The 72,089-nt window shown below is 34.3% G+C and overlaps 4 protein-coding genes across 4 annotated transcripts; 1 reads left to right on the plus strand and 3 right to left on the minus strand.

The window, feature by feature from the left end:
- Positions 1 to 31,222: 31,222 nt before the first annotated feature.
- Positions 31,223 to 32,905, plus strand: LOC130047627 (uncharacterized). The gene is made up of 3 exons (XM_056143002.1): positions 31,223 to 31,381; positions 32,149 to 32,258; positions 32,550 to 32,905. Exons 1-3 carry the CDS (start codon positions 31,294 to 31,296, stop codon positions 32,814 to 32,816), a joined length of 465 nt encoding a protein of 154 aa, XP_055998977.1. The 5' UTR covers positions 31,223 to 31,293; the 3' UTR covers positions 32,817 to 32,905.
- Positions 32,906 to 43,521: 10,616 nt separating this feature from the next.
- On the minus strand, positions 43,522 to 44,184 carry LOC130047568 (toll-like receptor 2). Its single transcript, XM_056142885.1, has one exon. It carries the CDS (start codon positions 44,182 to 44,184, stop codon positions 43,522 to 43,524), a length of 663 nt encoding a protein of 220 aa, XP_055998860.1.
- Positions 44,185 to 45,045: 861 nt separating this feature from the next.
- LOC130047569 (uncharacterized) lies at positions 45,046 to 46,174 on the minus strand. Its single transcript, XM_056142886.1, has 2 exons — positions 46,123 to 46,174; positions 45,046 to 45,986 (listed from the first exon to the last, which is right to left on the minus strand). Exons 1-2 carry the CDS (start codon positions 46,172 to 46,174, stop codon positions 45,046 to 45,048), a joined length of 993 nt encoding a protein of 330 aa, XP_055998861.1.
- Positions 46,175 to 57,184: 11,010 nt separating this feature from the next.
- LOC125655135 (toll-like receptor 4) lies at positions 57,185 to 60,404 on the minus strand. Its single transcript, XM_056142887.1, has one exon. It carries the CDS (start codon positions 60,288 to 60,290, stop codon positions 57,948 to 57,950), a length of 2,343 nt encoding a protein of 780 aa, XP_055998862.1. The 5' UTR covers positions 60,291 to 60,404; the 3' UTR covers positions 57,185 to 57,947.
- Between the last annotated feature and the right edge of the window lie 11,685 nt (positions 60,405 to 72,089).

The following is a 72,089-nucleotide window of genomic DNA, read 5'->3' on the forward strand; positions in this document are numbered from 1 at the left end:
TGATTATTCATCGCTGCTGCAGAAATAGGAGGAATTACAGCATCGCAGACGTTTTGTGTGGTCTCGGTTTCTGAACTAAAATCATAGTATTCACACTGTGATCCCCTTTTAACACTTGCTTTCTGCCGTACAAGGTACTGAACGACATCCAATTTGCCGTTTAACGCTGCAATGTACATTGGTGACTTGTAGCCCTCGCGTGAGTTAACATCAGCACCTTTGGAAATCAAAAGTTTTGTAATTGGTAAGGACGTTTGTGCAGCAGCGGACAAAGGACTGTGATAACCGGAATCTGAGTGGGCAAAATCTGTAAACAAAGAAATGCCATCTTTGCGTTTTGAAATGACAGCCTTATCTACACAATTCCCATGCTCTGGACCGCTCATATTGTCGCTTGGTATTAAGATGTTGATACAATGCCAAGGAATGTACTCTAACAGTAAGCTGACTACTTCATAGGATCCGCTGTAGCAGCCTAATATCAGCAGTTTTGTTTTGTCATTGTCACCATGACCGAATAAATAGTTATCGTAAATTTTTGCTGCCTTCAGGCGTTCTACAAGATAGCTGAAAAGGCTAAAATGTCCATAGTACACAACCCATCGCACAGTTCGTGCAAAGCAAATAGCGGTTTCATTGAAATATCTTCTTTCTAACATAAGGGGTGGAGGAGAATTTTCTTCCTTTAAAAGCCAAAATCTATCAAATATCCAGGTCATGCTTTCAGTTCCGGCGTAAAGATCTTTGTCAAATTCAGAGAAGAAGACTTCAAATAGTTCGTCGTTGCTGATATTTTTATCTAGAAAATCAGTAAGGGCTTGTGACACTTTTGGGAGGGAGCATGTTTTTTTATGGAAAATGTGACCGACATTTCGTTGTTTTATGTTGGCATATATAACCTCTATCAGTGTGCTTCCGATGTCTTTACCAGACGATGTGTCTTCTTGTTCTACAATGTATATTCAATAAATTAATTTCAATTAAGTTAGCCTCCAAATTGCAGTGCTGTACATCAGTGTACTTTAGTGCACGTCACACCATATGACGTTACAATGAAAAAAGTACGTCATGGCGTACAAGTCTACATGTAGAGTCGTATCGAAGGGAAAATGTCACAATAATTTGTCTTTATCTACCACAGCTATCAAGTGATAAGCTGTATACGTGTACAATTTCTTGTCAATATTACTTAAACAGGAATAATATGACGTCACACAAAGCGCCCTACGCCAATTTAAAAATTCAACTTTCCGTTTACAGTTGACAAAGCCATTGACAGAGATCTGCATGAATTGAAATATAAGTAATAGAAACCTGGTTAATTCGGTAATGTTTCCGCCATATTGCCAATCATTACATCTACGTAACCGGACGGACATAGAGATTTAGACGGCAGTCAAGTGGCACAATTAAATCAATGTAAAAGCAAAATTTTATTCGGAGGGAAAATAACATTACTTATTAGGTTTGTAGCTGACTGTCTACGTATATATATATATATATATATATATATATATATATATATATATATGCAGGTGATAATGAAATATTACTACATAAATATGGGAAGCTGACGATGGAGAAGCTGAAATCATCTCGTTTGTCATACAGTCGAGTTGTCAGTTTGCCGTTAATGTGTACTTTCAATAAAATATCTAAGTATGAAGCAGATGTGGACGACTCTGTGGTGTCTTTTATTTTGAGCTCACAGGGATATATCGAATCGACAAATAAATGAAAGTTATTATTGTTAATAGACAAAACGTCGTCGATATGTATACATTTTTGTAAAGCTTCTGAAGATGTAATGAAAGCGCTAAAGCTTTACGGAGGATTTCTGTGTTTTCTTTTCATATTTTTTTAATATTAGTATCCGATTACTGAGACTCTATTTCAATTTTGTTAAATCGTAAAAAACTATTTAACATTTTCCCATTTTATAAACTCAGATGTGCCAGTGCTATTCAGAGACGGGAAAAAGAAAAACATTTCATTGGTATTCTAAAGCCAAAACTTAATAGTCTTTTATAATTGCCTATGATTTTCCCGTACTTTTTCCAGATCATTGTTGTACATTATCCATGACGTCACAATATAGACATTTAACGTTCCGCTTACTTTGACGTCATAATCACTGTTACTATGATACTGCTATGTATACATTTTTGTAAAGCTTCTGAAGATGTAATGAAAGCGCTAAAGCTTTACGGAGGATTTCTGTGTTTTCTTTTCATATTTTTTTAATATTAGTATCCGATTACTGAGACTCTATTTCAATTTTGGATATATATATATATATATATATATATATATATATATATATATATATATATATACAAACAAGCTCTTGAAGATCGAATCAGTTGAGAGATATAAACACCATATGCAGGTGATAATGAAATATTGCTACATAAATATGGGAAGCTGACGATGGAGAAGCTGAAATCATCCCGTTTGTCATACAGTCGAGTTGTCAGTTTGCCGTTAATGTGTACTTTCAATAAAATATCTAAGTATGAAGCAGATGTGGACGACTCTGTGGTGTCTTTTATTTTGAGCTCACAGGGATATATCGAATCGACATATGAATGAAAGTTATTATTGTTAATAAACAAAACGTCGTCGATATATCTAAATGTTGAATTGAAGGGGACAGCAAGATATTTTTTGTAATCACGTAGAAGTTTTTGAATAAATTCCATACATTCCTATATCAAAGGTTGAACCCCGCTCTAAAATCAGAAGTATTAATGTGAACAGAATTGAGTCCAAACTTTATGAGGATGCTTGTAAATCACTTTGCTTAATTGCAGAGTTGTGCTTCTTGAAAAGATTTTTGAAAAAAAGCTCCATTATCCTATACAAAAGTTTGAACAGGGGTCATGGTGTGAACGAACATTAATATATATGACATTATGACGTTTGTATTTTAATTTGAGAAAGTTTATTCTTGCAGTCCTTCAGAAGTACAGTAGTACGACATAAATGAGTTCGCAAAATGGCCGATGTTGTAAACTCTCGCATGCGTCCTGTGTACTACAGAATGAGATACACGATACATTCGTTGTTATCCTGAATAAAAAAGTGTTCCCGGTATTTTTGTAGTTATTCTTTACTTTCGTTTCATTGAGTTTTTGAATTATCCCCCTTTGATAAACAAATAACGTCTACAAAACAAAATGGCACCGCACGGCAAGGAATTGACAAGAGAGCAGAAAGATATCATTGTACAAATGTCAAATGATGAATGTTTGAGCTATAAAATTGAGGAAATAACGGGGATAAACGGCAGAACAGTTCAGAAATTTCTGAAGCGTGTGAAAGAAAGGGGCAACATAGAAAACTTACCTCGAGGTGGAAGCAGGAGAAAAGCGACACCGCGTGATGACAGAATCCTCTTTCGTAGCATAAAAAACAACCGGCATCAGACTTTAAAGGATGTTACAAGCAGATTTAATGCGAGGACAGGATGCAATGTATCAAACAGAACTGTGAGTAGACGATTATTCGAAGACGGCTATAAACAGTGTGTTGTTTCCATGAAAACAACAATATCGCGTGTGAATCGGGAGAAAAGAACTAGATTTTGTCAGCAAAAATTACACTGGACAGTTGATAACCACTGGTCTTCCATCATTTTCAGTGATGAGACTAAAATTGAACTTGGTTGGGATAATAAAATTTATGTTTGGAGGAAATCCGATGAAAGATTACGCCCCGAATGTTTAGGACTACGCAGTGACAGAGAGACTCAATGTCGAGCTTCTGTTATGTTTTGGGGTTGTATATCTTACTATGGTGTTGGAACTTTAAAAGCTGTGAATGGTAACATGAACAGTGATACATATATTGAAGTTCTTGATGAATGTCTATGGCCAGTTGTTGCGCGACACTTTACAAACCGCCGCTGGATTTTTCAAGAGGACAATGCTCCGTGTCACGTATCTTTGCGCTCAAATCAGTGGAAGCAGGGCAATGATATCAGTACACTTCCGTGGCCTCCATAGATTCCAGACATTATTAACATTATTGAAAATGTCTGGAAAGTGTTCAAACTTCGGGTACAGAGACGGACAAATGAGCTACGAAATGCCAATGACCTGGAAAGAGTTGTCCGTGATATTTGGAGTGACCTCCCTTTACATTATATTCGGAGTCTTTATAACACCCTTCCAAGTAAAATTCGCAGTGTGTTACGTTCCCGAGGCCATATTACAAAGTACTAACTCCATTTGGTAAATGAATTTTCTGTTATTGATACAAAACAGGCGCTTAGAATATTTCAGGTATTATTGCGGTTGACGTGACGGTCGGCCATTTTGCGAACTCATTTATGTCGTACTACTGTATATTTTTGATGACTTTTTCTATCCAATTTAATGTGGAAGTTTGAAACCCCTTCTGTGGTCCTGGCCTTACTAACGTATGAACAAGCTTAAATCTACACGACATGAGAATGTTTGGATATCAATTTGATTAAATTTACCTTTGTGGTTCCTATATACGAGTATTACTATATAAAATTCAGGTAAACTTTTATGTGAAAATTTAAATCGCTCTTGGGATCCCACTAAGGTCAAGCATGCACATAAATTTGACGCACTGTACCCTTGTGTTTGTTGTGAAGATTTATCACATGGAAGTTTCAGCTTTTCTTGTCAAGTTGTCCCAGGGAAGCATATTGTTTGAACCGCCCTCGCGCCCCTGACAATCTTTGCTTGACAAGATAAAGTGGAACTTAATTGGTAGAAATTCAAATTCCCTTCAACGAAGAATATTTTATGGCAAGTTTAGTTAAAAACTATCTTCTAGTTCTGGAGAAGTCTAAAATGTGAAAAGTTGGCAAACAACAAACGAAGAACAACTGACAGACAACGGATGGATCATGATAAAAAAAAGCTCGCTAAAATGCAGGAGAGACAAAAACTCATTTGTGCTATTCAGATGCAGTTCCCAATGTTTACCTGGTAAAACTAGCTCCCTTGACCGTTCTATTTCAACATCGATCTCCCCTCTACTTAAGCCAAATATTTCGATGTATTCTGGCTGTAGCAGCAGCTCGGAGATATTTCTATCAACAAATCCTCTCATTTCTGCTTCCTGAAATGACTGATATTGAGCAGCTGAAGAAAATCTGAGAATCAGTAAAATGGATCCCATTTTGCACCGTAAGATAGGAAAGCTGTATTTTCTTCCCAGTTTTATTATTCTTGAAATAAACGTTTTAGCTATATCTTGATTTTCAATTGCCCATGCGAGATTTGGCCTAATTTCATCCATGATTGATGTAACTAAATGTGTATTCTCTGAAAATGAATCCTCAAATATTGTTTTGTCAAGATCTGACAGCTTTGTTTTTTTAGCGATAGAATTGAAAACGATGCAGAAATCCTGTACTAAACGTTCAACCAAACTGGAATATTTAGGATTCTGTAGTTTGATGCAGATACGTTTTTCTGCTGTTACATCACTAGGGGTATCTGCAACAAAAGGTATGACTAGTGATTATAAAATTTAGATTACATATCATTTAAACGGTAAAAAAGTTTCTGTTTTCACATACCACTGCTTGAGAGATCCCTCTGACAGAGTTCTGTCACTTCTATACTGACGTCGCTTGGAGTCAGTCCGAAAACATCAGTGTAACTCTGAGACTTTATGAAATTTCCAAATGTAGTTTTCAGGATTCGATTTTGTGTATCGCGATGGAAGTTCGTGTAGTCCTCGAGACATTGAAATGAGGCTTTCAGCTTAAGAGGAAAAGTCATTGCGAAGTTCGTAACGCCGTATGTTGTGATCAGATTCTTTACCACTGTAAATAAATTTTGTAATATTTCATTCCCATTAGCACATGTGAAACACTGAAATTGTTTGCTAATTTTTTCTAAGCATTTTCCCTCCAAATCAGCAACGTGGAACGTTTTCTCAACCGCCGTACATTCTTGTCTGTAGGCTCGAATATGTTGTGAAATTGTATTGAAAATTTCACAAGTGATAAGGCATTGCATGTTGGTTTTTTCTCGATTTTTTTCGATCATAGGCTCCACAGCAATACCTATAATTACAATGAAAAATGTTCTTTGAATATTCCTTGAAAATTCTAAGGTTACGATAAAGTATGCGAAAAGTTAAAACTTATCACACGATATCAGGAAATTCCCTTTAAAATATAAAATTTAACGTTTACATAGTATTTAGTGTCAGTACTTAATACTATAAAAATATTTACTGTATCAAAGTAAAACTAAACAAATGAAACCGACTTAATTTTCAAGCATAATTTTAAAATTTCTTTTAGCGAGTGACTGAAGAAATTTTACCCAACTCTGTCATAATGTTCTTTAGATTCACCATTTCATTTTGCAGCTTAGCTGGATTGTTGGTGTCACAAAGAATTTGATAAACATCCTCTGACAGGAATCCTTTACTCAGTCTGTGTATGACCTTGAATTTACGAGTAAATAGGAATTTCTTATATATCACAATGCTTTCATTTGGAGTTGTGACTTGAATTTTTGACTTAATTTTTTTTTACACAGATGCAAATTGGAAGAGGTTATTTACAGGTCCTCTAAACTTGATATGCCTTTTAATCCTATTACATGGTACCTAATTTCGGCGATCAAATAACATAAGATAAAGATATTTCATATTGCATTCAATAAATTTTGACTATTATATAACTCATCAAGATTGCCACCCAAGATATTGGAAAATCAATGCAAAAAGACGTAAATATATCTTGCAATTTAAATGACTTATTCGCCGAAAGTAGATATTTCTAGGTAACTGCAGTTGGAATTACAAGATTTTCTGTAAAGGGTGCATACACGTGCGGAGGGTCTGAGAGATTATTGCGTACGTGACATCTGGTCAAGAAATCTTTAATTACTTTTCTAATAACAGATATGAAACTTTTTCTACGATCCAAAATCAAGAAAAATACTACACGTCTTAAGTGTTTTATCAAATCTGATACCTACTACACCCAAATCAAGAGCTACGTTGTTAAATTCGGCAGTATCAATGCGATGAGATGGACAATGAGCAAAGGCATTTCTATTTTGATGAATTCGTTCTATATCATCCGAAGTTTTTATGTGCTCGTCGAGGGGTCTTTTGTTCCATCCGTTTGTGGGATTGCTGATAACACCAGTTTTTCGTAAGATGAGGTACATTTGTGAAATATCAAGATCCCTCGAGTATACAGCCTGATCTTCACCTAATATAAATAAATAAATAATAGAATTACATCTAGCACATATTATCTAAGTCAACCGGGTACCGTTCAATATCAGCGAGTTTAAGAAACTCCCTTTATTATACTATTTACTACAAGTCAAGGGTTATTGTTATTCGTTACCTCGCACTAACCCTTGACATCAGTCGCTATATAAAAGTCAAGCTCATTAGAGCATTACACGATCCACTATAAATAAAACATCCAATGAAATCACTGCATCTTGTTATGGTGTACACATTGAAGCGATCTTATACTGCTGTATTGATAAAGACGCGCAATTGTAATATTTATACCACTAATTACGTTTATTGATAGTAGATCTAGTTTGGAAACCTTTTTGTTTAAGACAGTATTGCTTAAACGATTGAAATAGCTATAACTGTAGGTATCAATACACGTGTTTTTATTTGAATCTCTCGCTTCGCGTTGCTATATAGAAATAGAACTGCATTCTCATTGGTTCCCACTCTTTTGTGGGAACCAATCAGAACGAGCCCAACATTTTGATAGTCACTGATGTCAAGGTTTAGTGTTAGGTAACCTTTGACTTGTGAAGATAATAATCTATTAGAATTTCTTGCACTCATTGAGAATATTCAGTATATTGAAAAAATGTAATGAAATAGACCAATGATTGGTTTTTGGATTAATAATTTGATTGAGATATGCCCTGCATGATTAAAAATGATTGTTTGCGTGCTAATGAGATGCTGGAAGCTGGGATGTCTCACAACAATGTGGAAGGCAGTTTAGAGTTCATATTGACACTGGAAATGCTTTATGGCGACGATATCAGCAAATTAGCATCGTTCGGGACCGCCCACGATCAAGACACCCGCGTTTGACGTCACGCCGGCAATGTACGTATATACGGACGTCGTGTTCGCGTAATTGATTCCATGGCTTCTCCACGATGTCATCGGTTTATAGAACGTGTATGGGATATATTAGAACAACCTTTACACAAAAAACTAATCCCCCTGTTACGTTCGACGCTTTGTGTCGTTCTTTATTGCGCATATGACGGAACATTCCCCCATGCAGACATTTCTGCATAGTCAGATTCGTTCAATGCGTCGTAGGTGTGAAGAATGCATCGGTGGAAATAAATGGCCAGCATACACGCTATTAAACTTGTGAAACTTTTTTGTATCCCCCCCCCTCACTTGTTGTCAGTGGCTGTTGTAATAAACAATAATGGACATCATCCGTGATTTAATGTTTGAATTGAAAGACAATGTACTATATTAAATAATGATATACACAATACAACGTAACATTTTGTATATGAATCTATAAATAGAATTACTAAACAACACATACTATACTAGCGGGAAAGCAATGTTACAGTGTTTGTCCATCGTAAGGGGACCGTAAGTGCAAGCTTTATGCATGCATGTAGGTTTTTTGTAGACCTTGATTTTGTTTAATTACTTTCTTCATCTCGAACAATGTTTTCTGCATAAAATATTCCAAAATTGTCTTACGAACCCTGTCGTTACTGGTAATGAATTGGTGTCTAATTCAGCATTCTTAATGCATGTCCAAAATTTCTCAGTCAAAGCTAATCAATATATCTATTCTTTATCGACATGTTTACGAGCTGTGGTATATCCCTTTGTCGATTTAATATTTTAACTTTAATTGCACCAGCAGTTTCCCTTTAGCTCGAACATTTATCTCCTTAAGACTGTCGAAAGATAGCTGATTTATTCAGGTATGGTTAATGGTATTCTTGTGTCCTGAATCTGGTTGAATGTTCCAATTGGTAAGGCATGTACATTTCCCATTTTCCTCCAGAAATACCAAACGTTATAAAATACAAAATTTTCAAGAAATGATGTTGATTATTAATTCTATTGGTAACGTTCAGCTTTTCACCAATATTTTGTTCATCTTATTCAATGAAAACTATTCATTCTGCATGCAAGGTAGATCCCCCGAGGTGAACGTTTTCAAAAGTAGATGTAAAACTCATAAGTTACCAATTTTGATGCACCAGATGCGCATTTCGATAAGTGATGTCTCTTCAGTGATGCTCAACCGAAATGTTTGAAATCTGAACTAACTTGCTAGAGCTATTTTAGGGTAAAACAGAGTGCTAAAAAGTGGAGACAAATTTGTCTAAATATAGGAGCTATGCATGAGAGAGATAATCCTTAATTTTGAAATGTATTTCAAAGTTTTATCACAGCAATTAAATATACATCCGTATTTTCAAGCTAGTAACGAAGTACTTACCTAATGGGCTGTAGATGTGGGTCAAAAGCATACCTGGATATCCTATTTTAGATGACTTCAATTGGGAAAAGTGTTGAATGATATGATCCTTCAACTGCATTGGTGGGATAGTTTGATTAAAATGGTTTCTTAAAGCTTTTGTGGCGATTTCCTCCAGTTCAACCAAGCGATGGTAGTTGCATTTTCCTTCGGATTCAAGAGTTTCAGTATCTGTTATATGGCAAGAGGAAAATCATTACTATATAAGAAAAAGATAAATGTCAAATTTTTGTTAATGATTATATTTAAAGCTGACATGAATTAATAGAATTCATAGAATTCTCAATGTCCGCCATATTCCTCTGCTAATCCGCCATATTAGATAAATTTTCTATTGTTATATCATTATTATTTTATTCATTTATAAAGCGCAAAATTACAATAGTTTCTATGCGCTGTACAACGCTTGTGCTAATAATCATTGATCATATACTAATAAAAGACCTGGAAGAGCTATAAAGGAAATTATTAAACAATAGAAATAATTTAGATAAAACATGGTAGTAAAATGACAAAGTGGTCGACTTTGACTTGACAAGATAGAATTGGCATACAGGTATTCGTACGCTGGATAAAAATTGAGTTTGCAGGAGCTTGCACATGGAATCCTTGATGTTACACCAAATTTTACATTCACAGACCATATTCACGCTTGAACAAGACTGTTTTTAGGTTCTTGCGGAATGCTCCATGTGCTTCAAGCTCTCGAAGTTCCAGTGGCAGTTTATTCTGCAATTGTGCATTTAGTGTTTTTTTGGCTCTTGCACCATATTTGTTTGATGATTTCTTCACTACCAGTTTCCATTGGTCGAATGATGATATCAAGGTCCTATGTTGCTGGTAAACAGGACATAGCTCTCTCATATATGCTGGTGCTGAGAAAGAGCGTAGTGACTTGTGTATGATTGTCAGCAATTTAAACAGACAGCCAGTAAAGCTTTACAGACAGCCAGTGAAGTTGTTGAAGTACCGGCGAAATATGTTGTCTGTAGCATGTTCTTGTAAGACAACGTGTAGCGTTGTTCTGAACCACTTGTAGTCGGTGCATGGGGCGATAGGTCATGCCAAACAGGAGGGCATTGTGATAGTCAAGGTGGGATATGACTGTTGCATTGATGACCTTCGCACACACTTCCTGGGTGAGATGGTGTTTCACCTTGGATATTCTCCTGATGTTGAAGTACATCTTCCTTACCACGGAGCTGACTTGTATTTCCATTGATGAGGTGACGTCCAGGGCAGCACCGATGTTTTTAACAGTAGACTTAGGTGTCAATATTGCCTCACCAATCTTCAGACGGATATCATTCACAAGGCACTGGTTGTCGGCACTAGCAACCTCCATTATCTCAGTTTTTCCATCATTTAGTTTAAGTTTAAGCTTATATGTACCTGGGTTCGTATGGGGACGAGTTTTGCTACACTTTACATCACATCAGTGTTTTTGATTTACCTGTGCGGGCAGCTTCGACAGGTAACATGTACATCTCCGATACGAAGTTATAGGATATCAAAGAGAAATAAAATCACGTTTTGGAATACCATGCTGTGCTAAAAAATTACAACGAAAATATCAAACAGCAGTAATGAATCATTCTAATAGTTTTGAAGAAATAAATTTAGATGTAATGGCTTTTCTTTACAATCATGTACGTACAGTTGCAGTAAAAATGTCAAAACTATACAAAAACGCGAAATATTTTATCTATTACATGTATCTATTAATAGAATGGAATAAGCAAAGATCATAAAATGTAGAACACTGTAAGAGTGCATGGGATTGGAGAAACATTGAGATAGAAAAATTGATTCAAACGACGATCTTGTTGTAATATTGTGCTCTGATTAGGACAAATAATAATCGTTAATTCAATAAAAGAGAACAGTAATTCATTAAATTGATAGTACACATTCATTTGATTCATTTAAAGCACGCAATAATTGATTGATTGATTGATGTTTTCCGTCACACTCAACAATTTTTCAGTTATCTGGTGGCGCCCAGTTTTTTGTTTTTTGTTTTGGTGGAAGAGAGAACCCAGATACAATGTACCTTGGAAGAGACCACCGACTTTCCGAAAGTAAACTGGGAATTTTTTTCAGTTACCGGCGCGAGCGGGATTCGAACCCGTGCCGACAGCGGTGAGAGGCTGTGTGATTTTGAGCGCGATGCTCTAACCACTCGGCCACGGAGGCCCCCGCAATGATTGAAAATCAAAGATATCATTAAACTATATTATTTTCAGTTACTTCATTTTATGCTAATCTGGCGCTCAATAGGTCTTATATATCTATGACATTTTATGTCATTACGTTTTGCGTTGAACTCGACGCAAATTGTACAAATGCAAAATGTAATAATTCAGTTTATCATATTCTGCGTTGTTATCAAGTACATATAATCTAGGGAAGGGGACAAGAGGGACTGTCCCCTACCTTTATTTATAACATCCTTTATTTGTAAGTTTGGAATGTAGATACAAATTATATTAGGTGACCCTCCCCCACTTGACCCCGGCTTGAAAGTTTTGATATAATAGTAAGACACCTACCATCATCACCAATTAAAAAGATAAAATTGGTTAAAAAATTATGAGCCACTCAAAGTAGAGGATTTTAACCATCCCATCCCACCCCAACCTTCAACGATTGAAAAAAAGGTGAGGTAGGGGATTATTGAGGCAGTCATTTCATATCATTTTATTTATTCGCTCAAATCAATCACAATGGTACAGGACGTACAAAACTTTGATTTTGTAGTTAGATAAACAATATTTCCAAGGGTATACATATTTAAATGATACATGCATATATATGTTCATGAGCACAAATTAGACAATTAATAGATATACATGTTAGGGAGGACAACAGACGATCTCATGAATCTTGGAAATAAATATACTAAGTTTTTCAAAGTAAAAGGCTCTTTCACCCCCTCCCCCACGAATTAGGACTTTTAATATCGAACGAAACATATTGGTTTCTGTTTCGATTTTTTGTTTTGTTTTATTGTAGCTGTCCATCATCTTTTTTATCATTATTTTGCATGGCAAAAAGCTTTTATGCAAGGTTATTATTTATTATTTTTAAAAGAATTTAATTTTCTATTCTTTCTTCTAGCTGCCCCCCACCACCGCCAAAAAAAAAAAAAACCCCGATGACACATGCCTGGCTCTTACATGTACATTTTGCATTGCAACACATGTATTCTGATTATATGAAGTAGAATTGCAACCTTTACAGAGTTTTCCTTCATTTACACAGTGAAAAGAATGGTAAACCAAATCACAAAACAAAATGCGAAAAACAAAGATTTTTTTAAGTTTAGGAACTTCATTCATGAATATATAAATACATGTATTCAGAAACATCGCATACATACATGTGTTTTAACGTTTCTGTAACATGCCATAATGATTACTTTCAAAGTCAGTATTTTCTACATGCAAAATTCAAACTAATGCAAGGTGAAGATAAGGAAAGTGATCAATCTCATAACTCCTATAAGCAATAAGGAATAGATTGTTGGGCAAACACGGACCCCTGGACACACCAGAGGTGGGATCAGGTGCCTAGGAGGAGCAAACATCCCCTGTTGACCGGTCACACCCGCCATGAGCCCTATATCCTGATCAGGTAAACGGAGTTATCCGCAGTCAAAATCAGTGTGCCAACAACGGCTTAACAATCGGTATGAAACACGTCAGACAGCATTTGACCCAATGCGAGGTTGTATTGACGAACTAGATCGTTATAACGACCATAGAAGTTGCGAAATGCTGACTTCATTCGAGACTATTGAAGCCCCTGTAGCATCAACTTGTTTGTCAGTCGCTCACCTCGAATTAAAAACTGACTATACGCAGAACAAGCTCTTGCATATCGAATCAGTTGAGATACACAAACACCATATGCAGGTGATAATGGAATATTGCTACATAAATATGGGAAGTTGACGATGGAGAAGCTGAAATCATTCCGTTTGTCACACAGTTGAGTTATAATATAATTTTTTAAAATTTCAAATGATGAACTCAATTATAAGCATCAACTCCTTTAAGTTTGCAATCTATCGTCAATCACAAATTTTAAAATAGCTGGAAAGTTTTAATGTCCGTAAGCTTACACGTATATCAGTGATGCAAGGTGAAGATAACGAACAGTGATCAATCTCATAACTCCTACAAGCAATACAAAATAGATAGTTGAGCCAAAACGGACCCCTGGACACACAGAAATGGGATCAGGTGCCTAGGAGGAGTAAGCATCCCCTGTTGACCGGTCACACCCGACGTGAGCCCCATATCCTGATCAGGTAAACGGAGTAATCCGCAGTCAAAATCAGTGTGCCAAGAATGGCTTAACAATCGGTATGAAACACATCAGACAGCATTTGACCCAATTTTCTTTCCTTCTGTGAAATTATATGGTACATTGGATTAGGATACTCTCTCTCTCTCTCTCTCTCTCTCTCTCTCTCTCTCTCTCTCTCTCTCTCTTGTTCAATCGATAATTAAGTACATGCAAAGTGACCCTAAATGATTATGTGATTCCTAAAATGAATTTTGAAAGTTGTACTATATTTTCGTTCATAAATTTCCTTTTACGTATTATTTGTGTAATTAACTGCTTATTTTGGACTTTTAAATTGCGAATGTAATACCCGTATTTTCACCCAGATGTATGTTTCCGATCACTAAGTTTGTATGTGATGATCGATCAATTTTGAACTGTGCACGCAATTTGCCCAACTATCTATTTTGTATTGCTTGTAGGAGTTATGAGATTGATCACTGTTCGTTATCTTTACCTTGCATCCAACTAGATACTCAGTGTATATGTACGTGCATAATCAGATTCCTGATTTCTATAAACTACAAAACCCCTGACGAGTCAAGCATTCAATTCAGGAAAAATATTCGACTCTGATACACTGTACCTCCCCAGATTGAAGACATCCTGATTGGTACGGGTGAAGTGTGTCGCAGTCTGTACAATGGAATGAAACGTGTTCTAAAGTTCTGTCGAGATGCAAATAAAGTTTCTCATTTTGTTTCGTGGATTTATCAGAATAAAGAGAATTTAACAATTTAGGTAAGTGCACATCACCTGATGAATAGATGTCCGCATTTGATGTTTTTGGCGAATATGCTACGTGCATTACATATTATGCATACTAGTAAATATATACTGGAATGACACGGCGTATAGTATTCTCAATCGCGACAAAAAGTTACCTTTAAGTTTATCAATCAAATTTTATTGAGAAAGGTGAAGATAATGGACAGTGATCAATCTCATTACTCCTATAAGCAATACAAAATAGAAAATTTGGCAAACACGGACCCCTGGACGCACCAGAGGTGGGATCAGGTGCCTAGGAGGAGTAAGCATCCCCTGTCGACCGGTTACATTCGCCGTGAGCCCTATATCCTGATAAGGTAAACGAATTAATTCGTAGTCAAAATTAGTTTACCAAGAACGGCCTAACAATCGGTTTGAAATACATCAGACAGCATTTGGCCAAATGATAGATTGTAATGGCATCGGTATAACGATCATAGGATTGGCAAAATGCTGGCTTTAAACGAGACTGTTGAAATCTCTACACCGCCATCAACTTGTTTGTCTATCCCAAAATAATATTCTTAAGTTATTGCATGAGCATTTTGTTTTTACTTTGTTATTTGTTATACAGTCATATCCACTGTCTTGTTGCACATACGCGATTGACTAAATCCACAATGATTGACATAATGGAGAGATTGTTTTAGACACTTGTTCGTCTAACCTTGATGGAATTTGCATATTTACTATAAAATTATACACTTACCGGTTACTAGTATGGATAACATATTACTTTCCTGAAAGTAATTTTTGCCTGCGCATTTGAAAAGTATCCTGTAATAGCCAGAATCATCCGTATCAGCATTTTTTATGGTAAGCTTTCGAGATATGGAATCAACCTCCACCCTTTTGTTTGCTGAGAAATTGCTCCAATTTCCCAATTTTGTTCTTTGCCACTCTATCGTAGAAATTGCACTACCATTCAAAGTACAGTATCGACAATGAATTTTGTTTCCTTTGCTGACGACTGATGGTCCAGACAGGATCACAGAAGGTTTATCTAAATGAAAAAAGGTTAAATTATCCGTTTCATGAAAAACTTAAAAATGCATCAAAATATATATTTTTGATTTTCCATACGTGTTATATCTACGGTAACATCTTCACTTTTTCCAAATCCATGTGATGTGTGGACTAAGAGACAGTAAACTGATTCATCGTCCAAGTCAAAACCGTTTATAACAAGTTTTGAATGCATTCCTGGTTTTATGGTTGATCCTTCGAACTTTTTAGCGGAATGTTTCAGCTTGACGCTCTTCCCGATCTCTCCAGTTTTAGGTTTCTTTAGCCAGGTCATCCAGTTTGGAATTTCATTTGAATCAACGTCTGCCTCCAGGATGACTTGTCCTTTTAAGCTGACAGTATGTGGTATAGTGATTATAATCCTGGGTAATTCTGTAATATAAAGCAATCCTAACACTATCCATGTTCTGTACTTCCCTAAAATAAAAATTATTTTAATGAAAAAATGTGAGGAATTTCGTTGTTGCATAAGACAATGACGTGCCTTAAATTGTGAGGGCAATGATTACGTTAAGGTTTGATATCGGTGTCGAACTGTTTTATAGGAATGATGTACAGGATCGAAGGGTTTCGTGATACTCTTTATTTTGTTCAATTTCTTTGTATATCGCTTAATTAACACTACAGTTGGCTATTTTTATTTGACCAGTAATAATGGGGTCACTGTGCATGCATGGGTTATGCAATGTGAATGAAATAACCGGGAAATAATACTTCCTGGGGAAGTGTCTCGTACACCAAATAAAAGTCACCATGTTATACGCTTGTAAGTTGATTTCATGACCGGAAGGTAGTACATTTCTTTATCCTACCAAACATAATTGCATCGGTCTTTGGAGAATTTTTTATTCATTCAGGAGTCACCAACGGCAGGTGAAGTTTAAGAACGTTAGACCTATGTAACGCGCGTAAGGCCATATCAATGAGGATTCTTTATCGTATCAATGCCTGCCGCGACATGGAACGTGAGAACGACTTCGAATTCATATGGACACTCACGAGTTTGAAATTACCTTGTCATCACTAAGAACTTGTCGCGATATAAGCGTGTGTAAACTCATTCATTACCATATTCACAATTTGAGTGACCAAGCTTTCATTGGGATCACTGCGCTGCTGTTTCGTTCTTTTCCGCGAAGTGTCGATCCATGATGGGATTGTAGGGAGTATTGTATGAGTATAAAAGGTGATATGCTAAAAATGTTCAACACTATATATTTTATTACATTATTACTCTGCTTTTCGCGTCCCTTGCGTATAGCAAGTAAATAAGAAATTGGTTTTCATCGATATAGAATAAGATATTTCCTAACAACATACTTTGAATGATAACTCGCTGAAGATGTATATCAACCCTCAATTTCGGATGTTTATCGATCTTTCATTTCATGTGCAAATACAATAATCGATGAAATATCGGCTTTGTCTATGGTAGGTACATCAATGATTATATATACACAGAATTTTTCCAAATGCAATGTCACTTACGGAAGACAGCTCCTCCGACATTACCTATCAGTGGATACACATAGTTAATTTTGCTATCTATTAAGACGTAGATACAGAAATAAATTACAAGTATACCTGACAATAACCTCATTTAGGTGCATGTTCTAGGTGACATTGGAATCTAACATTTGTTTAACGTATATTTTTAAAGATATTCTCGAGAACAGAACTCTACAATTTGTTAATTAAGATTCAAGCATCCATATAGACATAGGTGGATTGAATAGTTTTTACTTACTCTTGAGGTCAACTTTATTACTTGACTCAATGTCTCCTTTCGCATCGCCTACTTGTAGACAATAGATATGTCCTTTGGTAAAGGTTGGGTCTTTGATGAGTAGATGTGGGTATGGGTGGTATTGACTGTTCAGGTATTCCTCCTCAGATATGTCCACTTCTGTAAGGCTGTTCTTATGTAGTACACACCATCTCGCAAAAATCATTCGAGAAGACAATCTACAGCTCCTCAATGACACTGAGAAAATTCTTTCCCTGGGATTCCAGAGGCCGATTATAGAAACCAGTGACCCTGGAAAACGTCAAGAATTGTTTTAAAAAATACATTTTGAAGAGTTATTCCATAGAAAATGATATACTGTTTGTAAAATGGGTTCAAGTGGAAAATTACTTGACATGAAAACGTAGAATTTGGTTTCAGTTTATTTCATTACTATGTAATCTATAATTTCTAAAGACATGGATACAAATTTTATGTGATGATAGTGCTCTTCTGATTTTTGAAGAACATGGATGGAATATGAAGATAACAAACAGTGATCAATCTGATCACTCCTATAAGCAACACAAAATAGATAGTTGCTCCAACACGGACCTCTGGACACACCAGAGGTGGGATCAGGTGCCGGTCACACCCTCCGTGAGTCCTATATCTTGATCAGGTAAACGGAGTTATCTGTAGTTGAAATTATTGTGGTAAGAACGGTCTAACAGCATTTGACTCAATGATAAGTTGTATTGACAAACTATATCGTTACAATGACCATAGACTTTGCGAAATGCGCACTTTAAACGAGACTGTGATGATGGAATATTGCTACACAAATAAGGGAAATTGACGATGGAAAGGCTGAAATCATCCTGTTTGTCATAAAGTTGAGTTGTTGGTGTGTCGTTAGTATCGACTTTTAATAAAGAATCTAAATATGAAGCAGACGACACTGTGATGTCTTTTATTTGGAGTTCGTGGGGATATATCGAATCGACACGTGGATGAAAGCTATTACTGTTAATAGATACCTTTCATCTAAATGTCGCATTGAAGGTCAAAGAAGAGCCTTTTTTTTCTCACGCATTAATTGAATACATTTTGCTTCATAGAGATATAAAAACAGGTCAGCTAATAAAGAAACACAATTCATACCCATGAGAATTCCAACAGACTGTTTGTGATAGAATAAATACGAATTTCTATATGTATTTATTCGTTTTGATATTTTTCATTGATCGTTTTGCTAAATACAATCTTAAAATTCACTTTACCGTGATTTCAATTGCGCATTTGGATTGAGTTGGCTGAGTAAAGTTTTATTCTGTTATTTCATTGGTTCTTTGATTTCATTGGTCATTTCATATTTCTTTATCCAATAATAGTATTTCAGTATATGTATAAATCTACCGCGCTTACCTATGTAGTTAGAGCCGTAATACGTTTTGAAGAATTACAACCAGCTGATATCTTCCGCATCTTATGGTATGTTATTTCTATATTAAAGTATATGTTTCATTTCCATATAAAGAGCCGATATACGTAATTATTTTGATTGCAGGTTCTTTACTTTATTGTAATTTTGCTTTCAAAGTCGTAATGCAAGGTGAAGATAACGAACAGTGATCATAATGATTATATGAGTCTGTAAGATCGTAATATAAATTATTTACAGAACACATGTACATATTTTTGTGAAGTATAGTATGTTTCTAAAACGTTTACTGTGGGTACAATTTACAATTTTCATATTTCACTTATGTTTTTCTTTCTTGATTTGTAATATTATCTATCTGTTATTGTAGGTCAATGCCTTTATTTTCTACTGAATAAATTAATAAAATCAACATCTGCCTTCCTGCTCGGTTACATCTTGAAAGACCTGATCACCAAAGACCACGAAGATATTGTCAATGAGGAACTCTAGCATATTTTTTATTTCAACTTCAGAGTAAGTTTTTTGAATGACTGATCACTAGATATGAATATTTCCGTTTTCCGTTTTTGTTGAAGAAGCAACTGTCTATGATGTCAAAAAGTCTAGTCTTTAATTTATCGTGAGGAATGGTTGTGTATTGTTGTCAATGAAGAACTCCAGCGCATTCTCTATTTCAACGTCAGAGTGCTTGTGCGTGGAATCAGAGTGATGTTAAGAAAGTAATTTTGTGGATAACTAATCACTACATAGGAATATATCCTTTTTGCATTCTTGTTGAAGAAGCAGCTGTCTATGATGTCAAAAAGTCTAGTCTTTAATTTATCGTGAGGAATAGTCATGTATAGTGTTGAATCATAGAGTTTGATGCTATTGCGTTGGGAAAAGTTTTGCGATTTCAAGTTTACTAAAAGTTCTTTAGAATTTTTTAGAATCCAAATTTGATTAACACCACTTCTGGCATATGCATTCGCACAGTAAGTTTGAAGTTTCTCCTTCACGGCTGTTAATATGTTCTTGAGGAGCAAAGATAAGGGCTTGGTAGAACACTTACTGGATCCAGCAATGTATCTTTGTAAGGGTTTTATGTAGTTTAGGAATCCAGTATAGGTACGGTAACTCATATTCATTCGACCCATTGACTGGGATATTAAATGTGTCTAAAACTGAAGTATGGTTTTGAAGAATTTCATCTTCTGAAAGGGAAGCTCGAGTATAAGTACGATTACCAAAAGTGGAATTAATAACTGATTGAAACTTACATATACATTCAAGTAACGAATAGGAATATCTTTAATAAGAGTTGCTTAACATGTTGGAATTGACCTATGATGCTAAGATGTCTTTTTGAAATTTCTCTGTTCGAATACATCTTAACGTAGTATGACGTTTATAACTGTGACATTGACAAAGATGATACCTGAAAAGATGTTAAAAATCCCACCTCTGGTGTTTCCAGGGGTCCGTGTTTGCCCAACTATCTATTTTGTATTGCTTGTAGGAGTTATGAGATTGATCACTGTTCGTTATCTTCACCTTGCACCAGACTTGCATATTTATTTATTCTATGTATATATCCATATTTTTATGTTTATGTTGCAAACTGTTTTCAGTGCTGCATGCGCATCTTAATATAACTAATCCCTGTGTATATATATGCATGACTTGTGATGTCTGTATATATGTATACGTCCTGTTTTATTTCAAATTTCTGTTTTTATGTCTATGCATGCAATTATATATCATTAGTGCTTTGTGGTTTTTTTTAAAAATGCTATATAGTCGGTTAAAGAGCTCTTAGCTCATGTTTATTGTTTACCTGTATATAGTTTCCGACTTTAAATAAAAATTACTTACTTACTTACTTACTTAGACTAGTTCAACGCGCAATATTGATAACTTTAAATACACTTTCATTTAGTGTAAAGGCAAACGCAAAGGTTTGAGTATTGCTTTTCAATGGCTTCATGTCGCTTTTAACATTTGAAGGTGCAGAGTGTGGAACTGTATAAATCATTTTCAGGCCGTGAAAATCAGTTGAATGAAATGATAGTCACGTCATTGATTATTTTTTATCAATATCGCATTAAAGGGACTGGTTCACGAATTTTGAACAAAACATTTTTCATTTTCGATGTAAACATTAAAAATATAACTTATCTAATGTTGACAGCCAAAATTGTGACCTGAATGCAAGAATAAAAGCCTTAAATCTGTGTTATGTAAACAAAAATTCGAGTCTTTTTATGTATACAAACAAAGAAGTGAAATAATGAACTCTCTAAAATGAGCCTCTGTGATAATGTATAACCTTAATTTTCATGTAAAATCTTTTAAACACATTATACAGCAGATTTTGATCATAGAAAGTGAAAAACAAAATATGGGGAAAATTGTGAATTAGCCCTTTTAACCTTTTAAAGTATATTTTTTTTAATCTGTGAGTACCTCTATTTTAACAAAAATGTGAAATTAACGAACATTATCATAAATCTTATAAAGAATACAAATTCTTGAAAACAGCAGAGGTGAAATTTGGTGCATAGGGGAGAAAGGGAGCCCATCATCTTAATAATCCGTAATCCGTAGTCAAAATTAGTATAAGAAGAACTGCCTAACAATTAGTATGAAATAAGTCAAACAGTATCCGATCTAACAATATGTTATATTTGCATATAAAATCATTATATCGTTCCCCTAATTTTGCGAATTGCATGACTTGAGACAGGATTTTTGAAACCTCTGGGACATTAACTTACATTTTAGTCACCGGTCTCGTTTGAGAAAATAACCATAACATGCTCTTGTATATCGAAATAGTTGGGAAATATAAAGGCCATATGTAGATGAGAATGGAATATTGCTAAATAAAATGGAAAGTTGACGTTTGAGATTGCTAAATAAAATTGACGTTTGAGAAGGCGAAGTCATCCCGTTTGTTATTAAGTTGAAATATCAACTTTAGAATATTTGTGTGTAGAAACAGAACGATTTTCACAGAGTATTTAAAAACAATGTTTGATGCACATTTGTATTGTAATTTGCAAACCTTCTTGACTGACCATCTTCATAAAACTCAGATCACTGCCGACGAAAATTCCCTGCCCTTGAGCTGTAAAATGAAGAAACTCTTTCAATTGAATCATTCAAAGATCGAATGTAAATATTAGGTACACAACCCGTTATGTAACATTCTTGTCAGATATATATTTTATTTGGAAAACAAGTCGGAAAAACAGAACTAACCTTCCAAGCCCGATATGAAAATTCTTCTCAAAGTTTAAAAAAATAATTTGCTACTTTTACACCGAGAAAAGATCAAGGATTATGCTAGCATATTCTATTTTCCTTGCGTTATGACATTTGCTACGTAAATGTGTATGCAAATTCATAATTTGTTATACGATGCGTAGAGAAAAGAGCTGGACTTGCTATATTAAAGATTCTTATTTAGTTACGATAGCATGCGTCAAGGAGAATTAATCTTAGAATATTGGTAGAAACTGGAGAACATGGGACTGAAAAGTGAAGCTTCCAATTTTAGTAGATGCCGTAACTATTCTCTCATTTATACACGTTTTCGTCATTTCTTTTACCCGAGAAAACAATTTTCTTGAACCCGATTCTTTTCATGTAACATTCAGTGAAGAACATATGACCCACTTCAGATATAACCTTTTGGACTTAAAGCTTCTATTAAAACTCCTATTAAATTCCCATAATGATCATAACTTGAAGAAAATGAAGCTACGCTATGGGAGGATGTTGTCAAATTGACAAATATAACGTTGTTCAAGCCCTTGAGAAGATTTTCAAAATTTTTCCTGTGATATTTATTCATGTGTGAAGCTTTACAGTCCCGATCTGGGAAATATTTTTTGAAAGGAATTTCTAATGCACTCCTAAATGTATTTGTCAAATTTGCATCCATTCCTCTCTCTCTCTCTCTCTCTCTCTCTCTCTCTCTCTCTCCTAATATTGGGACTATGATCTAGAGAATGACATGCGACTAATAGATTTCTCCCTAATGATGAGTAATTCGTGTCTTTAAGGATGATTTTCAAATATGTTTAGTATGCGACGCATTTTAAACTTCTGTCCTGGACCTAAGGAAGGGGAATCATAATTTGAACAATCTTGAATCTATTCTATATTGTAAGAGAGCATGATTGTTTTTTTTGTTTTGTTTTTTCACCTTGAATACACACAGAACATTCTTTTGAATATCTAAACAGGTGAGAGACAAAACACCTTATGCATTTTATAATGAAACGTTGCTACACAAATTTGGAAAGTTGTACACTTTTGATTTTGAAACAAATTATTCTTTTATCAAGTTAAATTAGATATATCGAAAATGTGATTTCAATATAAGCAATATAAGTTTACTAAAAATTTTGTATATTTTTTTTAGAATCCCCATTCGATTTACACCACTTCTGGTATATGTAGACACACAGTGTCTTTTAAGTTTCTCCTTCACAGCTTTTAACATTTTCGTGAGGGGCAAAGTTAGGGGTTTGGTAGAACATTTATGGGATCCAGCAATGTATCTTTATGTGTAAGGGTTTTTATAAAATTTAGGAATCCAGTATAGGTATAGTAATTCATATTCATCCGACCTAATGACTGGGATAAAACTGAAGCATGGTTTTGAAGAATTTGTCTTTTGAAATGGCAGTTGGAGTATAGGTAAGATTACCAAAAGTAGAAGTAATGCTTAGTTCGTTTAAAATACAGTTGTAATATTGAGCCTTACAAACAAAGAGAATGTTTTTACAAGCTTTGTCAGGTGGAACCAAACATAGTCCTCATGTAACCTATATAATTCCTTTATCACTTCTGGTTTACTAAACACAGAAGGATAGATGGTACGTAATTTTGTTTACATATATCTAATGCGGGATTTTAATATTACTCTTATACTTTTAATCCATTCTGAATATGTATCAAGTTCTTTTTCATATTTAGCCCATCGTCTGATATAATCCCCAACAGAATTCATAATATAAATGAAGTTCTATCGTCAATTGAAAGACCGAGGTTCTCTGTATTTAGGATTGTTTAGAATACGTAATTTGATGTCTTCATTTTCAACTACATGTATATCACAATTATATGCATTTTCATTACAACTTCTACTACATTTCAAATGCCTATTTATATCTGCCACTTGCACCATTTTATCACTAGCTGAATATGCATAGTTTTATTGATGAGTGGCAAAATGCACGGGTTACCTCACTGTATAAAACTGGTGAAAATGTTTTGGTCAATAACTACCGTCCAGTGTCTGTTCTGCCTATTATCAGCAAAATTATTGAAAGACATGTTTACAATTATTTTTACGAATACCTAATACATCAGGATCTTATCAATGAAAAACAGTCTGGTTTTAAACCCAAGCATTCATGCGAAACAGCTCTTCATAGTATAATTGAAAAATGGTTACGAAACATTGACAATGGAAAACTTATTCTTATTTGTAGATCTAAGTAAAGCTTTTGACACGGGAAATCATGACGTATTACTTCACAAACTACTGTCTTTTGGAATATGTGAACATTCACACAATTGGTTTAAATCTTATTTGACAAATAGATCACAATCACTGCATGAAAAAATAACTTTACAAAACTTTACTTCGGAAGTAAATTCTCCTAAAGGTTAACCAAAAATCAAGGTTACCTTTGCGTCAACTTTACTTTAATTAAAGAAGCAATGGTTATCTTTAAGTAAGTTTACGCGAAATTAAACCTATAAAGATCACCTTTAAACTCCTTTACTTTCAACATTTGGTTAAAGATGACCTTTTACGATTTACTTCGCATTAAATATATTCTTTAAGTTCCTTTACTTCTAACAAATTAAAAAAAAATGTAGTGAAAAAAAGGGGGGGCTCTTAATCTGCCATTGTTAGCACATTAAAAATTAGTTTTAACAAAAGGCATAGTGCTTCAGATATTGACTTTTTGTACAAACAAAAATGTTTATGGATTGGATATCTTAAATGTTATATGTAGATATATATTGTATATATTTAACTTGAACACATCAGATCAGAAAACAATGAACAGATTTTCTCCCATGCCCCACAAAAACATATTTTGAAGTGAGGTGAGATAAACACAACATAGGAGCTTGCAAATCTTTTCATCGCTTAAAGGGTTTTGTTCTAGAACTTGTGTAAATTATTATATTGTCTTCCGAGGTTGGATATCACCTATGGAACATATTCCTTATTTACATAGTTTTTGATTATATTGTCTCCATTCAGTTTTGGCCTCATATTTTAATCGAAAGATCTAATTTCCATACTGAGGGTATATCCAAAGATTGTTTTCCTTGGTTATCACAGCAAAACCATTTGCAATTGTAAATTGAAATATAATGAATAAATTGTTCGTTCCTTGCACTTTCAAATTCAGTTCATGATGTACAACACTTTTCTTCAAATTAATATACTTTTTAATTACAAAATAAAAAAACAACAAAACTGCTTCCTGTACATAATAAATACCATCTTAATGTAACACTTTACAGTCAATAAATAATTAACTACAAAAATACTTATAAGATCAGGAAAATAAACACTTCAAATTAGATTGAAAACGTATACATTGCAAGAATATTATCAACCTACCTGAATAGTATTTGCTATGCAAACACTTTTCTGTAATGTGCAGACTAAAATGATCATAGAGTGTATGTATGTATACATGTAGACCTATATGTCCGGTTTCACAAGTAATATGCAGACTTATGCAATCAGATAGTGGTGTACATACATACATATATATATATGTAGACCAATGTGTCCGGCTTCACACATCAGCTGCATGTGCCCGACTTCACAAGTTTTTGTAATGTGCAGACTGATGTAATCAAATAGTGGATGTACATGCATGTATATGTAGACATATGTGTCCGGCTTCACACATCAGCTGCAAGTGCCCAACTTCACAAGTTTTTGTAATGTGGCAGTGCTGACTGATGTAATAAAATAGTGGATGTACATGCATGTATATGTAGACCTATGTGTCCGGTTTCACACATCAGTTGCATGTGCCCGACTTCACAAGTTTTTATAATGTGCAGACTGATGTAATCAAATAGTGGATATACATGCATGTATATGTAGACCTATGTGTCCGGCCTCACACATCAGCTGCATGTGCCCGACTTCACAAGTTTTTGTAATGTGGCAGTGCTGACCGATGTAATCAAATAGTTGATGTACATACATGTATATGTAGACCTATGTGTCCGGCCTCACACATCAGCTGTATGTGCCCAACTTCACAAGTTTTTGTAATGTGCAGACTGATGTAATCAAATAGTGGATGTACATTCATGTATATGTAGACCTATGTGTCCGGTTTCACACATCAGCTGCATGTGCCCGACTTCACAAGTTTTTATAATGTGCAGACTGATGTAATCAAATAGTGGATGTACATGCATGTATATGTAGACCTATGTGTCCGGCTTCACACATCAGCTGCATGTGCCAGACTTCACCAGTTTTTGTAATGTTCAGACTGATGTAATCAAATAGTTGATGTACATACATGTATATGTAGACCTATGTGTCCGACTTCACACATCAGCTGCATGTGCCCGACTTCACAAGTTTTTGTAATGTGGCAGTGCTGACTGATGTAATCAAATAGTTGATGTACATACATGTATATGTAGACCTATGTGTCCGGCTTCACACATCAGCTGCATGTGCCCGACTTCACAAGTTTTTGTAATGTGCAGACTGATGTAATCAAATACTGGATGTACATGCATGTATATGTAGACCTATGTGTCCGGCTTCACACATCAGCTGCATGTGCCCGACTTCACCAGTTTTTGTAATGAGCAGACTTGGGTAATCAAATTGTGTCTGTATATATATCCAGATCAACATATGTGTCCGGCTTCATATCATGCATATCAAAGTCACAAGAATCTTTCACGTTGTATAACAACGATTGTGTTAATTCCTTGAAAGTTCTCAAAAGCATATACAAATTTGGATTTTATTCTTTGAATGGGAATAAAACTAGCAGGTCCTTCACATCCATACATATTGGCCTTCCAAACTTCAACTGGTTTACCAAAATAATTTCAAACTGTTTCGTTTACTTTGCATAACCATTTCACCCTGGCAAGGCAATGGACATGTGATTTTCCTTCAATGAGAATATTATGCAATACTATTTTTTCAACTTGACCAGGCCTGGGTTTGAGGTTCATGTTCTCAAATGAAGATATCTGTCCATTATCACGATACCAATGTGCAATTATATATCATGGAGGATCGGTTGCTTCGTCACTCTTTGCAGTTTTACTGCCTCTACACTTCACAACGCATCTTGTGGAGTAGGTCTGGGTCTTCCTTATTGCTTTTGTCTTCCTCTCTAGGTGTCAGTGCTTCCAGTGGTCCAATGTAACTAAACTTGCACAGTTCATAGTTCACATCACAATCCTCAAGTCTTTCAACATCCTGGAATCTAGTGCCTGTTTTGACAGTGTCTTTTCCAATTTTCGTGCATCACGGCTTTGGGCTCTCTCGTATTTCTTCTTTGTTGATAAAGTTATTGATGGATCTTGTTCCACAGGTCCTAACTTAAGAGAGGGTGCCCAGTCAGGTTTTAAATAGTCTTGTCATAGAGTTCAGCCTTTGTTCCTGAAACATGAATTACAATATAATGCTATATCAATCTACTTAAATGATACATAGATTTCATTAAGAATATAATAGGTTACTCCCGGCCTTTAAATTGAACCTGACAGGCAACGAAATTAAGGGGAAATACTCGCTAAATGCGAGTTCAAAATTGAAATTGTAAGTGAAAAATCACAAGCGATTGCAACTTTTTGCGAGTGAAAAAACCCGGATCTTTTTTTCAGATTTCCTCGGTTTATTGGCTGTGCTTTGAAGTTTACAATAATTTTGTCTTGTGCATAGAAACGCTTTACAGAATGAATATACAAGTATTGAAAAGTAAACGTGGATCGAATAAATAGCTTAGGCCAAGGTCATCTCAGTCAGTGATGTCGAAGATGGCCTACTTCATGCATACTTCGGGCGTCTCAGAGGCATCTGATTTAAGTAGCAAGTATGTTGATCTCGTCCATGTTTACATGAAACAACACATGAAAGTGTTAGTGTCACCGCTTCACGCGATATCCTTCTGTAGTCTATAGTCAAACACTTAGAGTTTGCGGGTTTTTTTTTCAACTAGAATTTTTTAGATGAAATTTCCAAAAGTTTTGAACATATAGTGTGAATTGGCGCAAACAGTCTTCAAGATTTCAAACCACATGATGTTGTAAATAGGTGGTAGATCTCTGGACAGCGAATTCGCTGCACAAGTGTACCCTATGACCCTCACCATGCACCGATGATACTTGTATGTTGTCTGATATTCATTAAATTTTAAATGAAAGAATTCTCAATATTATTTTTATTATTGCACTTTGCAGAAGATTTTAAAAGATTTTCCCTATATTTTGATATAGATACATGCTTGTTTTCTTAAATTCCTGTAAAACAGCAATCGATTGAAAAATGCTAGTAAAAGCTCAATTTTGCTAGTTGGAAAATAATCCACTAGCTAAAATTTGCTAGTAGTGAAAAAAGTTCATTTCGATCCCTGCCTGATCAAAGAATATGTGCATGCATGAAGCTGCGCTCGCTCAGACGGTACTAGCACCATCAACATATTAAAATAAGACAAACAATTTTTGATTTATTATAAATTAACAAAATATATAACCTAATTAAAACTATTACCTGAAACGAAGTGATCTGAACAGACTTTAAAATGACGTTCCTCGGGTTGAAATCTGATCTGTTGATCCGCGCCAGCCAAAGTGTTCTCCTCTAAGCTGACAACTCTTCCGTCTGCTTTCCTTGAAGTTTTACAATTTTAGGAATGTCATAAAAGCGTCTGTTTTCATCTCCACTCACTGACCGGTTGTTACAACCCCACACAACACAAGTATTAACCATATCCTTGCTGTAACTTAAATAACCCTATCTTGTTTACGCTTCCACGCTTCAATCTGTTGCCCTACAATATGGCCGCCGAGTGCATTATGGGTATAATCGTGACGTCAAAGATCAACAGATCGGATTACTCCATCTCAAGGCGCGGCTAGTTTCTTTGTTTTACACAGAGTTTAAAATGGACTTGGACCCAAGGCTTTTTAACATTTGCCGATGGATTGGATTCAGAGGCGACAGATTTAGAGGTTGAGGATGAAAGATTACATCTTCATTTTTCATCAGGAGGCGAATCAGAGCCAAAATCTGTGTTATCAGCAACACCCAAGACAAAGGTTTGATCATGTTTACCTAGATTTCTTTTCTTAAATAGGCCTATGATTTTTGTTGTTGTAATTTTAGATCTAGGCCTATAGTTGTTTTATCTTTTACTTTAACAACATACCCCCCCACCCACCCACCCACCCCCACCCCCACCTATACACTGTATCAGTCACTTTGATTAAACATTGTATCTGTGCACAGGTACATGCATGTAATATACATATACATGCGCGGATCTAGAAGGGGGAAGGGGGGGTCCGGACCCCCCCCCCTGGAATTTGCAAAGATAAAAAAAATTACAATATAACGATTTATAAGAAAAATGAGTTGACTGTTATTATATTATAAATATGTTTTTGTGAAAAGGTTCGAAACCTCCACCCCCCCTGGAAAAAAAATTCTGGATCCGCGCCTGCATATATATATATATATATGCTATAGCTACTTCCTCGATCTCACTTTTTCTGAATTATTATAGTTACATGTATATGTTGGGAGGGGGGTCTGGCATCTTCTGATTGCAAACTTGAGTCGTAAAAGATGCTGACTTTTACAGTCAGTTTAATTTGTAATATATTAGTGTGATTAGAGCAGATTATTTTTTTATGATTTGGCTTCCAATTTTTACTTTCAGAATTTTTAAATTAAATTCTATGGTTTGTAAATAGATATTTGGTTTTCAAAATGGATATATTATATTTATCAAGATCCATATGTGCATTGTGTACAACTGCAACACATTCATGAGGAAATGGCATTCAATAATATAATTTTTGATATCAGATATATTAGGCAAAAACAATGAAATTGTAATTGATATATATTGCAAGTAGTGTGTCTGACTGACTGACTGGACGTGCATGTATTTATGAAGTTTGATATTTTATCCATATAAAAATTGTATAGGTTATTGTACTAAGACATTATCTTTAAGTAGTTTATTATAGGCATTAACTTTTAGTAGTTTTAGACAGAAATTTGGCTATTTTTCTGCATTTGTTTAATTTCCACATGTAATTTCCTTTTTGTACAGAGTAAGGAATCGGTTATGTTTTACACTATTGTTTTCTTCTCGTTTAGAAAAGAACAGCCACATCATTGCAATCTACAGGTTTAAGGAAATCTCCTAGAAAACCTGCCAAAGACAGGCTCTATGAAACCCTGCAGCTTTCTTGATGTGAATCTGGAGATGAAGATGAACCCCAACATGATCCTCCAGCACAAAAGGGTAAGAGTCAATTTTCAATGCAGTTCCAATGCTTTAATAAATATTATAAATTGTATGCCTTTTTGACTATAGTCTATATAATTTAATATTGTGTCTGTCCTTCCATGTGTGAAATTGTTGAAAATGTGTAAAATCACCTCATGAAACATACACATAACCAGTTCCAGAGGAATATGAATTTAGAATATTCTTTCGGTTCTTTGCCAGAAAAAGAAAAGTATTGAGTGTACAACAGAAGTCTGAAGGTCTCCAAGAAAACATTTGAAGGACAAGAGTGCATCATGGATGAGGCATCTCTCCCATTCAGAATTAGATTACTCAAATGGCCTCCCTGTTTCCCATATATATATATCATTATTGTTTTCTCTTTCATTCAGAGTGCAGTGAAGGACTCTTATTTAAATGGTCAACAGACGGATTTGAAATGGAACTATGTTACAGCAAAAGGTATTTTTGCATACATATATAATGAGACAATATTTCTTGCAAATGTTGAATTTATAAATGCTTTGTCAGTTTTTTGTTATTATGAATTAATGAAATTACTTGTAAGGCCATCACACACTGTGCACATGAATGCATTGGTTAGGATATTCGTGTGGGTCTCTTCACATCTTTGTTTTGTTTTGAAATAATGGATGTTCCTGAAAACATTCTCCAAACAATAAACCAGATTCGCAGTCCATAAATGTATAAATAAATCATTCAACCAATGTTAATTGTGTAAATTTAGTAAAAATATTTCAAAATATTAAATTTAAAAAATAACCCAGCTGAATTACTTTGAATTTTATACACTAATTCATTTTTGGGGTAAAAGTTTAACTCCCAGGAGTACATTAACTACTTTAAAGTAATTTGTAACCAAGTAACAATCTTGTTATTTTGTAGATTCATGGATGAAGAAAATGTACCACTGACAGTATTGATGAGGAACGTTGTACAAGGGATTGCGCCAGATGAAAGAATTGATGTTACAGATGGTACTAATGATAATGCTGTTATAAATTTTGCTAAATCTAACAGATTTCAATTTATATTTAATCTGAAAAGCATTACATTATGGTTCAACAGTTATTACCAATGAGAAAGCAAACGTTGATTATAAGTTTATTTATTTGTCCTAATTTAGAATTAACAAGAGGTACTGTGAGCAATGCTCACTAAGAATACCCCCGCTTACCCCAATCTCCCAAAGGGTGTTGGTAATAGGTATAAACTACCTCTTTTCTGAGTGTAAAAAACAAATGGCTTGACAAACCGAACCATGCATATTGCTACTTCGATGTCCAGTGCGCGTGACCTTTGACCTTTTGACCCCAAAATCGATAGGGAACATCTTCATCCCATGGGTAGTCCATATATATGATATGGTGACTGTAGGTGGAAAGGATAACGCTTTAGAGCCCGGAAACCATATTGCTACTTCAATGTCCAGTGCACTTGACCTTTGACCTTTTGACCCCAAAATCGATAGGGAACATCTTCATCCCATGGGTAGTCCATATATATGATATGGTGACGGTAGGTGGAAAGGATAATGCTTTAGAGCCCGGAAACCATTGCGTCTACAGACGGACCGACGGATAGACAGACGGACAACCCGATTCCAGTATACCCCCCACAACTTGTTGCGGGGGGTATAATTACAAAGAAATCGTAGGTTGAACTAAGGCTATAATTAGTTATTTTGAAACATATTTACATTATTTTGTGCAAGATCTTTTATTCAGCATCTTTTATTTTCTAGCTGCCATTAAAAGATATTTTACATCCAAAAAGGAGGCCAACAATAGGCACAATAAGAATAAAGAAGAGTTAAATAAAAAGAGGCAAGCAACATATGAAAGGAAGAAAGAGGTAAACTTGAAATTCAATTTAGCTCAGTAATCATACAGTTTTACTTAAAGCTCATCTTAGAACATTGTTATTGATTTTGATGACACTGGATGAAGATTATCGAAATGGTTTAGGTCACTTGAGGAAAGAAAAGGAAGTTGATGAAAGGGTGTCTATATGAGTACTTGATTGTGTGCCCATGTATTTAAAAATATATTCAAAACAAATGTTTCATTGAAGTGATTTGGGTAAATATGGAAGGTAACTGCAATTATTTTTTTCCTTTAATTTAAAACATATCTTTTTGGACAGAAATTGAAGAGGAGACTTGTTGCGGTAGAGCAGAAGACGGGATGGACCAAGGAGAAGAAAAATAAAGTTAGAACATTTTTCCAGCTACCATATGCTCACAAATATATGAGCAGTGATGAGGAGGGAGATGATGGTTTTGTGTCCCATCCATATTCCTGGGAGAGTGAGGAATTACAGAAAGTTAAAGGAAGTCTGGACAAAAAATATTTAGAGACATGTCCTCCACGTAGCAAGAGGTTATTGTCCAAAAAAGTAGGGGGTCTCTAAGAGAAGAAGAGCCTATTAAATTGAACATTATACATGCATGGACGTTAAACATGTGAATTGCATGTTAAAATATGTTCTTAACATATAATATTTATTTTATTTTTTGAATATGTGATGCATATGCAATTTCTTTTTTGTAACACCACTTTTTCATTTGCACACATATTTAGTCTTTGAATCTGAAGTGCCACAGGGATCTGTATTGGGACCATTGTTGTTTTTATATATATGTGTTAATGATATTGCAGATATACAGATTATTTGCGGATGAAAGTTCTCTGCAGCAGTCATTCAAATCTGTTAAATTTTTCGAAGACAATTTCAATTATGATCTTTAGGTTCAGAAAATGACCTTTGTAGTTCAATTCTTTTAAAACAAAATTTGATACCATTGATACAATAAGAATTCTTCAAATTAAGCATATATTTACACAAAATTCAAGATAATGCATTCTATCATAAAATATATCAAAAATATTTTGTTATGCATCGCAACATGTTTGAAATATCAATGATTTATTGTGTACAATTTGTTTTATATTGTTATACATGTCCATGTATATTAACCACCATTATTGTGGTATATAATCATACATTTCTGAAAAATAGAAATTAATAAATTGACTATTGATATTTAAATATGCAGCTTTTGTTATCTCAACAGATCATTTAAAACGTGATTCTACAAGAAATGTCTTGTACTAAGATATGAACTCCTCATTCACAATATATACTTTTGTATAAAGATTTTTATTGCAATTTGATAAAATCTGAAAAGGGGAGTATACAGATTTCCATATTAATGGTAAAAATTACACACCTTTAAATTTGATTAACTATTCTCTTTATTAAAAATTAATTAAATTAAAGTCATTGGTAAATATTACCTTTTACTTTTTGTAAACATAAATTTACTCTCATAATATTATATTTAGGTTCCTGTAAATTCATTGAAAAAGACAATCTTTAAATTTTTGTAAAGTTGCATTTACTTGAGCAAATATGGTCCTTAATTTTTTCGTAAAGGTATTGTAAATTGGGCAATTACAAAAATTTTCTTCCCAGTAAAGGTAATTAAAGACCATATTTACCATCTTTTTCTTATTTAAGTAAATGTGATTAAATACACTTAAAGCTATTGTAAATAAAGTATTTACAATATCTTTACTCCCTTTGTAAAGGCAGTTTTTCAAGCAGTGAATGTGTTAGATAGAATGGAATTCAGTCCGACAAACTAGACATTACAATAGGAGTACCTCAAGGATCAATATTTGGTCCTTTGTTTTTTTTATTCTATATGTAAATGACAATCCAGATTGCTTACAATACTCTGCAGCCCATATGTGTGCGGACGATACAACCCAAGATGTCTCGGATAAAAGTATAGATGTTATAGAAAACAAATTATATATGGATCTTAAGAATACTTTGGAATGGATGGATAAAAACAAACTTACGATCAATCTCAAGAAAACGCAGTGCATGATGATTGGTACAGAAAAAAAGATTAAGAAATTGTAGAAAACTTTCGATAAAAGTGGACAATATCGCCATCGAAAATGTATCATATGCAAAACTTGAATGTTTACAATACGTTTATCAACACAATGCTCCCTCAACGTGCAAGGCGTCGCCTGACGACAGAACAACTGAGCAGATGTATTGAAATGTTTGACGCTGGCTATTCACAACGTGACGTTGCAAATGCACTAAACGTCAGCCAGAGCGTTGTAAACAGGGCCTGGAACCGACAGCAAACCTTTGGTACAGCAGTACACCGACATGGGGGTGGTCGTCAGAGGTCGACAACCCAACACCAAGACCATTTTGTGGCTCTTCAGGCACGACGCCATCCCTTCTGGACAGCAACAAGCCTACGTAACGACCTCCTGAACGCCTCGGGGGTGAATGTGTCCACTCAGATGATACGGAATCAGCTTCACAATGCAGGTCTCAACTCGAGAAGGGCATGTGTTCGAGTCCTTCTGACTGTTCGACACCGGCGGGAGCGATTGGACTGAGTTGAAGATCATGTCAGGTGGACACAGAACGATTGGGTTCAAGTTCTGTTCACCGATGAGTCCAGGTATTGTTTGGACTTTACAGACAGGAGGCACCGAGTGTGGCGACGACAACGTGAACGTTTCCATGATGCCAACACCAGTGAACATGACTGTTATGGTGGTGGTTCCATCATGGTCTGGAGTGGAATCAACAGGGATGGAAGAACATATCTTTATGTCCTGGAGGGAGGGACAATGACGGGGGTGCGGTACCGGGATGAGATCCTCGATGTTTACGTCAGATCCTACGCTGGTGCTGTTGGCCCTAAGTTCATCCTGATGGATGATAACGCCCGTCCTCATCGCGCCAGGGTGGTGGAGCAGTACCTTCAGCAGGAAACAATTGTCCGTATTTGTTACGATTGAAGTCAGCATTTCGCAAATTCTATGGTCGTTATAACGATCTAGTTCGTCAATACAACCTCGCATTGCGTCAAATGCTGTCTGACGTGTTTCACACCAATTGTTAACCCGTTCTTGACACATTGATTTTGACTGCGGATAACTCCGTTTACCTGATCAGGATATAGGGCTCACGGCGGGTGTTACCGGTCAACAGGGGATGATTACTCCTCCTAGGCACCTGATCCTACCTCTGGTGTGTTCAGGGGTCCGTGTTTGCCCAACTATCTATTTTGTATTGCTTGTAGGAGTTATGAGATTGATCACTGTTCGTTATATTCTCCTTACATTACCCAACATTGGAAACTTTTAAATCCGCTTATCTTAGAATTTGTTTTCATTCGGGAAATTAAAACCATATAGATTTGTTTTTGATTATTTTCAGTTTTATTTTTATTTGTTTTGTTTTATTTTCAGTTTTAAATATGTAAATAGCATACATGTATGTATACAACATACCTTCATATAGTATTTTATATTGTATCTGTATAATACTGCTGTCTGTATATGTAAATCTTATACGATACCAATTTTGATGCACCAGATGCGCAATTCGACAAATAATGTCTCTTCAGTGATGCTCAACCGAAATGTTTGAAATCCGAAATAACTATGAGGTTTTAGAACTAAATATAGCCAAAAACAGCGTGCCAATATATGTTTTCAGGACCACAATGTGAACTAGTTTTAAACTAATTGTGCTATCCTGTTTAAATAGAGGACATTATTATTATTATAGTTTAAGGAAATAAAATATTATGGATGCTAACAGGATTCTGATAGCCACTAGAGAATGCTTACTCCTCCTTGACACCTGATCCTAACTGGTATATCCATGGGGCGTGTTCGTCCATCTTTTAATGTTTTATTCTTTATAAGATTTATGAGATTGATCACTATTTGTTACTTTCGCCTTTCCTTATCTATAATGTTTTACATAAATTTGGTAATGAAATAAACGGGTGTGCTAGTTGTCTTCACATGTTCATGCAAATAAACTATGCTTTTACCGTTCATCAATAGGAACGATATACGCAAACTAGCTTATTTTACACACAGAAGCCGTTCTTTTCACACTGTTTTTTTATACGGATTACTCACTTTACCAGATCAAGATAAAGGGTTCATGCTGGATGTGACTGGTCGACAGGGGATGCTTACTCCTTTTAAGCACCTGATCACACCTCTGGTATAACCAGTGATTCGTGTTTGCCCAACTCATAATTTTGTATTCCTCATAGGAGTTATGAGATGATCACTGTTTCACCTTTTCATTGATCAACTACATTGTCATGAAAATGAAATGGCATAGTATGGTACATTAATATGCCTCGCTAATTAATATTAACACAATTAGTTTGATTGTCGAAATATTCTTCCATTAAAAACCACTTAAAATTCCCTCAAAAATCTAACCTCGACTCTGTTTGTATTTTTTATCGTGTATGCTGCTGTGTGTTTGATATAAATCAAATTTTAAAGATGGCCTGTGCAAACATTTAGAAACAACCTTTCTGTAGTTAATGCAGTATAATGCGTGTCAAAACATGTTTTCTCAATGAGGATATGAAAGATAATACAATGTCTTAAATACACAGAATTTGACCCCCTGATCAGCAACACATGAGAGGTATTTACACATTGTTTAAAAATGTTCTAAAACATAACACAGGTATATGGACGAAAATCAATATGCTATCATATCACAGATAAGGACTAATCGACAAAGTACGGAGATGTTCAAACTTTTATAAAAATCGGTCGTTTTGTCACTTGTCAAGCAACATAAAACAAACAAACAAGAGTGATCTTGACAAGTACAAATCAAATCACACAATCTTTTAAGCACTGAGACAGTTTTTTCCATTTTACATTCAACATTCAATGATGCAAATATTTCGTACTTGAATTTGTTTAAAACATATATATGTAATAGTGGTTCAGTATATTTCAATTCACTAATGTTGTGACTGTAATAAACCTTTGCTGTGTCATCTCCATGTTCTATGAAAGCAACTAAATTATTAATTCGAATTTTAAAGTCCAGGATTCTATACACTGAACAAATCATTATCAGAAATGAATATAACATGAATTCTTAAGGTTTTTGTACTATGATAGATATGAAAACAATAAAAGTATGGAATAATTTATATGCGTTTCACTGTATTTTTAAAAAAAAAACAAAAAACCCGTACTTGCCTATCAACACTATTTAAAACTCCAAGGTAGCAACCATTTTGGTTTTTTTGTTGATCCTTCACTAGTACATTTAGCTCTTGTGGTTTTCCAACAAAAGTAATGGACCGACTTACCCTTTTTTGGTAAATTCTATTGTAAATGGTAGTTCCAGTATTGTCTTATGGGCATAATCAATTTGGTGACAGTATTCCAAGCATTAGAATGTTTACAAATGTTCATTGAAACACTGCACCACCTGAGGAATGGAAGTGCATTTTATCAAGATGAGATTTTCGCGGAGTCCTGCTCAAGACAAACATCGGTATTGATTGCTCATTCGATATACGCTCGGTATTTAAAAGTGAGAAGTCCTTCGGATATTACCTTATATCGGGGACTCTGTCGCGGCAGGTGTTAACAAGTTAACGAATCCTCACTGCTACGGCCGTAAGCTTAATGCATAGGTTTAAAGGACCTCCCCACTTTAGATGTAACTTGTGGTCCCTTTTACCACCCCTCATTTAAAAAAAATGAATTATCTTTTATACTTTATTAAACACCGATTTTTCTCGTGTACGTACACAGTCCTTGTTCACTAAGATATTGGAAAATAAGGGTAGAAAACCAAGTTTAAATGATCATCCCTAGACTGAAAACTACAGAATTACATGTAAATGAGGTAAAAAGAAAACGCACGGTTTTTGTGGATTTTTATTATGTTTCTTTCTTTCTATGAATTTCACCACCAGCATAAAATTTTCCAGTCTTGCCTTTTGTATATATATTTACTTTATGACAAAAACGACTTGAAATAGAATAAAGAAATTTTGAAAACTTTGTGTTCGATATATACAAAGGATTTCTAAACCGGTCAATTGATGAATATCAACAGAGATTTAACAAAAACAGACAAATTCGATTACAAAAGACAGCATAGCTCTTAATGTTAACAAACCTTTCAGTAAAATAATATGCCAAATCTCTAAGTTAAGGTATCAATGAACATCTTGCGACATAAATTACATAATTCAAACTTTGAAGTTTTACTAAACCATCGGGGTCCTACGTCACAATTAAAGTGGAGGGGGTCATTTGTGGTACTTCACTGGTAAAATCTTCGTCGGGGCGCAAACCAATCAATCAATCAAAAGCATTTTATACAAAGATTAAAAAGGACAAAATTATTAAAGTCTTTTAAAGTATTTTGAGTATTGCATGCATTTAACGCTTGCTGTCCATGGGCTACACCACTAATTTGAGTCACCCTTGGTCCGGCTGTTCTTCAGAATATTCTAAAAAGATATTTGCTCTCTTTAATAGCATTTCAACAAATGACAAAATTGGTAGAATATTATGAACTCAACCTAGACCTAAAAGGTCCCACACAACATATCTCATTATATGTATCAATATTTGATCTGGAGAAGATAATTTTTAGAACAGATTTTAATGCTTTTCTTCTTAATTTCATATAATATGTGAACTTTGATCCCCGGTTTAAGCCCTATCCTCACCACTGGGTCGAAGTGAATACCCACTTGAATTCAGAACCTTTGCATATTGATACGATTTAGTAGGATACTGCAAGTCTTGAAATCATGTTTTTTGAAAGTGCGTATATATGTTTATGAACAGTTGGGTTTCCTATTCAACACAAGTCAAATATGAATCTGCGCTACACAGGGATGCTTGCATGATATTATATTTAATCGGTGATTCTTGATAAGAACATTTTCAAAGAATATATGTATTCTATTGTAAAACTGTGATCCCCTATTTAGACCCCATCCTACTCTTTCCCTGAACCATGATTCGAAGAAAATTGATTCTGCATTACTCAAGGATATAAATCATGCCAAAAATCACCGCCCTGCTGGTCTAAAGAAATTATAATTTAAAAATGTACATAAATTGGCATGTTAAAGTATGATCCCAGGATGTGGCCCTACTTTACCCCTGAGGCTATGATTTGAAGAAACTGAGGTCTGCTTACCAAGGAATGTCTTCATATTATCAAACATGACCTATCATTGGGTCAAATTCTGTCTGACGTGTTTCATACCGATTGTTAAGCCGTTCTTGGCACACTGATTCTGACTACGGATAACTCCGTTTACCTGATCAGGATATAAGGCTCACGGCAGGTGTGACCGGTCGACAGGGGGTGCTCGCTCCGCTTAGGCACCTGATCACACCCCTGGTGTGTCCAGCAGTCCATGTTTGACCACTATCTATTTTGTATTGCTTGTAGGAGATTGATCACTGTTCGTTTTCTTCACCCTTCTTTGATATACGTAAATATAGCCCTGCTAATCATTCGAGGAATGTTTATGAATATTTCCCTATCTTTTCTATATAAAACGTTGTTGCCCTATTGTGGTCCCATTCTATCCCCTGTGACATAGTTTGAGCAAAATTCATTCAGCACTACCTGAAGATGCTGTTATATCAACATTGACTACTCGTGACCCCGTTGTTCTTGAGAACATGATTTTAAAAAATACTTCAAAGCTATCCTCATGCAAGGAGAGGGAAATGGCCTTTTATTTGAAAAAAGCAAAACAAAAACAAAGAAAAACGTGAATTACGTTCATTCAGGAATACCATGTGTCAAGTTTGTTAGAAATTAACTCTAATGTTCTGGAGAAGAAAATTAGATTGTAAAAAGCAACAACACCATCGACGACGACAGACAATGGAGACATTATGATAAGAAAAAATCACCTTTGGATTGTATTTCAAATTCAGTTAAGTTGAAACAACTAATCTGGCCATTACAAGTAGAAACCTTTTTCTGCACAATATTCATTCACGTAATAAGATTGAAAAGCGAAGATAGCGAACAGTGATCAATCTCATAACTCCTGCAAGCAATGCAAAATAGGTAGTGACCAAACACGGACCCCTGGACACACCAGAGGTGGGATCAGGTGCCTAAGAGGAGGAGTAAGTATCCCTTGTCGACCGGTCACACCTGCCGTGAGTCCTATATCCTGTTCAGGTAAACGGAGTTACCCGTAGTCAAAATCAGTGTGCCAAGTACAGCCCAACAATCGATATAAAATACGTCAGATAGCATTTGACCCAATGATAGGTTGTATTGACGAAGTCTTAACTAGGGTTTTCACATTTCCTTACAAACCCACCTCGTTTTTTATCTACTCATGCACTGAAGGAAATAATGTAACATTCAGTGAATTAATCTTTCACATTGTAAGAAATGAATTGACGGATATTAAGATTTGTTTTTCCGCGAATTAAACTGACCGCGATTTGTTGCTAAATGAAAAAATCGCGATTTTTCCGACCGCGATATTAACCTGCTATACAGGAGGCACTAAATCAATTTAAGAACAAAATTGACAGGGTTGCTTTAAAATATGTTATCTACCACAGCGGTCGACAGAGTGCTGTCTGATGTGTTTCATGCCGATTGTTAGATCGTTCTTGGCACACTGATCTTGACTAGGGTTAACTCTGTTTACCTGATCAAGATATAGGGCTCACGGCGGGTGTGACCGATCGACAGGGGATGTTTACTCCTTCTAGGCACCTGCTCCCACCTCTGGTGTGTCCAGAGGTCCGTATTTGTCCAACTATCTATTTTGTATTGCTTATATATATTTCTCAGGGGATGATGGGCTCGCACCCCCGCCCCCAACTCCACTCCCATATGTGCGTCTGACATATAACCTCACTAATGGAATTAATTTATATAATTTCAAAGAAAATAGGAAAAATGTATGGCCTGGTGTAATGAAAATCGCAGATTAGCTTGATAAAAAAGATGAAAAGACAATGCTCAATCTGAATATTTATAAAGTCATGTTTATTTTATAAAGAGGGCATTAAAGCAATAAATTATGGTGCGGAATCCTAATCTTTGAAACAATAATTAGATATTTCAGCATTCCTATATAGCAAATAGTTGTGATTGAAGTTTGATGCATGTCGTTCCCTTTTTTGTTGTTGTAAGGATACATTAAAATCCATTTACAGGATTAAAAGTAACCAACTTAATCATGGCCATTTCATTTTAAGCTTAAAGCAATACAAGCTGTACCTGGGGGTATTTTTTATATTATCCAATTATGCATTAAATAACACATATTGGTATAACTAATACAATGCCCAAGATCTGCAGAAAATTCAGCAAACTAAACTAGGGAATTTAATCGTATATACAAGGACATGGAAACGAGGATTGCCGAACATAATCGGGTCGTTGAGCCCGAGGTTATATACAAAGACGGAAACTGACTTGAGTTTTAAAATATTACATCGTTTCATGAATGACAAAGAGTATATTAAGTGTAAGAAAGTAATAATTACGCAAATGTGCCACTCAAATAAAACTTGATTGTAAATTTTCTATAAAGTTGGCATGATAATTTGTTTACAAATCAGACACGTGCTCAGTGCCCCTCTTTCGCTTTTTTCGAACTAGTGACCTTCGAGGTCAATGCACATCGTAAATTACGAGCAGGAATTACTGACAGGATGACAATGATTCACGAATCGACATTTTCTGCTGATTTAACGGGGTTATTGTTTCAGATTCACTTTGATTCTATGAAGGTATATATATTCAATCACAAATATGTTACATATTTTTTCTTTTACTTTTCAATGTATTTGCCATCAGTTACAGCTTGTATTGCTTTAAAGCTATATATTTTCATAGATATAAGTACAATGGTGAAGTTCTCTGTTATAGTGCAATGTGAGTGGCGTTGTTGACTTTCATATTGATTTCATGTACAAGGTGAATATAACGAACAGTTATCAATCTCATAACTCCTACAAGCAATACAAAATAGATAGTTGGGCAAACACGGACCCCTGGACACACCAGAGGTGGATCAGTTGCATAGGAGAAGTAAGCATTCTCTGTCGACCGGTCACACCCGCCGTGAGCCATATATCCTGATCAGGTAAACGGGGTTATCCGTAGTCAAAATCAGTGTGCCAACAATGGCCTAACAATCGATATGAAACAGGTCAGACAGCATTTGGCCCAATGATAGGTTGTATTAAGGAAGTAGATCGTTATAGCGACCATAGAATTTGCGAAATGAAGACTTTAATCGTTGAATGTAGTTGCTAAGGTAAACTAATACGCCGTGCCTAAACTAACTGGCCAGGAATACTAAGGAGACAAGACGTGAACAGTTTAAACGTCGAAAAAGCAAAGGTTTTCATTTTCTGTAACACATAATAACCATTCATTAGATCCACTGCTTTCTTTTTCGAATGATAATGTCAAATAAAAACTGTGACTTCCCTAAGATATAATTGGTATAACATTTCGTTATACGTCTTTACATGTAGTCGTACTCGTTTCCAATGTACCGACATACATAAAGGTGGAATTAAATAGAGGTAATTAATCTAGACCAAAGAGATGTTACTTTTCGGGATAAGAAAATGTGGTCGTTGAGATTGTAGGAGAATTATTTTTGACGCTAACACTTCTGTAGATGTATATGTACCTCGATTTTCCGATATAAAAACAAGCTGTTTGTTGCGCTTGCTGTGATTTCCTGGACTCTCCAGAGCACAGAAACAACTTATCAGTTACAGGCATGTCCGAGGGAAGCACATAAGATAGGATTGGGGATCCATGTAGACAATATTTCTTTTATGATTTCAAAAAAAAAAAAAAAACTCGGCAGGAGACGTCCCCGTATTCCTACAGAACTGACAGGAGACTTTAGCTAAGTACCTTTAATCGTTTTTAAAAAAATACAATGCCCAAAATGTATGTGAAAAAGTACTTCATTAATATGAAGCATACTAAAACCAAAAATACGACATTGAAAGATAAAACTCTAAAGTACATGTAGATTTACATTAGTGAAGTTGAAACTCGATAAACGAACTGGAACTTTTTGCATGCATATAATTTTCCGATGAAATAAAACATTAAACAAAGAAATAAAAATTCTACATTTGCAACAGATTTCTACATTGACTACAAATTCCATATCTCAGTGAGGCCAATAAATGCCTCTTTGACATGTGATTGTTAAATGAATTTCAACTGAGCCTCACATATTTCAAACTGAGCCCAAGGTGGTAGCGAGATCTTCCCAGAAACCATCCATCAGTTCTAAAGTGTCTGGCCACCTGATGCTCACTATGCACCACCAGATATATTGCAAGTCTTTTGGCATTCTTTCTATTGGAATGTTGTCCTTGATAATCACTATGATGGATCGTTTTCGATGGTTATGGAAGGCATGGGTCACTGCCATCTGGACGGCGTACGAATTCCAGCCACTCTTTAGAAAGTTTTCTGTAATAATGAAAACGACTTTTCGACTGTGGTCAATAGATTGTACCAGCTGGTCCACCTTTGACCTTCCGGGGATGAAGTCTTTATCAGGTAGGCTTATTAGAAAACCTAAATTTGTCAGGGCTTGATAAAGGTTTGATGTCACCAGCTTGTAATCATCTTCAGCGTATGATATGAAGGCATCGAACTCAAAGCTTTTGTTCTTGGGCAAATGTATACCTTTCAATCTGTTACGAATACGCAGAATAATGTAGTCCACATGCACACGGTATCTCTTTATAAGCGCTGATACAATGATTGAGACATTTATTAAAACTAACACAGAGGAAGAAAAAAGTAACCACATTTGAGATTGGCATTTCTTCTCAAATTCTGCAAAATTTTCTTCATCGAATAGTTTTGAAATTGTGAATGATTTTTCCATGCATTCAGTTTCATGTAAATCTCCAAAGAGATGCTGATTTTTTTTAATCCATCGAAGCGAGGAGATATGTAAACAATCACAATTTAAAGGGTTTCCTGTGATAAAAAGCTGCGCTTTTTTGAGATTCTGGAGTGTGTGAAAATCAGAGGGTTTCAATGACGAAATTTTGTTAGATTGAGGATATAAATGCGTTAGGTTGAGTAAAGGTTCTACTGCAGATGGAATAGACGATAAATAGTTGTTCTCAAGATAAAGACCAGATAAATATGTTTGATCTTTCAAAAGAGATGGCGGAAGTTTATGAATGAAAAGTTTTCGCAGGTCTAGCTGACGAAGGTTTTTCAGACCTCGGAAGATTTTACTCATGTTTAGTCCAGCATTTAAATTCAAGTTCGTGTTTGACGCTCCAAATTGTTCCAATTTTGTTAATTTTTGTAATAACTGAAACGAAATATCAGTGCAGTTGTTGTCAGAAATATCAAGAATTTGCAACTGGGGGAAATTCATCTGCCTAAGAATTCTAAATGGAAAATTTGTTTGAGACATATTCAGCACCTTCAATCCTTCGCCTCCAAAGTTCAAATGAATCTTATAAGAATCACTGAGAACGTGAATGTGATTGTGAGAAAATAGCAAAGTTTCTAATTCCTTTGAGAACGTAAATGTAATAGTCGGTGTCCCGTTCAAATGCGTTTGGACTGAATCATCAGCGATATCCGCCACACACCTTATGTTATTAAAACTAAGATCTAAGTATTTTAGTTTAGGGTAATTTTGCATCAAATTGAGCACAATAGAGAAATCTATAACTTCAATCCTGTTACGGGACAGATTAAGATGTTCAATACATTTTCCCATAGTTCATCCATGTGGTTCTACGGAAATACCTGCGATTCGGTTACTGCTGAAATCTAATGTGTTGAAGCAGACACTCAGCAGATATTCGCAATTACTTTTATTTAGAATTAAAGGTTGGCGAACAATATATGGAACATTTTCACTGGCATGTATATAGTCTATCTTTCGGTTTCGCAGACATTTTAAGGTTCTAAGTACTACACTCAAGCCACATATACCGCCGAAGTTCATTTCAACACCCTTTAGATATGGAAAATAACAAAGGAGATATTCACTGACGTCACAATGCACGTCGTACACAAATATCATCGTCAACTTATGGATGGGTGAATCTGATAATCCGCTAAATGTGTTGTTGGTTAAATGGAACATGGACCCGGTGATATAGAATTCCACATCGCTTAATCTTTGTAGACGTTTGAAATCGTTTTTAAAGATAAATCCTTCAAATACATCAATATGAAGTGTTTTTAAAGGTAGCAATCTTGTTAATTCCCGATCAGGATAACCTTTACGTTTGTTGCGGATTTTAAGAAAGACATTGCCTTGTGCGTATAAAATTTCCAATTTTCCAAGATTTGAGAATGCATATTTTCTGAGAGAAGCTGTGTGAAGTTTACAGTATGAAACATCCAGAACACACAGTTTATACAGCCATTTAAAAGAAAAGCTATCTATAATTTGCAGTTCATTGTATCTGAAGTATAAAGCTGTTACGTTCCTCAAAAGCCCTTTCTTGACACCTGTGAAAGTAGTTTGGGAAATCGATGTGAACTTATTTCTGGAGAGGTCAATCGAAAACGTTCTCCCTTCAGTTTTTCCTGTGGTGAGACTAGGAATTCGTTTTAAGTTCAATTGACTACAATTCCATAACCATCCGCTATTATTGCATTCATCTGTATAAAGTTGACGTCTACAGTTTGTTTCGTCGTTGCTTTCTAAAACTTAAAAATATTTAAGATGTTTAGAATGAAGTATAAACACCATACAAACAGGTCTATAAAACAAATATTAATATTTAATTATCTCGAAGGACATGGATATTCTGAAATACATCTATTAAAATCTTGAAACACTTACTTGAAATTAGAAAAAGAATTATCAGGCAGCAACTAAATTGTACTTTTATCATGATTCCAAATACAATCTGAGCATCCTTTTCTGACTGTCACCGTATTTGATTTGTTTTCAACAAGACAATGGAGGAAGGTATTTAGACAGTTTGGATGACAGGGAAATTACATTAAGATATTGCAGTGAATCGTGTTATGATAAGATATCCCGATATGACACGGTGAAGATAACGAATAGTCATTAATCTCTTATACAGAACACTCCAAAATAAAAATAAAAGGTTAGGCAAACACAGAACCCTGGATATACCAGAGGTGGGATAAGGTGTCTAGGAGGAGTAAGCACCCCCACCGTGAACCAAATGTCTTGATCAGATAAACGGAGTAATCCATAGTCAAGAACGGCCTAACAATCGGTTTGAAACTCGTGAGACAGCATTTGACCCAATGAAAGGTGAAGATAAAGAATAATGATCAATCTCATAACTTCTATAAGCAATACAAAATAAATAGTTGGGCAAACACGGACCCCTGGAGACACCAGAAGTTGGATCATGTGCCTAGGAGGAGTAAGCATCCCCTGACGACCGGTCACACCCGTCGTGAGTCCTATATCCTAATCAGGTAAACAGAGTTATCCGTAGTCAAAATCAGTGTGCCAACAATGGCCTAACAATAGGTATGAAAGATGTCAGACAGCATTTGACCCAATTATAGGTTGTATAGACGAACTAGATCGTTATAACGATCATAGAATTTGCGAAATGCTGACTTCAATTGAGACTGTTGAAACCCCTGTACCATCAACTGATAGGTTGTACTGACAAACTCGATCGTTCTGTTACAGCAACATTTTTGTTAGTAGCCTGCCTCGATTAAAAAAACAACTTGGGATACACAGAACAATCGAGTCAATTGAAAGACATAAACATCACATGCACTGTACATGCGATTATGGGATATATGTTAAAGTGCCCATATTACACACAAGATGGACGAAAACTGACTAATTTCATCAACTCAACTTCAGTGATTCAGATATCTAAGATGATATGTCAAACAAATGTTGTGCAGTGAACATTGAAATTCCCATAAAACGTAAGAATGAAATACGGAATATCGGAACTATGACATTTTGGAACTCTTCAGGTTTATGTAAATACTGGATATATCTTCACAAAGAGGTTTTATAAAGTATAACAAATTGCGGGCCTTTCCAGAAGAGATAACGTACCTAGTTCTTACAAAAAATTTGCTTTAGTAGGGCAACGTTTGTACAGAAATATTAGTGATGGTTACATGTAATTATGATTTATTATGAGAAAAATCTGATTGCTTTCATATATTTTTTATCGTTGCAATCAAATATTAGAGCACTAAAACCACGTTATATCGGAGAGAAGTTTCAAACTATCACTGTACCCGGTAATTGTATTTTGTCTACCGTATCTGGATTTTACTCACTTTGTTTGATTTCCTCCAGTCATAAAACCGACCGAGCTATGCAATGATATGATAAAAATTATATTACATGCATATGAGTATCAATCTATTGTCCACGTAGCAAGATATGATGGGATCGTTGGATGCTCACCGCCACGTTTTTAGGAGTTGAAGTCAATTGTTTAAGTATTGGGCAGTGCGTTTATGATCATATTTAGAGGGAGTTTTGAACGAGCCGCACATCATCTTTATCTTTTTTTCCCCATACATGACGGGGCATGATAGAAAACCCCCACTCAGAGATTCAATCCTACACGTGGATTCAAAACTGAATTCCAAGAAAGAAATACTTGTTTAAATAAATTTAAACAGCATCACGTATGATACAGAAACCGGGATATTTTTTTTTCAGTTTAGTGTGTATGTATAAATAAGATGATATTCATCTTCCATCTTCATTGACATGAAACTTCAAACTTGAAGGCTAAACACTATATCGACGAGTTAAATGCGAGTTAGAGGAGATGAAAGTAATGACCTACTGCATGTACGTAATACGTCCGAGTATCTGTATGTAAAACTTATACGGTACCAATTTTGATGCACCAGATGCGCATTTCAACAAATAATGTCTCTTCAGTGATGCTCAACCGAAATGTTTGAAAATGTATGCAAAGTGAAGATAACGAACAGTGATCAATCTCATAACTCCCATAAGCAATAAAAAACAGATAGTTGGGGAAACACGGACCCCTGGACATAGCAGAGGTGGGATCAGGTGCCTAGGAGGAGTAAGCATCCCCTGTTGATTCATTAGACATTTAGTGAATCAATGTTATGTGCACAAAATTTCTTGACAACATTATTGAGGAAAATTTTTGATATATAATTATTTTCTTCTTAAAATGTTTGAACAGTTCGAATCCTAGATATATTCTGTACTTTGATATATATTTATTCATGCAAAGATTAATTTATTGTACTTTTATAGTAATAGCCATATAATGTTCCATGTAAAACGTAATTTGATTTGTTGAGCACACTGATGAAAAATAGCTGACATTGTACAATGTCACTTGGTATGGAGACACCCCCCATTGACAACACAAGACGGTACTACTTATTTTTACTTCGCAACACTGTTACAATCAACATAATTAAACTGGAACGATGATATATTTTTGTTAGACAATGTTTTTTCATGATTTCAAACAAAACGTATATTTTCTTACAAGACACTAACTGTAAAAATTCAATACAAACTCCTATACAACGATATCATATGCGAAATAGTGGTATATCAAGTATTCCAAATTTTGCTGTTTCATTATGAAATATATTATCACTTCGGGGAGGGGTGCTTGATCCGCCTATCACATAATAAAATGCTTCATGTCGTGCCAAATTTACGTCACATCGAATGATATGCATGTGGATCACTATCTGTGAATTGCTTACATATCTTCCTGTGTCGGGTTTCAATGAAGACAATGTTATATTTTATGATAAGATATTGAAACTTTTATAGAATCAAAAATCGCAAATTATATTGCCATTTCTGGTAGGCCTACACAACGTAAGTCTGTGTGATGGTACTTTCTGTCGGAGCGTTTTCAAATTCAATGTTGCGCTGGGAACTAATCATTAGGACTACTTACATTATCAACTTTAGTCACAAACTCAACCTCACATTTTAAAATTTGATAAATAAATACATGCTCCAGTTTTGCGAAAAACACGGCTTCCTTCGTGGTCATCACTTCGTCTGTATGTTGCTAAGGGAATCCCTGCGTGGTGCAAGAAATTTATATTTATCAGCGTTTATTAAACGTTATTTATACGCTAAAAACTTGCGCAGTGTAGCTTTGTCTTTGAATTTGCAGTAAATGATAAAGAATGAAGCTAATTTTGGCCTACATGTATGTTATATGATGTGATATAACTTGGTGAGGGTTACGCCCCTTACATGTACGTGTAATCCCCTCCACGGATTATAAAGCGTAAACTGCACCGAACTAAAACATCGAATAGCATAGGTCAAACTTAACTTTAAATGAATGGTAGTGGGAATGTGAGGTTGAACTGATGAGGATAAACACTCGGCACCCACTAATGTGTTTAAAGTTTGAGCAGAGGTACTTTTATTTATTGCTGATTCAGCTTTTTCAAACAAATTAGAGTCATAGAAACTATATGTTATTTTGCGCTTTACAAACGAATAAAATAATAATGATAATAATGATGATAATAATTGTCTCCATATGCGCCTTATAGAAACCTACCCCCCTTACATAAGACTCATTCTTTAAATCTAATGGGGCAATCGTTGTTTGAAGAGAGACTTATAACAGGGGGAAGTCGCGCCATCGACAAATACTTCAAGGGCGGATCCAGACAATTTTAGAAAATGGATTACAACCTAGAGTTGTACATTTACTCCTCAAATGCCAAAATGGCCATTTGTGTATAATATGTTCAATCAAGGTGGGGGATCCAAGCCACTTTACTTCCCTCTCAATTTGCCACTTCACTTAGTAACACCGGAATCATTTATTTTCCAATTTGTACGACGGACGTGAATAGAAATAATTGTTTTTGTAGTAACTTCCGCAGCTAGCAAATCACCTATGTTAGCAAATATTTAATGAAGAAAGAAGTGTTGTGTAAACAATGAAAAAATGAAGGAAATAAGTGTCGCAAATGAATCATGTAATAGCAAGGAAACATTCTTAAAAAAAAGAAATCAAATCTAGACTAAGCATGCTTCAGTTTTTTAAAGAGATTTGAAACAATATTCCATATGATTTAGATAGACGGCCATGCACGATAATATCAGATACAGAAAGTCTGAACATTCGTCTCGTCTCGAAGGGAAAAAAAGAAAACAGTCTTACAAAGACGTTATACTAGGGACTTATTTAAAAACGGAATTAACAAAGCAAAATCACATGAAAGAAATACCTCCTTACAGTGAAAAATGCATGTAAACCTATTAATTGTGTCATACCATACGTCTCAACACATAACACTAAAAATCCGAAAGTTTTTAAAGCTTATCCAAAATAACTTTCCTATCTTAGAAGCCAACCGGCACACGAAAAACAATACTTGTAAAAAATTCCAAAATCATCAAAAGTAACGGAAAAATCCTTCATTAAAATTCATTCTAACCAGAGACTGTTTGATCAGTAATATTAAAGAAATCCTATCATCACTAAATGCAACAAAACAAGATGCGCTACATGCCCGTACATAGCACAAGGGTCCCAATTTTTCTGGTAAAACGGAAGTAACTTTACGGTAAAAACGTCAAGACATGCGGTAGTCTCCCACCTTGTGGTATTCTCTGTTCCAGATGTTGTGAGAATTACATCCACATCTGGTGCATCAAAATTGGTACCGTGTAAGTTTTACATTATGACCCCTGGGTCGAGGCCTCTGCTGGTGGACTGTTAGCCCCTGAGGGTCTCTACAGCCCAGTAGCTAAGTACTTCGTTTCTAGCTTGAAAATACGGATGTATAATTAGTTGCTGTTTTAAAATGTAGAAATTCATTTCAAAATTAAGGATAATCTCCCTCACGCATACCTCTTATCCTTAGTAGAATTTGACTCCACTTTCTTTGGCACACTGTTTCCCTATAATAGCCTTTAAACTTCATTGTTATTTCGGATTTTAAATATTTCGGTTGAGCATCACTGAAGAGACATTATTTGTCGAAATGCGCATCCGGTGCATCAAAATTGGTACCGTATAAGTTTTACATTGGCCACACAGAAGACATCGTGAGACACCGCACGATCGTTCACCAACAGATCCCAAAACCTAAATACCAGTGCACCCATGTATTAAGCAAACCCATTAGAACTGTTGCAAAAACATAAATCCTCATGTCATCGTTTTCCCATTTATAAATTTAACAATGGCCAACAGAAAAAGAAACCAAAAGAAAAAATATTCATTCAAAAATATAAACCTTACTTGAATGCTACATTATTTAGATTTACAAAGTAACACCATTTTTATTTCTCCCTGGCAATTATTCAAAAATAAGATTTTCCCCGTATTATTGAGCCTAAGTTATACCATGACATTATAATAAACTTTACTTTGAAATCACTCATCGTCGGAACCCATGACTTTTCTTTCCGTTACACTACGCCTTGAATGCAGTGTGACAAAGAAAATTTGGTGGGTTCCAATGACGGTACACATTGTGTAAATGTGTTACAAAACAATATTCATTACACTAGACCGCTCGACCGTTTAGGCAAGCGAAAAATTCGCTTTCAAATTACTCCATGTATTTGCCACGCTGTCACCCGATCCGATTTTTTCGATTAGTATAACTAGCCTAAGTAACAAATAAAACTCTAATCACCCAAAATAATGTCTCTTCAGTGATGCTTGAAAATACGTATGCATATTTAATTGCTGTTATAAAATTTAGAAATTCATTTCAAAATTAAGGATTATCTCCCTCACGGATAGCTCCTATCCTTAGACGAATTTGACTCCACTTTTTGGCACACTGTTTTCCCCTATAATAGCCCTAAAACTTCATTGGTATTACGGATTTCAAATATTTCGGTTGAGCATCACTGAAGAGACATTTTTGTCGAAATGCGCATCTGGTGCATCAGAATTGGTACCATATAAGTTTTTATACATCATAGACAGTTGCTTCTTTAACAAAAATGGAAAATGTAAATATTCCTATCTAGTGATAAGTCATCCAAAAAAAAAAAATACTTTGCTTTCACACACAAGTATCCTGAAGTTGAAATAAAAAATATGCTGGAGTTCCTCATTGACAATATCTTCGTGGTCTTTGGTGATCAGGTCTTCCAACAATCTCTTGGAATGCTAGTGGTTACGAATTCTGCTTCCTTGCTAGCTGACCTGTTTTTATATTCATTTGAAGCAGAATTTATTTAAAAACTTCTACACGAGAAGAAATAATCGACATTTAGCTATATAGATGATATATTATCTATAAACTTTAATACTTTTCATTCATGAAAGGTGAAGATAACGAACAGTGATCAATCTCATAAATCCTATAAGCAATACAAAATAGATCGTTTGGCAAACATGGACCCCTGCCCACACCAGAGATGGCATCAGGTGTCTAGCAGGACTAAGCATCCCCTGTTGACCGGTCACACCCGCCGTGAGCCCTATATCCCGATCAGATAAACGAAGTTATACGTAGTCCAAATCAGTGTGCCAAGAACGGTCTAACAATCGGTATGAAACATGCCAGACAGCATCTGACCCAATGATAGGTTGTATTATCAATTCAATACAACCCAGTCAACTCGAAGTAAAAGACGCCATAGGGTCGTCCACTTTCGCTTCATACTAAGATATTTAATTGAAAATAGATATTAACGGCAATCTAACAACTCAACTTCATGACAAGTGGGATGATTTCAACATCTCTATCGTCAACTTCCCGTATTTATGTAGCAATATTCCATTATCAACTGTATATGGTGTTTCTATATCTCAAATGATTTGATACGCAATAGCTTGTTCTACGTATGTTCAGTTCTTAAATCGAGGAAGTCTACTGACAAAAAGGCTGATGGTGAAGGGGTTGTTTTAAATCAGCATTTAGTAAATTATATGGTCGTTATAACGATCTAGTTTGCCAATACAACCTATCATTGGGATAAATGCTGGCTGACGTGTTTCATGCTGTTTGCTATGCCATTCTTACGCAATGTCTAATTAGGTCGAAAACTGAATAACTACTAAATCTTAAACCTATATTTATATGATTTAATTCTTATTATATCCTTGTCTCTGATCGGTCAAATTCCAATTGAGGAATGCAGGTTATTTTTGTATAATCTGGTTTGGCATAGGGACGCAGATGCCGGAACTATTTTTCTCTCTCTAAATGTACATCGCAGCACTGTTTTCAGCCTTCTATGGACTAGAAAATCAGCATGAACAATAAGTTACTTTGGTTTGATACACATATTGTTTTCTCCTTGTCAATATTAGCATCTACTTGTACGAAAATAACTGTTGTAAAAGATCTTTTTCTGTATGATGGTTGAAAAATAGATTAAAACTAAGATATTATATCAGTTTTGATGATTTACCAAGTAAGCACTGTCCTGTACATTTTGAAATGCATTTCTCACTGGGGAGAGGGGGTCAGTGCTTGTTCCGCCTTTGAACAAAACAAACAAAAATAATACGTCACATTTTATCACATGACGTTAGTCACATTGACATGTGGATCGCAATTTGCCACTTGCTTATACCTGAAGGGTGAAAATAACAAACAGTGATCAATCTAATAACTCCTTTAAGCAATACAAAATAGATAGTTGGGCAAACACGGGGCCCTGAACACATCAGAGGTGGGATCGGGTGCCTAGGAGGAGTAAGCATCGGACCGGTCACACCCGCCGTGAGCCCTATACCCTGATCAGGTAAACGGAGTTATACGTAGTCCAAACCAGTGTGCCAAGAACGGCCTAACAATCGGTATGAAACATGTCAGACAGCATTTAACCCAATAATAGGTTGTACTGATGAACTAGATCATTATAACGACCATACAATTTGCGAAATGCTGACTTCAATCGAGACTGTTGAAACCCCTGTACCATCAATTTATTTGTCAGTAACTTGCCTTGATCTAAAAAATGACTATACACAGAACAAGCTCTTGCTTATCGAATGAGCTACATTAATTTCTTGTGTTGGATTTAATAATAGCGACAACGTTGCATGCAATGGCAAGTTTTCATGATGTAGAATTCTTTACAGAGTTAAATGTCTCAAAGTATTGTAATTTCTGATATTTGAAGATGTATTTTGGGTAGGCCTAAACAATGGAAGTTCCCGTATTTTTTCAATGTGTCGGAGATGAGAGACTTCAAAGTCGATCTCTATTTCTAAAGGGCAGCGAAAGACACATTGCATGTATAGTCTACACATATTTTCTATCATGAGAAACTTCACCTTCGATACAATATTTTTATAAATAGGCTAAGTTCGTAGACCCACATTGTAAGATTAAAGATGGCGACCTTCACAGCTAGACGCTTCGTCATTGTTGCTAAGTAAATCATTACGCGGCTCAGTTGACTTGTATTTTTCCGAGTTTATGTACATTATGATAAACGAAGGTTAGTATATTTGTCTCTTGTATTAAATCATAAGGAATTACTTTAATTTTAGGGCAAGTTATACGAGTATAACCTGGTTTGGGTCAGTGTGCGCTCTTTGATAATCCGTTTCGCTTCGAGGATTATAAAGCGTAAACTGATCCAAACCAGGTTGTACTCGCATAACTTGTCCCAGAATTAAATTCATTTCTTAAATATTTCTCTGGAAGTTTGATAAGCATCAAAGTTCTGGCAATCAGTTTTACAAAACAGAATGCATGAACACTAAAGATGATTTTCATGCAAGCTTTCCAACTTCATTTATAAAAGTAATATTTCCCAAAGTCGCATGCATTAGTTACATCGTTTCTGTAACATGTCATAATGCTTACTCTCAAGCTTTACTGTAGTTCATTCATATATATATTGATATATTATTATGAATTACATAGCTTACATGAGAAATATCTTTTATTTACAATCGATAGCTTGCAGAAACAAAGTCTTTGTTTGTAAAGTTTATTATTGCCACTGCATTTTAGACGAATTTGCATAATTCCAAATTTAGTAACTCTGCTTATGCTCCAAGATCCTTTCAAAAGGTGAAATTCTACAACAACATGATTCCGTATTAACCACGTTTAATATCCCAGTTAGTAGGATAATATGACTATGAGTTGATATACCTATATTGGAATAAGTTTCATAAAATCCTTACACCCTGAGATATGTTCTACGGTCCAGTATTGTTCTACGAACCCCTACATTTGCTCCTCGTGAAAATATCAACAACTGTTAAGAAGAAAATTCTAATGTATTTTGCCACAACATATACCACAAGTGATGTGAATGGAATGTGAATTCTAAAAAAAAAAAAAAAAATCTACGAGGTCCACACAAAGCTGAAGGTTTTTCAAAGATCTATGTCTATATTATAATGGATTATAATTACCAATTTCCATTTCTTTATTTCTTAATTTGCCCTTTCTACAGATATTCTGCTTTTGGCCTCTGTATAGCAAAATTGTATTCTCTTTTTTGAGATGGGATAAGAATGAATGGGGTACCATGTGCTAATTCTTCTGGAAGGTTTTCAACTATATTAAATCCTTCTTCTGTCAGGATCAAATCAACAGCTTATAAATTCTTACAGATATCACAAAAATGCTTAATTAGATTGTGATAACGATCATAAAATTAACAAAATGCCGACTTTAATCGAGACCGTTTAAACTTCTGGAAGGTTGCATGCTAGTTATCTGTAGTAGTCTGCCTCGGCATAAAACAACTTGAAATAAATGCATCTTCCCTGACTCAACTGTATAGTGCAAGTAGTACACTACAACATTGTTATAAATAAACAAATGTGTGCGCACGTGTGCTTGTCTGCGCCTTTTCAATTGTGGGGATATCTAAACCAGAAAACAAAAACTCTCTAGATAATGTTCAACTTAACCTTTATTTACAACAGCATATTCAGTATGTTAGGTACATATGATTAGATTTATATACAATGACAGATCGATTTGTTATTCAGAGCATACCTAAAGTCATGTGGTCCGACTTTCGACAAATTCTGTTCACCTTGTAAAAATACTCTCTGATTATCACGCGCACGTGTTTATTAAGGTGTACAATATTTTGTTTTACATTATTTCACGTGTTTTAGCTAGAATAATTTAGTTTTAGTGAAATGAATGTTTACAATCAGGTGTCACTCTGCCATTTCTAGCGCATAATCAGACGATAAATCAAGTGGAAGTCAGATTCCCAGTTGAGACCTCCAGAGGAAAGATCATCGGCAGGTTTACTCGGTGTAAAGAGATGTATTGGGTTACTACAGCACCGTGTCATAAGTGTTTCATTGAATACTTCTTAGTAGTAATCCTGTATATCTTTGTTTGTCTTTTAATTTAGACAGTAGCTTTTAATATATGCATGCTTGCGGAACTATTTCTTAATGTATAAAGAGATGGCTTCAAATCTGCGAGAAGTGACAAACTTATAGCAGAACAAATCAAACGTATGAAAAACGATAGAAGATTAACGTGATACGATACATCTACATAACCAGACTCCATGCTTCACTACTTGAATCGAATTTAATACACATGCGCAGGAATCCCCACCACGAGAGGCAAGTGTACGTATATGTTCTTACTATACTTACTTTTTAAACGTTCTAACTCTTTATTTAAATGCACATCGTTTCAAGCATTTCATTTAGGGAAAGTTAATAACTTTCAAAACTAATAAAGCTGCATTAAAGAAATTATGTACACTTTGTGGAAAAAAATCCCAGATAAACATCAGACCTCACATCTTCAAATGACTACAAGAAATATAATAAATCATTCTGTAATTGCATTGTAATACAAACAGTGTAAAGCCATGTATTCAGTATTACAGCACGTGTCATAAATTTTTCATGTTTGTGTTTAAGAGAAACAAATATACACCATGTTTCATAGTAATAATTAAAACATTTTGCTGTTTTATGCTAGGCACCTGATACCACCTCTGGTATATCCAGGGGTCCGTGTTTGCCCAACTCTCTATGTGTATTACTTATAGGAATTATGAGATTGATCACTAATCGTTATTTTCACCTTTCATTTCAAACCTAGATATGGACAGCTGCGTCAAATCTGCGAGAAGTGATATAATGTTTAACAGAGCAGATCAAACGCTTGGAAAACGAAGAAAAATTATCTTGATATGATCCATCTACATAACCAGACTCCATGCTTCACTACTTGAATCGAATTGTATACACATGCGCAGAAGTCCCCACTACGAGTGGCTAGTGTACGTATACATTCCTACTATGTTTACTTTCTAAACCTTCTAACTTTCTTCATTTACATGTAAGTATTTTCAACCATTCATTTAGGGAAAGTTAATATCTTTTAAAACTAATTAAGCTGCATTAAAAAAATAATTGCAAAAAAAAAATCTCAGATGAACATAAGACCACACAGCTATAAATGAGTACAAGAACAAATAAATCCACGAAACAGAATAGACAATTACGCAATTGCATTGTGATACGAACAATAAAATGAATCATACATATTTCACTGTAACAAAAAAAAAACCTTATAGAATTGTATTACATTATGATCAAAACTAAATCAATGGATCATTATACAATTAAGACAAAAATACAATTAATCTTTCTACAAACGGTAAATCATTTGGCATTGCATTGAGTCGATTCTGTAGATCTTCTATGTCAACTCATTGAAACATTTAATTTACGGTGATCGTAAGGCGACTGCAACATCTTTCCAAAAGCTGTCTAAGTCTTGTACCTGTTGAACATCTGGCCATCTTATACTGAATATGCACCACCAGATATACCGCAGGTCTTTTGGCATTCTTTCTATTGGAATGTTGTCCTTGATAATCACTATGATGGATCGTTTTCGACGGTTATGAAAAGCATGGGTCACCGCCATCTGGACGGCGTACGAATTCCAACCACTGTCTAGGAAATTTTCTGTGATGACAAAGACAACTTTTCGACTGTGGTCAATACCCTGAACCAGCTGCTCAGCTTCATTCACTCCAGGAATGAAGTCTTTATCGGGAATGCTAATTTGAAATCCTAAATTTGTCAGCGTTTGATACATTGTTGTGCAAACCAACTGGTAGTCATCTTCAGAGTTTGATATGAAAGCATCAAACTGGAAGGTGTTACTCTCCTCAAAACGTACCACGCCTTTCCATCTGTTACGCAGACGTAGAATGATGTAGTCGACATGTACACGGTATCTCTTTATAGCAATTCTAACCACCAGTCCAATTGTTACAAAAAACAACATCAAGGAAGAAGTAATCAACCACACCCCAGTTTGGCATCTCTTTTCGAAAATAGCAAATTGTCTTACTTGAAGAAGTTCGGAAAAATTCGAAGATTTTTTGATGGAATTGGTTTCATTAAGATCCGCAAAGAGATTCTGATTATTCTTCATCCAACGAAGCATAGAAATATGGCTACAGTCACAATCTAAAATGTTTCCTTTGATGAAATTTTTTACTCTTTTAAGATTTCGAAGTACACGAAAGTCGGATGTTTCCAATGACTTGATTTTGTTACTTCGAATGTATAATTCTTTGAGGTTTCTAAAATGTGACACTGCATTTGGAATGGATGATAAGAAATTGTAATTAAGGTAAAGGAAATTTAATTTTGTTTGTTCTTTGAATAAAGTGGTTGGAAAATGATGAATGAAATTGTTCTGTAGATCTAAGAGTTCTAAGTTTTTGAGACCGTCGAATATAGCCCCCCTGCTTGATTCGGCTATAAAATTGGAATTCATTTTCGACGCTCGTAAAATTTTTAATTGTGTTAAGGGTTTAAAAATCTCAGACGAAATATTGGTGCAGTCATTGTTGGAAATGTTCAAAACTTCTAAGAGGGGAAAGTCCATTTGCCTAATCCTACTACAAGGAAAACTTGTTCCATACAGGTCAAACTCTTTTAAAGCCTCACCTACAACGGTCAATTGAACCTGATAAAAATCAGGTACTCTGTGTATATAATTGTAGGAATATAGTATTACTTTCAATACTTTTGAAAGAGTGAACGTAATATTTGTCTTCCAAATCGAATGGTCTAGAAATGCGACGCTGATTATATCTCTAATGTCCACATTGTTGTGATTAAAATTGAGATACTGCAGTTTAGGATAATTTTGCAAGAAATCTACCACAAACGACGGTTCCATATACCGAATGTGATTTTGGGAAATGTCCAAATGTTCAATACATCTTCCAAATGTAGATTTAAGTAAATTTACAGAGATGCCTGCAATCCTGTTAGCGCCAAGATCGATAGACTTGACACAGACGTTCAAGAGATATTTACAATTATTTTCATCTAATTTGAAAACTTGTCTAACAAAATGTGGAATATTTGAGACTGCGATTATTTCTTCAATGTTTCGATTTTGCAAACACTTTAACGTTTTTAGCACCGCATTCAAGTCGCATAGGCCCCCAAAACTCATCGTAGTTCTCGTTAGAAAAGGAAATGAGCACAATATATCTTCACTGACGTCACATCGTACGTGATCCTTAAAGTTCATTGTCTGGTTATAGATGGGAGATTCCGATAATCCATTAAACGTGTTGTTGTCTAAGTAGAAAATGGATGAGGTTGGGTAAAATTTCAGTTTAGTTAAATGCTTTAAACGTTTGAATTTGCTTCCGAATCTAAATCCTTCAAACACATCGATGTGCAAATCTGTTAAAGACGATAGTCGTGATAGTTCGTTCTCCGGATAGCTATAATTAGAAACGTGTCTATAAAATTCATTGCCATGTATGTAGAGAATTTTCAATTCACCCAGATACGAAAATGCCCACTTTCTTGGGGTGTGTATTTCCAAGTTGCAAAACGAAAGGTCAAGAACACACAGCCTAGGAAGACGCCTGAACGAAAATCTATCTATACATTTTATGCCATTGTTCTTCAAATATAATGATGAGATATTTCTTAGTAAAGTTGTTTTGATGCCTGCAAATGTTTTTGTTGATATCCAAGTAAAATTATTCCATGAAAGGTCAATTGATACTGTTTCGCCTTTAAACATTGTATTGAAATCAAGAGGAATCCTTCGATAGTTGAGCTGACTACAATTCCACAACCAACCCCGGTTTCCACACTCATCTCTCTGATGTGTAACTTTACAAAGACTTTCTCCTGTTGTAACTACATCTGAAATAACGGTTTTCATGTAATATCAAAAGGAAGATGAAGATCAGATTTTCAAATAGAAATCCATACACTTACTATAAACTTGAAGCATCGTAAAGAACAATGTGTAACAGACGTTCCAATTCATCTTCCAATTCTCTACACATTCACCTTCTATCTCAAATTGAAATCGGTCTTGTATCATCAACAATTAAGCAGTGCTAGTTTCCTTATTTATTCTAGTTAAGGAAGTGTTTCTAGCAACGAAACTGAAAAAAAAAATGCCTGAGATGTCGACGACTAGTTCTAGCGGAAAAGTATATCAAAATCAAATTAATGTAACAAGTACTAATTGTTGTAGGAAACAATAAAAACACCAAAAAATACACCAAAACATCGCCTTCAACCAAGTGTTTTATGTTCTTACCTACCTACCTACCTCTCCTCATCGCTCCAGTCGGAGCATAAGGTCAATACAAGACTTCGCCACTCAGCTCTGTTTTTTTGCTTTTGCCTCTGCTTCTCCCCAAGTTAAGACTCTTTAACTCATTTTCGACCGTCTTTCGCCAGGCTGTTTTTGGTCTTCCCCTTGGTCTTTTGCCTGGTGGTGTCCAACGTAAAGCCCTTTTTTGTATTGTTGTTCTTACAGGTACCTCTAAAAGAATTTATTAAGAAACAAAAATGTATAGAAGCTGAAATATCATCAATTGAGAATGTGAGTGCACACGGAAGCTGGTTGTGAACTATGACTATGTCAATTTGTTAAGCATTTTATACTTATGTACAATTTAATCATCAGGATATTTAATCCGATATATGAGGTCAAATAACGAACAATGATCAATCTTTTAACTCCCACAGGCTCTATAAATCAGCACCGACCATGGATGATATTCCTTCCAAATCATGCCGTCAGTTCCTTAAGCTCAAATTTACAAACAAAGGAATAGATGCCTTCAACATAAGCAACATTCTTCGTCATAAAAGGGTTCAGTCGTGTATTCCAACTTATTTCAAGTTCAAGTCTACACCCTGTATTTCCTACAGCTATACTTCTACTATTGCATCCAAACTTTTTAATTATAAACAAACTTTGCAGTGCTTAGATATAGACCATCTTATACGTAATCCACCAACATGTTCTTGTTCTTCATCTTCTTTCAACTATAGTCCAGCTGGACATGCCATTACTGGTGATGTTGATATAGTTGAAAAGGAGGACCTCAAATCACTTATTCTTAAAGGTTCTAAATACAGAGAACCTTGGTATTTTAATTGGCGACAGAACATCATGTCTATTATGAGTTCTGTCGAAGATTATGCCAGACGATGGGCTAAATATGAAAAAGAAGAACTTGATACATTGTCAGAATGGGTTAAAAGCATAAGAGGGATATTAAAATCCCGCATTAGACACATGAAAACAAAAGTACGTACCATCTATCCTTCTGTGTTTAGTAAACCAGAAGTGATAAAAGAATTAGATAGGTTACATGGGGAATATGCTTTGGTTCCAGCTGACAAAGCTAGTAACAATATTGTCTTTGTTTGTAAGGCTCATTATTACAACTGTATTTTAAACGAACTTGGCATTAATTCCACTTTTGGTAATCATACTTATACTCCAACTGCCCTTTCAAAAAACCAAATTCTTCAAAAGCATGCTTCAGTTTTAGACACATTTAATATTCCAGTCAATGGGTCGAATGAATATGAGTTACCGTACCTATACTGGATTCCTAAACTACATAAAAACCCTTACAAACAAAGATACATTGCTGGATCCAGTAAGTGCTCTACCAAGCCCCTATCTTTGCTCCTCACGCAAATGTTAACAGCTGTGAAGGAGAAACTTCAAACTTACTGTGCGACTAAATATGCCAGAAGTGGTGTTAATCAAATGTGGATTCTAAAAAAGTCTAAAGAACTTTTAGTAAACTTGAAATCACAGAATTTTTCCCAAATCAATAGCATTAAAACCTATGACTTTTCAACACTATACACGACCATTCCTTTTGACATCATAGACAGTTGCTTCTTCAACAAAAAACAGAAAACAGAAATACTCATATCTAGTGATCAGTCATTCAAAAACTTACTTTGTTAAACACCACTCTGATTCTACGCACAAGTACTCTGAAGTTGAAATAAAAAATATGCTAGAGTTCCTCATTGACAGTATCTTCGTGGTCTTTGGTGATCAGGTCTTCCAACAGTCTGTTGGAATTCCCATGGGCACGAATTGTGCTCCTTTGTTAGCTGACCTGTTTTTATATTCATATGAAGCAGAATTTATTAAATAACTTCTACGTGAGAAGAAAAAATCTCTCGCTGTGACCTTCAATTCGACTTTTAGATATATTGATGACGTTTTGTCTATTAACAATGATAGCTTTCATTCATATGTCGATTTGATATATCCCTGTGAGCTCGAAATAAAGGACACCACAGAGTCGTCCACTTCTGCTTCATACCTAGATATTTTATTGAAAGTAGACATTAACGGCAAACTGACAACTCAACTGTATGACAAACGGGATGATTTCAGCTTCTCCATCGTCAACTTCCCACATTTATGTAGTAATATTCCATTATCACCTGCATATGGTGTTTATATATCTCAACTGAATCGATATGCAAGAGCTTGTTCTGGGGCAGATCAGGAATTGAAGTTGGGAGGGGGGTGCAACTGTATGAGGTAGGGGTCTGGGGGCCGCCTTGAAGGGGGGAGGGGGCGATTCCCCAGAAACTCTTGGAATTTAGAGATTTTATAGGGCTGAAAATATGTCTCCTATGTAGTCATTTTGATTATTTTCTGTCATTTTTAATAAGGTGAAATTAATAAAATAACGTAAATTTTAAAGGTTTTTGGAAAAAATAGCAGTTCTCCCACTAAAAGTAATTCGATAAATCAAAAGATTTTGTCAGACATTTATTTCTCTGAGAGTGGAGGAAATTATGGCTTCTTTTATCGTATCTATTTCTCTAAACAAGAGACCACGAATTACTTTAAACTTGAAAATTTTAGGGGGTCTCCCGCCGGTTGCCCCCCCCCCTTCCCACCCCTTATATCCGCCAATGCATTTATGTATGTGCTCTTGCAATTGGGCTTTTTGCACTCACAATGATTGCATTAATGTTTAGTTATTTTTCATACATTTTTTGATAATAACCAGACATGATTACCTATAATAAGAAATTGATATGATTAAACAGCATAGTGCACCAAATAGATATCAGTGTGTATAATGATTGTATGTACAGTAGATATCAGTGTGCATAATGATTGTATGTACAGTAGATATCAGTGTGTATAATGATTGTATGTACAGTAGATATCAGTGTGTATGATGATTGTATGTACAGTAGATATCAGTGTGTATGATGATTGTATGTACAGGAGATATCAGTGTGTATGATGATTGTATGTACAGGAGATATCAGTGTGTATAATGATTGTATGTACAGTATATATCAGTATGTATAATGATTGTATGTACAGTAGATATCAGTATGTATAATGATTGCATGTACAGTAGATATCAGTATGTATAATGATTGTATGTACAGTAGATATCAGTATGTATAATGATTGTATGTACAGTAGATATCAGTATGTATAATGATTGTATGTACAGTAGATATCAGTATGTATAATGATTGTATGTACAGTAGATATCAGTATGTATAATGATTGTATGTACAGTAGATATCAGTATGTATAATGATTGTATGTACAGTAGATATCAGTATGTATAATGATTGTATGTACAGTAGATATCAGTATGTATAATGATTGTATGTACAGTAGATATCAGTATGTATATTGATTGTATGTACAGTAGATATCAGTGTATATAATGATTGTATGTACAAAATATATCAGTATGTACAGTAGATATCAGTGTGTATAATGATTGTATGTACAGTAGATATCAGTATGTATAATGATTGTATGTACAGTAGTTATCAGTGTGTATAATGATTGTATGTACAAGAGATATCAGTGTGTACAGTAGAAATCAGAGTGTATAAATGATTGTATGTACAGTAGATATCAGTGTGTACATGAGATATCAGTGTTTAAAATGATGTATGTACCATAGATATCAGTGTGTATAATGATTGTATGTACAGTAGATATCAGTATGTATAATGATTGTATGTACAGTAGATATCAGTATGTATAATGATTGTATGTACAGTAGATATCAGTATGTATAATGATTGTATGTACAGTAGATATCAGTATGTATAATGATTGTATGTACAGTATATATCAGTGTATATAATGATTGTATGTACAATATATATCAGTATGTACAGTAGATATCAGTGTGTATAATGATTGTATGTACAGTAGATATCAGTATGTATAATGATTGTATGTACAGTAGATATCAGTGTGTACATGAGATATCAGTGTTTATAATGATGTATGTACCATAGATATCAGTGTGTATAATGATTGTATGTACAGTAGATATCAGTGTGTATAATGATTGTATGTACAGTAGATATCAGTATGTATAATGATTGTATGTACAGTAGATATCAGTGTGTACATGAGATATCAGTGTTTATAATGATGTATGTACCATAGATATCAGTGTGTATAATGATTGTATGTACAGTAGATATCAGTGTGTATAATGATTGTATGTACAGTAGATATCAGTATGTATAATGATTGTATGTACAGTAGATATCAGTATGTATAATGATTGTATGTACAGTAGATATCAGTATGTATAATGATTGTATGTACAGTAGATATCAGTGTGTATAATGATTGTATGTACAGTAGATATCAGTGTGTATAATGATTGTATGTACAGTAGATATCAGTGTGTACATGAGATATCAGTGTTTATAATGATGTATGTACCATAGATATCAGTGTGTATAATGATTGTATGTACAGTAGATATCAGTATGTATAATGATTGTATGTACAGTAGATATCAGTGTGTACATGAGATATCAGTGTTTATAATGATGTATGTACCATAGATATCAGTGTGTATAATGATTGTATGTACAGTAGATATCAGTGTGTATAATGATTGTATGTACAATAGATATCAGTATGTATAATGATTGTATGTACAGTAGATATCAGTATGTATAATGATTGTATGTACAGTAGATATCAGTATGTATAATGATTGTATGTACAGTAGATATCAGTGTGTATAATGATTGTATGTACAGTAGATATCAGTGTGTATAATGATTGTATGTACAGTAGATATCAGTGTGTACATGAGATATCAGTGTTTATAATGATGTATGTACCATAGATATCAGTGTGTATAATGATTGTATGTACAGTAGATATCAGTATGTATAATGATTGTATGTACAGTAGATATCAGTATGTATAATGATTGTATGTACAGTAGATATCAGTATGTATACTGATTGTATGTACAGTAGATATCAGTATGTATAATGATTGTATGTACAGTATATATCAGTGTATATAATGATTGTATGTACAATATATATCAGTGTGTACAGTAGATATCAGTGTGTATAATGATTGTATGTACAAGAGATATCAGTGTGTACAGTAGAAATCAGAGTGTATAAATGATTGTATGTACAGTAGATATCAGTGTGTACATGAGATATCAGTGTTTAAAATGATGTATGTACCATAGATATCAGTGTGTATAATGATTGTATGTACAGTAGATATCAGTATGTATAATGATTGTATGTACAGTAGATATCAGTATGTATAATGATTGTATGTACAGTAGATATCAGTGTGTATAATGATTGTATGTACAGTAGATATCAGTATGTATAATGATTGTATGTACAGTATATATCAGTGTATATAATGATTGTATGTACAATATATATCAGTATGTACAGTAGATATCAGTGTGTATAATGATTGTATGTACAGTAGATATCAGTATGTATAATGATTGTATGTACAGTAGATATCAGTGTGTACATGAGATATCAGTGTTTATAATGATGTATGTACCATAGATATCAGTGTGTATAATGATTGTATGTACAGTAGATATCAGTGTGTATAATGATTGTATGTACAGTAGATATCAGTATGTATAATGATTGTATGTACAGTAGATATCAGTATGTATAATGATTGTATGTACAGTAGATATCAGTATGTATAATGATTGTATGTACAGTAGATATCAGTGTGTATAATGATTGTATGTACAGTAGATATCAGTGTGTATAATGATTGTATGTACAGTAGATATCAGTGTGTACATGAGATATCAGTGTTTATAATGATGTATGTACCATAGATATCAGTGTGTATAATGATTGTATGTACAGTAGATATCAGTATGTATAATGATTGTATGTACAGTAGATATCAGTGTGTACATGAGATATCAGTGTTTATAATGATGTATGTACCATAGATATCAGTGTGTATAATGATTGTATGTACAGTAGATATCAGTGTGTATAATGATTGTATGTACAGTAGATATCAGTATGTATAATGATTGTATGTACAGTAGATATCAGTATGTATAATGATTGTATGTACAGTAGATATCAGTATGTATAATGATTGTATGTACAGTAGATATCAGTATGTATAATGATTGTATGTACAGTAGATATCAGTATGTATAATGATTGTATGTACAGTAGATATCAGTATGTATAATGATTGTATGTACAGTAGATATCAGTATGTATATTGATTGTATGTACAGTAGATATCAGTGTATATAATGATTGTATGTACAATATATATCAGTATGTACAGTAGATATCAGTGTGTATAATGATTGTATGTACAGTAGATATCAGTATGTATAATGATTGTATGTACAGTAGTTATCAGTGTGTATAATGATTGTATGTACAAGAGATATCAGTGTGTACAGTAGAAATCAGAGTGTATAAATGATTGTATGTACAGTAGATATCAGTGTGTACATGAGATATCAGTGTTTAAAATGATGTATGTACCATAGATATCAGTGTGTATAATGATTGTATGTACAGTAGATATCAGTATGTATAATGATTGTATGTACAGTAGATATCAGTATGTATAATGATTGTATGTACAGTAGATATCAGTATGTATAATGATTGTATGTACAGTAGATATCAGTATGTATAATGATTGTATGTACAGTATATATCAGTGTATATAATGATTGTATGTACAATATATATCAGTATGTACAGTAGATATCAGTGTGTATAATGATTGTATGTACAGTAGATATCAGTATGTATAATGATTGTATGTACAGTAGATATCAGTGTGTACATGAGATATCAGTGTTTAAAATGATGTATGTACCATAGATATCAGTGTGTATAATGATTGTATGTACAGTAGATATCAGTATGTATAATGATTGTATGTACAGTAGATATCAGTATGTATAATGATTGTATGTACAGTAGATATCAGTATGTATAATGATTGTATGTACAGTAGATATCAGTATGTATAATGATTGTATGTACAGTATATATCAGTGTATATAATGATTGTATGTACAATATATATCAGTATGTACAGTAGATATCAGTGTGTATAATGATTGTATGTACAGTAGATATCAGTATGTATAATGATTGTATGTACAGTAGATATCAGTGTGTACATGAGATATCAGTGTTTATAATGATGTATGTACCATAGATATCAGTGTGTATAATGATTGTATGTACAGTAGATATCAGTGTGTATAATGATTGTATGTACAGTAGATATCAGTATGTATAATGATTGTATGTACAGTAGATATCAGTGTGTACATGAGATATCAGTGTTTATAATGATGTATGTACCATAGATATCAGTGTGTATAATGATTGTATGTACAGTAGATATCAGTATGTATAATGATTGTATGTACAGTAGATATCAGTATGTATAATGATTGTATGTACAGTAGATATCAGTATGTATAATGATTGTATGTACAGTAGATATCAGTATGTATAATGATTGTATGTACAGTAGATATCAGTGTGTATAATGATTGTATGTACAGTAGATATCAGTGTGTATAATGATTGTATGTACAGTAGATATCAGTGTGTACATGAGATATCAGTGTTTATAATGATGTATGTACCATAGATATCAGTGTGTATAATGATTGTATGTACAGTAGATATCAGTATGTATAATGATTGTATGTACAGTAGATATCAGTGTGTACATGAGATATCAGTGTTTATAATGATGTATGTACCATAGATATCAGTGTGTATAATGATTGTATGTACAGTAGATATCAGTGTGTATAATGATTGTATGTACAATAGATATCAGTATGTATAATGATTGTATGTACAGTAGATATCAGTATGTATAATGATTGTATGTACAGTAGATATCAGTATGTATAATGATTGTATGTACAGTAGATATCAGTGTGTATAATGATTGTATGTACAGTAGATATCAGTGTGTATAATGATTGTATGTACAGTAGATATCAGTGTGTACATGAGATATCAGTGTTTATAATGATGTATGTACCATAGATATCAGTGTGTATAATGATTGTATGTACAGTAGATATCAGTATGTATAATGATTGTATGTACAGTAGCTATCAGTATGTATAATGATTGTATGTACAGTAGATATCAGTATGTATACTGATTGTATGTACAGTAGATATCAGTATGTATAATGATTGTATGTACAGTATATATCAGTGTATATAATGATTGTATGTACAATATATATCAGTGTGTACAGTAGATATCAGTGTGTATAATGATTGTATGTACAAGAGATATCAGTGTGTACAGTAGAAATCAGAGTGTATAAATGATTGTATGTACAGTAGATATCAGTGTGTACATGAGATATCAGTGTTTAAAATGATGTATGTACCATAGATATCAGTGTGTATAATGATTGTATGTACAGTAGATATCAGTATGTATAATGATTGTATGTACAGTAGATATCAGTATGTATAATGATTGTATGTACAGTAGATATCAGTGTGTATAATGATTGTATGTACAGTAGATATCAGTATGTATAATGATTGTATGTACAGTATATATCAGTGTATATAATGATTGTATGTACAATATATATCAGTATGTACAGTAGATATCAGTGTGTATAATGATTGTATGTACAGTAGATATCAGTATGTATAATGATTGTATGTACAGTAGATATCAGTGTGTACATGAGATATCAGTGTTTATAATGATGTATGTACCATAGATATCAGTGTGTATAATGATTGTATGTACAGTAGATATCAGTGTGTATAATGATTGTATGTACAGTAGATATCAGTATGTATAATGATTGTATGTACAGTAGATATCAGTATGTATAATGATTGTATGTACAGTAGATATCAGTATGTATAATGATTGTATGTACAGTAGATATCAGTGTGTATAATGATTGTATGTACAGTAGATATCAGTGTGTATAATGATTGTATGTACAGTAGATATCAGTGTGTACATGAGATATCAGTGTTTATAATGATGTATGTACCATAGATATCAGTGTGTATAATGATTGTATGTACAGTAGATATCAGTATGTATAATGATTGTATGTACAGTAGATATCAGTGTGTACATGAGATATCAGTGTTTATAATGATGTATGTACCATAGATATCAGTGTGTATAATGATTGTATGTACAGTAGATATCAGTGTGTATAATGATTGTATGTACAGTAGATATCAGTATGTATAATGATTGTATGTACAGTAGATATCAGTATGTATAATGATTGTATGTACAGTAGATATCAGTATGTATAATGATTGTATGTACAGTAGATATCAGTATGTATAATGATTGTATGTACAGTAGATATCAGTATGTATAATGATTGTATGTACAGTAGATATCAGTATGTATAATGATTGTATGTACAGTAGATATCAGTATGTATAATGATTGTATGTACAGTAGATATCAGTATGTATATTGATTGTATGTACAGTAGATATCAGTGTATATAATGATTGTATGTACAATATATATCAGTATGTACAGTAGATATCAGTGTGTATAATGATTGTATGTACAGTAGATATCAGTGTGTACATGAGATATCAGTGTTTATAATGATGTATGTACCATAGATATCAGTGTGTATAATGATTGTATGTACAGTAGATATCAGTGTGTATAATGATTGTATGTACAGTAGATATCAGTATGTATAATGATTGTATGTACAGTAGATATCAGTATGTATAATGATTGTATGTACAGTAGATATCAGTATGTATAATGATTGTATGTACAGTAGATATCAGTATGTATAATGATTGTATGTACAGTAGATATCAGTATGTATAATGATTGTATGTACAGTAGATATCAGTATGTATAATGATTGTATGTACAGTAGATATCAGTATGTATAATGATTGTATGTACAGTAGATATCAGTATGTATAATGATTGTATGTACAGTAGATATCAGTATGTATAATGATTGTATGTACAGTAGATATCAGTATGTATAATGATTGTATGTACAGTAGATATCAGTATGTATATTGATTGTATGTACAGTAGATATCAGTGTATATAATGATTGTATGTACAATATATATCAGTATGTACAGTAGATATCAGTGTGTATAATGATTGTATGTACAGTAGATATCAGTATGTATAATGATTGTATGTACAGTAGATATCAGTATGTATAATGATTGTATGTACAGTAGATATCAGTATGTATAATGATTGTATGTACAGTAGATATCAGTATGTATAATGATTGTATGTACAGTAGATATCAGTATGTATAATGATTGTATGTACAGTAGATATCAGTATGTATAATGATTGTATGTACAGTAGATATCAGTATGTATAATGATTGTATGTACAGTAGATATCAGTATGTATAATGATTGTATGTACAGTAGATATCAGTATGTATAATGATTGTATGTACAGTAGATATCAGTATGTATAATGATTGTATGTACAGTAGATATCAGTATGTATATTGATTGTATGTACAGTAGATATCAGTGTATATAATGATTGTATGTACAATATATATCAGTATGTACAGTAGATATCAGTGTGTATAATGATTGTATGTACAGTAGATATCAGTGTGTACATGAGATATCAGTGTTTATAATGATGTATGTACCATAGATATCAGTGTGTATAATGATTGTATGTACAGTAGATATCAGTGTGTATAATGATTGTATGTACAGTAGATATCAGTATGTATAATGATTGTATGTACAGTAGATATCAGTATGTATAATGATTGTATGTACAGTAGATATCAGTATGTATAATGATTGTATGTACAGTAGATATCAGTATGTATAATGATTGTATGTACAGTAGATATCAGTATGTATAATGATTGTATGTACAGTAGATATCAGTATGTATAATGATTGTATGTACAGTAGATATCAGTATGTATAATGATTGTATGTACAGTAGATATCAGTATGTATATTGATTGTATGTACAGTAGATATCAGTGTATATAATGATTGTATGTACAATATATATCAGTATGTACAGTAGATATCAGTGTGTATAATGATTGTATGTACAGTAGATATCAGTATGTATAATGATTGTATGTACAGTAGTTATCAGTGTGTATAATGATTGTATGTACAAGAGATATCAGTGTGTACAGTAGAAATCAGAGTGTATAAAT

Source organism: Ostrea edulis, chromosome 7 (genome assembly GCF_947568905.1).
Source record: "Ostrea edulis chromosome 7, xbOstEdul1.1, whole genome shotgun sequence".
NCBI classification, from domain to species: Eukaryota; Metazoa; Mollusca; class Bivalvia; order Ostreida; family Ostreidae; genus Ostrea; species Ostrea edulis.

What these genes read in the sequence shown, in the direction of transcription:
- LOC125655135 (XM_056142887.1), bottom strand. Translation starts at nt 60,290, where the DNA reads ATGTTTAAAGGCGAAACAGTATCAATTGACCTTTCATGGAATAATTTT.
- LOC130047568 (XM_056142885.1), bottom strand. Translation starts at nt 44,184, where the DNA reads ATGGAAAAATCATTCACAATTTCAAAACTATTCGATGAAGAAAATTTT.
- LOC130047627 (XM_056143002.1), top strand. Translation starts at nt 31,294, where the DNA reads ATGGATGAAGAAAATGTACCACTGACAGTATTGATGAGGAACGTTGTA. An exon ending in AAGAATTGATGTTACAGATG is followed by an intron (nt 31,382 to 32,148) that starts GTACTAATGATA and finishes TTTATTTTCTAG; the next exon opens with CTGCCATTAAAAGATATTTT. An exon ending in CATATGAAAGGAAGAAAGAG is followed by an intron (nt 32,259 to 32,549) that starts GTAAACTTGAAA and finishes CTTTTTGGACAG; the next exon opens with AAATTGAAGAGGAGACTTGT.
- LOC130047569 (XM_056142886.1), bottom strand. Translation starts at nt 46,174, where the DNA reads ATGATAAAAGTACAATTTAGTTGCTGCCTGATAATTCTTTTTCTAATT. An exon ending in AATTCTTTTTCTAATTTCAA is followed by an intron (nt 45,987 to 46,122) that starts GTAAGTGTTTCA and finishes AATATTTTTAAG; the next exon opens with TTTTAGAAAGCAACGACGAA.